The 72,089-nt window shown below is 38.4% G+C and overlaps 2 protein-coding genes across 4 annotated transcripts; both read right to left on the reverse strand.

The window, feature by feature from the left end:
- Positions 1-572: 572 nt before the first annotated feature.
- On the reverse strand, positions 573-27,055 carry LOC145977939 (actin-5C-like). Its single transcript, XM_083110270.1, has 5 exons — positions 26,925-27,055; positions 21,003-21,148; positions 6,988-7,227; positions 4,122-4,260; positions 573-1,606 (listed from the first exon to the last, which is right to left on the reverse strand). The coding sequence occupies exons 2-5, from the start codon at positions 21,126-21,128 to the stop codon at positions 981-983; spliced, it is 1,131 nt and encodes a 376-aa protein (XP_082966396.1). The 5' UTR covers positions 21,129-21,148; positions 26,925-27,055; the 3' UTR covers positions 573-980.
- Positions 27,056-38,310: 11,255 nt separating this feature from the next.
- Positions 38,311-45,282, reverse strand: LOC145977938 (actin-5C). 3 transcript variants are annotated; one of them, XM_083110268.1, is made up of 5 exons: positions 45,164-45,282; positions 41,892-42,032; positions 41,233-41,472; positions 40,656-40,794; positions 38,311-39,450 (listed from the first exon to the last, which is right to left on the reverse strand). In XM_083110268.1, the coding sequence occupies exons 2-5, from the start codon at positions 42,015-42,017 to the stop codon at positions 38,825-38,827; spliced, it is 1,131 nt and encodes a 376-aa protein (XP_082966394.1). In that variant the 5' UTR covers positions 42,018-42,032; positions 45,164-45,282; the 3' UTR covers positions 38,311-38,824. The 3 variants fall into 3 exon arrangements, with proteins under 3 accessions (XP_082966394.1, XP_082966392.1, XP_082966393.1); XM_083110266.1 differs by lacking the exon at positions 45,164-45,282 and adding an exon at positions 44,932-45,089; XM_083110267.1 differs by lacking the exon at positions 45,164-45,282 and adding an exon at positions 43,914-44,051.
- Positions 45,283-72,089: the final 26,807 nt, after the last annotated feature.

Here is a 72,089-nt window from a genome sequence, read left to right on the forward strand (position 1 = left end):
GACTGGACCTACAGTTTAAAGCGGGATCTAAACTGATGTGCCTCCACCTGATATCGAACCTGGTACCCCTTGATTACAGGCCAGACACTATCACTGCGCCATCCGGGAGGCCACTGCAACAAATATAATGGAACCTACAAGTTTTTCAGAAACCAAAGATGACAATGCTATATATACAGGGTCAGGTACAAGGCATACCAAGTTTCTATCTATATCAAATGTTCAACCTCAGGTTCCAACAATCCAGTCCATCTGCGTTACTCACCACAATAGGGATCGTGACTGCAGGTGGAATGCAAAAATTGTGTTTCCTTCAAAGGCGTTTGTTCTGAATTGTGTATTCACTTATTCAAGCTAGGTGAATCTTCAGCCTAATAATATAAGCATTAGCATGTTGCTTCACATTTTACGTAAAACACTTTCACGTGATGTTCTGCTAAAGGCTGCAGCGAGTGACTTGAGATCAGTTGCAAATTATAGATATATTTGTTATTGTGCACTACGCTAATGTTATTACAAGCACAAAAGATAAAGCAAACATGCGAGACTCCCAACTCAATAAAAACTCCAAATGCTTAATATACATATATTCAATTTCAAATTTTTACAAAATTGGATAAATTAACGAGACATGTTCCACAAAGCAATTTCCACATGAGTATCAAATTTACAAACAGGCCTTTGCAATACAAAATTTTAATCATTAGCTTGTGGGTTTTTTCCAGGGAAAAAAAACTTTTTGAAGAAAAATGTATTATGTACCACCATACAAAAATTTTAATTTCAACACGTACAAACACTAAAACACGCCATACAGACCATGCAACATCATGCCAATTTCTTTTTTTTCTTTTCTCTCCATTACACAAGTCCACGATCTGTCCTTGATTGTGCATGCAGATTAAATTGAGTAAACAAGATTTCCATTATGTGCTATCAAAATTTCTTCACTGATGAAGATGAGTATTCCAAAGCTCACTTTAGAAGCATTTCCTGTGGACAATGGATGGTCCAGATTCATCGTATTCTTGTTTGCTAATCCACATCTGCTGGAATGTAGACAGGGAGGCCAGGATGGATCCTCCGATCCATACAGAGTATTTCCTCTCGGGAGGAGCGATAATCTTGATCTTCATGGTAGAGGGAGCCAGGGCAGTGATCTCCTTCTGCATACGGTCGGCGATGCCAGGGTACATGGTGGTGCCTCCTGAGAGGACCGTGTTGGCGTACAGATCCTTCCTGATGTCCACATCGCACTTCATGATGGAGTTGTAGGTGGTCTCGTGGATTCCGCAGGCTTCCATTCCGAGGAATGATGGTTGGAACATGGCTTCTGGGCAACGGAACCTTTCGTTTCCAATGGTGATGACCTGGCCATCAGGAAGCTCGTAGGATTTCTCCAGGGAGCTGGAAGAAGCAGCAGTGGCCATTTCCTGTTCAAAGTCGAGAGCAACATAGCAAAGCTTCTCCTTTATGTCCCTCACAATTTCTCGCTCGGCTGTGGTGGTGAAGCTGTAGCCCCTCTCAGTCAAGATCTTCATAAGGTAATCAGTGAGATCTCTGCCAGCCAAATCAAGACGCAAAATGGCGTGAGGCAATGCATAACCTGAAAATTAGAGGAAAGTTTGTAAATAATCCTATCACCGCATACGAGGATTGCAAAAATTTTACATAACACTTGCACAAACATAATTCCTCTCACCGCTCCCTTCAAAAACCTAATTTATTTGCTTACAGATTTCGATGACTATACTGAAATTTCTAAATACATTCTGAAGCGCTTTAGTTACAAATGACATAGGTATGTTCAATTAATACACACTAGTTTGGAGAATGTGTCAATGATGGTTTAAAATACCCCACTGTGCAAAAATCTTAACAGAAGCAACCAATATCACGAGCATGGTGTCAAAATATTAGCTTGAAAAATCAAGCTTTACTTTAGGGTAAATTTGCCTTTGTTTGCAATTTAGAAAGTAGTAGTTTAAGAACAAAAAGTTCTAACAATGCACTGCATACCATACTTATTAAAAAAGCACATCAGTGATGTAGAAATTAATGTTTATTAAGGATAAACTTGTATTTTTATTGCGAACTAATTTTTAAAAATATTGCAGATGCCAAAAAGTTCAGACTGAATAATAAACAAATGAAATATGTTAACCGACATTATAAAACATTAGTTACAGATGTTTCAGCTCTCAATCCCTATCCTAAATATATGACATAAGTAATTCCTTCCCATTATTGGAGCATATTAACCCCTCTAGCCAAGTACAACATGCATGTGTACCTTTGGAGATTGTGTTAATGTCAGTTTGCTGTACATGTAAATGTTCAATGCATGGCTAGCAAAAAAAGACTGCTGTTAGATGCTATCTATTGAGAGTTGCAGGACATTTTCAGAGGTAAACAAATCCTAACAAATCATTTTAGACGAGTGTCAGGGGTTCGAAAGAACTTCAACCATGTTTTACTCTCAATTGCTCTTTCCTCAAGAAACATGTATGCAGAAACAATGAAAAGGAGTGACAAATTTTAAAAATATGGCTTTCGTATAATGGGCAGGACATTTAAATCTGGGTTTCAATTACCACCCCGCAATGCTTCCTGATGGAAAGCAGAAAGCACAGCAGATGACACTAGCCAGGAAACACCTACACCACCTGATGGGAGAAAATGCAACTACCACCACCTGAGAATAAACAAAGAAGTGATGAGCTACCATCTCCGCTCCAGACACCATATCCTTGGTGAATGAACGCAGTGAGCTTTCGAAATTAATCTGGGAAAAAACTATCCAGTTGTGTAAAGCAGAAACAAAACTTCACATACGTAATAAAAGTTAATATATTTTGATATTACAGAGCATACTGACATCCAAGGTCTATACATTTAACAAGAGCAATAAGAGCAATATAAAAAAGATTTTCTATTCAAGACCACAACTCCTGAACAATTCTAGTTTAATTCTCAGTGCAAACAGCTGAATAATTCAAGTTTACTTCTAAGTGCACACAGTAATCTAATTTCCAATCAGTAAATACACTGTGGGGGTCAAACACTAAGATAGGAACTTCTTGTGTGAAAGATGAAGAAAAAGCAAAATGAGTGTGTGCAAAGAAATGAATATGAATACTGAAAACAGCTCGTGAGGCTACGCTAGCACCGGACTGGTTAAAACAGGAAAGAAAAAGTTTCTATTGTCATATTTACCCACGTGCACACAGTCAACAGAACTTGCATAAGTTACCTATTAGAGCTTCATTAATAAACCAGCCACTTCCATGTAATATATGGACAACAAAGTTGATTATGCTCAAAGCTTAAATGTCTTCCACAAGTTCAACTCTAAAAAGCTAAAGAAACCACAGCACATATCAAGTCAAGAAATCTATTTTGAGGAATACAGTCGAGACTGGGTAATATGTAACTCAGTTCTGCATAATTCTGTTTTATACATAATATATCCCAGCAATATATAATTTAAAAACTCGTTAATTAAACCTTATTTGTAAGTAATGCATTTATACGTAATTCGATGTTACATGTACTAATTTTCATAAAATACAGTTGACTCGTACGTAACCTAGCTACATCAATGTCACAGAAGTATATATATCTTGTCATTACAACTTCTTTTGTGACTGATGGCAATATGAAAGTACACAAGTTAAAAAGATGTCGATAGCTGACGTTTGTGGTGTTCCATAATAAAAACAATATTTTCACTGGCTACTGGCCAGCCATGTAGAACAGAAAGAGGAAAAGTTACATGCTTGACCAGAAAGTAAAATTTATGCGGAAAATGGATGCTAATCCACATAAAACCAAGTGAAATGTAGCTGCAGATTTAGGCATCTCTTATACCACACTTCGCAGTCACTAGCAAAAAATGCTGGTTTACACAAATTTTAAAATTGGGTAATAAATCAACAAGAGGGAAGGTATGCCAATTTGGAAGGCCTAAGCCAGAAGTCACCAAAATCTCCAAAGCATTTCCACATTTGAAAATAGCCAGCAAAGTACCAAAAGTGAATTGAGTTTTAATGACAATTTCTTAGTTCATGCAAACTCAGATGTAATGAAATTATGAGGAGTTTGGATGAAACCCAGCTTACCTTCATAAATTGGCACAGTGTGAGAGACCCCATCTCCAGAGTCCAGCACGATTCCAGTGGTTCTACCAGAGGCATACAGGGACAGCACAGCCTGGATAGCTACGTACATGGCAGGGGTGTTGAACGTCTCAAACATGATCTGCAATCAAATTTAAAATGCAAAATTCAAGCTAGTGTTTAGCATTGACATACATGTATTGCAGATATAACTAAATTACAGTATTCACTCCTTGCCTATATGACACTGAGTATAATTAATGAAACTGAATTCTGACTTCCAATGTTGTAATTTTTCTATTATCTGGCAGTTTTCAGAATTCCATTTGAACATATAAGTTATGAATATGTTGAAGTTTGACTACTAACTTCTAAAAACAGGATTTAGAATTAGCCAAGATTTACACTATGGGGAATAAAGTTCATTTTGACCCCTACTTCAATTATAAAATATCCTGATATCTCAAGTTATAAAGGTTGTTCCAATAGAACCAATTATTTAACATCAATTTTGAGGAATCTAGCATAAACACTGATGTCAATACAGCAGCTAGGGAGTAAACTTTATAACTTACACTTGTCCGCAATTGAGTTAACTTTGAATCCAGTTGGAGCACTACAGTGAATTAGGATAATTTGGTCGAGTGCTGCAGCAAGGGCTTTTTGCTAGAGCCATCTAATAGTTTGCACAGACAACGCACAGAACTGACAGCTTCTTCGCTTCAGCAAATAACACTTAAACACTCGAAGCTCTCATATAACCGTAATTTGTCTGTGCTAATGGGCTCTCAAAAATGGATCATGAAGTGATACTCAATGAAATTGAAACTTAGGCGAACATAGTTATCATCCCCATTTTAAAATGTATTTTAGCCTATCTTACCAATACATAACGACATATGAAAATAGATGATTATGGTCAATTTTTACACACACACATATACATACACAAATATATATATATATATAAATAAATCAAAGAAGGTAAAAGGAAACACTCACCTGACAGTTTTTGCTTTTACCTTTTTTGATTTTTACTTAGCCCTTTTGGCCCTCCTTGATTTTATACTATATATATATATATACATATATACTTTATCATTCAGTAATTTGTAGAAACATACAGGAATGTATAGGTTGGGACATAGCTGCAACATGGTGAATTAACTTTTACTTTTGTTTATTCCAGTTCTATACTTTTGTGGGTTATAAACCTTTAACTTTCAAATCACTTTCTTTGCATTGCATATTAACAGACTAAATGTAACTTACAAGTAATCAGTTGAAATGGCAAGCATATCATAGGGCAAAAGATACAAAATTACAGGCTTCCTGCTACTCCATGTTCAGTCCCATAGACTCATTTGCAGCACACGTGTCTACTGCACCACAGTAGAGCCATTTCCTATCCCTCAAGGTTCTTTTTCCAATTTATTATTTGTTTGTGTATTATAATAGCGGTTTATAGTTTCTAAGTTCATGGAAAGTGTTAAATTTAAAACCTCTCACCGCAGCGTTTTTCTTCTAGTGGAAGGACCTACTCAAAGTTGGCTACTCTCACCTGGAGCCGAAGTGCAATGTTGCTAAGTTTACGATTTCGGGACTTAGAATTATTTCGGGGTGGTCAAATATGTTGCGAAGTGTACATGGACCCCCTCCAAGGATCATTAAAATTACAAACCACAAAAGTTTTATTCAGAATCAGCGATATCGAGTAGACTTGCATCTTTTTCAAAATGGGCACCATTGACAGCTAAGCAAGCGTCCATACGCTCCTGCCACTTTGTGAATGTGTTTGAAAATTCGTCGTCAGGTAGCGAACTGAAGAAAACTTGCACTGCGGTGATCACTTCTTTGTTCATAAAGCAGCCTTTAAAAGTGGAAATAGCCAAAAGTCTCAGGGTGCAAGGTCCGGGCTGTATGCTGGAAAATTTCTATTTTTCTCTTCATCACGTAATTCTGAAAAGCCCACGCAGTAAGCAGACGTGCGTTATCGTGGTGCAATATGAAGGAGTTCTTCAAATGCAGCCTCTTTTTTGCTACGTGCGGCGCAGAGTCTCAATGACTCCTTGGTAATACTGTGGCTCTCCTCAGTCTGTCTTGATCAGCATATGCCTGTTGAAACATTGCATGTGTTTCTGCAGCACTTTTCCCTAAATGCCAACAAAATTTTAAGGCATGTCACTGTTAATGTCTAATACTCATCACGAAAAGCAATGTTATACACAAAAACCTGGAGGGGTAAACGAAACACATTCCACGTAAACAACACAGCTGCTCCCTAACGTGGTTTTGCAACATGTGCCAATTTGCTACGGAAACAGAATGAGTCATCCTACATGACACAACTAGTGCCGAAACCATAGGCAGTGTTGCCAAGCCAGGAAAAAATCTGACTCACCTTCTCTGCGACAGCCTATATATTAATAAAACTATAAATTACCATATTCGCTGGCATACAAGAAATTTTTGAGGAAAACACTATAACTGAATAATATAATTAATTTACAGTACTTCAAACAAACTAATATGTAGGTCTACTTTCAACAAATAACTCCCTAACCTAACTAGGAAAGAATACATTTTAATCTTCATCAATAAAGAAATTGTCTAACCCAGAACAGAAAATTTCTAGAAATGAAGGTAATCAAAAATACCACATAATGCTCAAGACAATTTCACCAAAAAATTGAGACACATCCAAAATTACGACTAAAGTAGAGAAATTTTATTAATTATAGGTCATGAATAAGATGTTTATCTTATCAACACACTTCAACAAACATCTCTGAAGAAAACCTATCAAAAGCATAACTTTGAACGTTAAGACAAATAAAAGAGAACCCTTATGCTTTTCATTTCTAATTACCTGAGTCATCTTTTCCCTGTTGGCCTTGGGGTTGAGTGGGGCCTCCGTGAGGAGGACAGGGTGCTCCTCTGGTGCAACTCGAAGTTCATTGTAGAATGTGTGATGCCAGATCTTCTCCATGTCATCCCAGTTAGTAACGATACCATGCTCAATTGGGTACTTCAGGGTTAGGATACCTCGCTTGGACTGGGCCTCATCACCTACATAGTTATCTTTCTGACCCATTCCTACCATGACACCCTGAAACAAAGAAAAGTTGCATTCAATACCAGTTAAGATATAAATATCTTTCCATAACTAAACTAAACCGGTGCATCAAAAGCACTAACTGATAATGAGAAGCAACAGGCAGCTCAAGGTCGAGCTTATAGCTCCAACCCTTTGTCATTCCTCCCTCTTATTTCTCCTTCAGACTTCAGTGTTGCCAGCAGCATGGTAGTGATTCTAACTAGATTCATCCGTGCATATTCGGCCTAATTCTACATACAGAATCAAATGACCCATGGGTACATGGAAATCACAAATACTAAAGTACCGACCCATGTGATGTGATTTCTCGTACAATACTCTCTTAACTCACGGATGGTGTGAGGATTGTCTTCGTATACTTTATTTTTTAGATTACCCCATAAATAAATATCTTTCTTGTGAGAGGCGGCAGATAGATTTCCAAGGAGACTAACCTTTGTCCTATCTCAGTTTCTCCTCAGTAAGTACAAGTGGGTTTTTCTTTCCACTTTTATTCAGAACTCTCCCTGTTACTTTTTACGAGGTTTAATATAGTGGTTCTATATATAACGGGAATACCAGGAAATTTCGTCGCACTTCTCCACAATTCCTCTTTCCGAAGTAACACTACCAAGATAAATCCCTTGTTGTAATGTAAACTTTTGTGGTGCCGTATTAAGCCACAATCTTCAACACACGGACACAACACAACTTCTGAGGGACGATTATACTAGCATCAGTCCAACGTCAACAGAAAGGAAAAGAGCGAAGGCAGGGAGAGCAAAAAAAAACAGACTGTAGTGCGAGACTGTTGCAGACCCTGTTCACCGGGTAAGACTAGTGCTGACCCCGGGCTGCTTGGCGCAGAGTCTCGTAGCGAATGCTCTGTATTTAAGATTACCCCAATGGAATATTCCACATAGACTGTTGCAAAAGAAAGGATCTGTGTATGAATGTCAGTTACTATGCCCTTTCACACTTATATTTTTTGTCATTGAAAACTAGCACAAAAAAAAAATATTTACGAAAAATGCTATCACCCATAAAAAGTAGTGAAAGGGTGTCTAAGGCAAGAAGTGCGTTTGGTCTCAGAATGAAAATTATTTGGTAAGTAGTATAACAATGCCATACAGAGGTAGTAGAGCACTAAAAATTAATTCAATGCAGACTTCCAACGAATGCCCCATCTACCCAGGAGCGTCAAGTTAATGCACATAAGGAACAGCATGGTATATTCATGAATTGTAGGCAATGCTAATAAATCAATATCCTCCACATACCCCTACAGGATGAAATTTAATTTGTTCAAATGTTATCAGTGTGGTTAGCTTGTTATGGGCCTAGCATTCAATAATGCCAAGAGATTCTGTGGTGAAAATTTAATCAATTGACTTGCTGCTATAAAAAGTAGTCACCACTCTTTGCTATAGCTCTTTTCAGTTCTTACGTCGTGCGGTCTAGAAGCTGGCAGGGGAAGTGGGGAACATGCCGCTGACCAACCAGAGAACAGACCACCTAGCGGTGGAGCCGAGAGTTAGGCAGTTGCGGGAGGAAGCTGCAGGCGCTAACTTCGTTCTGCACGTTGCTGTGTTGCCAATTCACCACGTTGCTGATGGTCTTTTGCCCCAGTGTTGATTCCTGTTTGTTATGAGCGGAATGTAGGAATAACATACGTGGGAGTAATTGTTGTCGCGTCGTGTATTGCCTAACTGCATTGTTTCTTCGATAAACGTGTATGTGGCATGTGATGTTACGTTTATTTGTACTCTCGCTGTTCCATTGTGACGCGAACTGTGCAACATATTGTTAGGGAAGGCAAAGACAGTCTTGAATCACCACGCAAACGAATCAAAAGGAACAGTATCACAAAGGCAATCGACGGTTGCGATAAAGATATAACAAGAAGAATTATCCTCGGGTATTATGTAAAGGGTGAATATCCAACACTGAACAAGTTTTCGTTGATTTGCATACATTAATAAGCTTTCAGTGGGGAGTTTCGTCGTTGTGAAGGATACTGAAGTATATGGGGTTCAAGTACAAAAAGAGCAATGACGGTAGACGATTTCTGATGGAGAGAGCCGATATACGAGTTACAGCCAGAGTAACGTTTTTGAGAAAAATGCATCTTCTAAAAAATAAGGAACCCTTGCCCTATATAGGTATTTCATTTAGATGAAACGTACATAGATCAGAATTATGCTCCAACGAAAATCTGGCAAAATAAAGAGGGTACAGGGGGTTTAAAAGTGCCCCTGGGTAAAGGTGGGCGCATTATTGTTTGTCACGTAGGTTCCAGTCACACTGGTTTTCTACAGGCATGTAAATTAGTTTTCAGTGGTTTTTGCAGTTTTTAGATACACTTGACGAAAGGAATATCAAAGACGCAGTGATTGTAATGGACAATGCTAGCTACCATTCGGTACAGTTGGAAAGAATTCCTACAACGTATACACTTGATATCATACACTTATCGGTATTCTACTGACCACAAGATGGGGATAATACGCATTCTCACGCCATACGCGAACAATGGGACGTCTGTATTTCATGGTTCTTTCGATTTCAACTCGCCTTTCCCGCTACTCTGGCAACGCTGCAGTCTCTCTCTCTAACCGGCCTGTCTCGTTGCGCTGGATGGGTAGTTTCCCCGCTCTCCACTTCCCCTGCCAGCTTCTAGAGTGCACGCCGTAACAACTGAAAAGAGCTATAGTCAGTCCTTCTGATGGTGCAGCAATTGAGTTGTTGCCTTGTAATCAAGGGGTCCCAGGTACAATACCCGGTGAAGGCACAGTGGTTTGGATCACACTAAACAGTAGGTCCACGCCTGATTAGCCTTTCTGTGCATAAAGTAACCTGAAACCTGCCATGTAAGCCAACTGGAGGAATGACTACCTAAACTCTAAGTGAAGTGTTCAATATTTCAGCCATGTCTTTATCCACAGGAACATCATGAAAATTACTAATTGTGTGATTGAAGACTTGAGATAAAATTTGTATATTGCAAGAGTTACTTACAGAAACAAAATAGTCATGATTACCCAGCTGTGCAGTTACGTGAAAATTCCTTATCGTTGAAGGTCAAAGATTTTGTCAAATAGCAACTTTTCCTACTTTCTTACATTCATAGTGTACCTTTAAGCTGTACAAGGGATGTGAAGAAAATGTATGTCTTGAAATATCTCTTCCTTGGCCCTCTGCTTACATTGAAATTGCCCAGACGTCCATCCCAACCAAACTTAAAAAGAATGAAGATCTCTTATCCAATAGCATTAAGACTTTTTTTGAAAAGTGGCAAGAACTGGCAAAAACTACTTTTGGATCCTGAAACTAAAAACATTATTCTAACATAAGATGGTTGAATCTTATGTTGCAATTTTGAAGTATCTGTATCGGCTTAGTGCTTTTTTTCCTGCAGTCAACAACAGCACTCTATGCTGGCACCCTTTAGAGTTCCAGAGGATCCAGGTTCAAATTCCAGCCTGAGCATGGGTATTCTTTGTGTCCCTTCATAAAATTTCATCAAATCACTCATTCTCATCTTCGCGATTAGTCAAATGTGGCACGAAAGAGAAGTAAAATAAAACAAATGAAACAAGATAAATGCATGTATATGTGTACTTGGATGCATCATCCTTTATGAACAAACAATTTTGAGTAGTTATGATGACCACATTAACAACTAACATAACAAATCAACTTGGATTGTGCTGTAACAATCTTCCCAGAAAAATAGCAATAACTAACTTTTTAGTGAGATTTTTAATTTGAACAATCATGTTTGTTACTTTCTTCCCCCTGCAACAATATTCAAATTTAAGCATGTTCAAGCATATGCTTTTCAAGATGCAGCATATTTTTAATAAATACCATTAGTGAATATTCCATTCTGAACTTCAGTTTATGAAACAATTTTGTAAATGCAGTATTGTGCCTGTGTTGGAATGAATAATGGTACACCACCAAACACATTTTTTCTAATTTATTTCATGTAACAGACCATTAAATAATCCAAAAATACAGTGCTTTCTCAGTAGAGTATTCCGTGAAGCAGCGATTAACATGCAGAGTGGTAGAAGGGTGTTTGCCAGCATTTAGACCCACAGCTGTACGCTGACCTTAGCACGGAATATGTCAGTGCTTCAGTATCCAGGTAGCTGGTGTCTACTTTGCACATGTTTGTGAATTGTTAAGGTGTTTACAAGTGTTAGATTGTTTTCTTTTAAGGGTCTGTTCTTGATGAGAAGTGGCAAAGGGTGAAACAGTGTGTGGGAGAAACTAGACGACTGAGCACGATCAGTACACACTTTTCAAAAATCTCTCAGATGCATTGCACAAGAAACAGACATTTGCATATCGTCTGCATGGCAAGCTACAAAGCTCATTGGAAGGATTGAAATAAAATATCAGAAGAATAATTGAAAAAATTTCAGAAGAGGAACGGATACATGAAAATTTCCTTAAAAAATGTCAAATTTTTGGAAGCTGGAGTACAACATTACCGTACGTGATCATTTTAATTTTAACTGTCCGTGTAATTATACGAGTGTACGATCTTATTTCATTCCATAGCTAGCAGTTCCAGTTACACGGATGTTGCATCCAGTTTCCATCAATTTACAAGGGTTGGATAAAAAGTAATGGCAACACTGCTGTCCCGTGAAAGGGGACAGTCACAGCGCCACAAGCGTTTCATGGCTGATAAAGGAATGTCAGATGAGGAAGTATAGTGAGTGGGAGCAATTGTATGTTATTCAGTCAAAAACAGCAGTGCTCTGAAGGAGAGGACGAGAGTGCAAGTGCTCTAACAATATGTTTAGGCAAGAAGAACGTCTCTCAGGCAGACTGTCAACGCTGCCTACTTCTGCACCTTCTTGCAACACCACCTTCGTCTCACATTAAGAAGGAAGCGACGGCACGGTGTCCCATCATCCTGCTTAACAATGCAAGGTGTCACACTGCGAACAATGTGACTGCGCTCCTGCATAACTGGTAGTGGGAGGTACTGGAACATCCGCCGTATTCACCGGTATGAGACCGTGTGATTACGACAGTTTTGTCAAAATGAAGGAACCACTGGGCAGGAAGCACTACGACACGCACGAAGCCATCATACATGCTATAGGGCGGTCACTGCGGGACATCGACAGAGATGGACGTGCTGACGGTGTACGACGCCTTCCATATGTGTGACAGAAGGCGTTGAGATGAGGGGCGATTACTTTGAAGGAATGTAACACGTGCTCCTCTGCCAATACAGTCAAGTACCAATTATACCAGTGTTGCCATTACTTTTTACCCAACCCTTGTAGTCCCTGATGCTCCCCAAACATGCACTACATTTATTGTCTAAAATTCTTAATCTCCAGAAATTTAGTTTAGCCATTTGAAAGTCACCAGAATTTGGAATCTACCTCAGCATATTAAAAATCGACTTTTCATTTACAATCTTGGAATGCCTTGAACAAATGCAAAATAATCCTTCCCAAGGTGAATCTAGTTGTGATTTATCTCGGCTAAAAACTTCTAAATTTGCTGCAGTTAACATGGTCTCAAAATTGATGACATCCCCACCCTTCCTAAAACACACATTATATTACAGAGTTTTATTAAAAGCTTAAAACTCAAGTGATGTCGTGACATTGCTGAGACTTGTTTTCGTAATCTACGAAACCTAGTCAAATAAGAGCCTAATTTAAAGCTCATGTTAAACCAGTCTGTCATCTACTACCTTTAAACAGGATGACCAATTTTCTGCAAATAGAATGCGAGACTAATCCTTCAAGTTATCTTGCAACTATAAAAATTGCAACTCAAAAGCTTTGCATTTATGCTGGCTATCATAAATACAACGTTTGTGATTTTACCACCACTCCTCTCCTAAGCTATGAAATATTATTTTAAAAGTTTTACTGCAAAATTGCAGGCCAATGAAATCTCTAAAATGAGTCAGTTTAATTCCTTATACTCTGAAAATTTATTCTAGAGTTTTGAACAAAAAAAGGTGTATACAGGGTGGCTACAAACAAGCAGAAATGAAATTCCCTGACTTTTCCAGGTTTCCCAGGACAAAATTTACATTTTTCCCTGACAATTACAAACTAAACTAAATCGATCTTTTTGCAAATAGAAATAATAAACTCACACAGATCCACGTATGGTTTTGTTAAGTACCAATATTATCTTCTATGAAATTGACTTAATTTCTCTATTCTCTATGATTTGAATTCAAACTGCAAAATAGTGAATTTGGAAAATTATTACAATTCACAAGCTAGGGAACGGTTACGGAATTTTTCATACGCAGTAAGTTTAAAATAAAATACTTGATTATTTTTAAAGTTACGACTAAATGAGATAAGAGTGAAGAGTGAATGATTAAGAAATACAATTTGTAATTTATCAGTCTCCTTATCCATTCTCGGTATTATATGTTGATATTTCCACTGAAGTTTGGAACCCTCTGCTTGCAAGAACCATGAGTGCGGACTCATTTTTCAATGTATAAAGCTACTTCTCTCTTCTCTGTAAAGCAAACAACTTAACTCTTGCATATAAGTGAAACAATTGAATCGAACAAAATAAAGTGTCATATTTCCTTACTTTATCAATGGGATTTCTGCTTCAGTACAATATATCCAAGTGAAGTACTGTGAAACTGACAATATGCAGTTATACCATTAATACTGACGAAAAGGGTATGTAGGTTTTAGAAATTGAACGCAAGGAATTTATAGAATTGCATTGTATAGGTACCTGATTTAGCTAACCACACATTAAAACAGGAACACTCTAATAATAAAAGCTTCTGAAAGTTCATATACGAGGGGCATCCTGAAAAAAGCTCCTCCAAAGGTGCCTATACGCAGCACTAGTGGTCGGAGAGGTACAGTTGCAATGCAGCCGTTTTAGGACAGTTCCAGGTTAAAGATTGCAGTTCTCATACAGTCTCCCACCGACTGCGATGTAGCCTGCATTGCACGCTCAGCATTTGGCACAGAGCCACCAGCAATCGTGTCAGGTGTGCAGACCGGACGTCGTGAGTGATAGTAAGGTCAGACGATGGTGCAGACAATTCACGGAAGGCCAATATAATGTGCACAACCCCATACAGCTGAGTACACACGAGTACTTTGCATCACTTCGGGCGAGAGATCTTGGACAACTCCCTGCGTACAGCCCTGGCCTTGAATGTACCGACTTTCATCTCTTTGTTTAACTGAAGAGGTTTCTGGCAGGGCAAGGATTTGACAGCTACACTGCGGTAGAGATAGTTCCAGTATTTGCTGTCAGACACATATGCCATGGGCATACAAAATTTAGTGCCATGCTACGACAAATGCCAGAACAACGGTGGTGAAAATTAGGTTAGGACTCACTGTTGCTAATGTAATAAAGTACAACTGATATTCTTGTTTTATTTATGCCTAATCGGTAGGGACCTTGATATTTTGTTATTTTTTAAAAAATTGGTGTATTTTCTTATTTTTATTTTTTACTACACGGTGTTATTTTCCCCAAAATTCACATTTTCATTTTAGCGCATTTTCTGGCAAATATCTGAAATTATACCTTCATGGTGTTTTTAAACTACTGTTTCAAAGTAAGTCAAATGGCTTACGCCTCTTCGTGAGAGTTTGATATATTGAAAGTTATTTCGGGAAAGTTATTTTCCATACCCCTTTCTTAATTTTAAGGTAAGGATTTTAGATAATGGAATTTTTCCCGTATATACTGAAGGGTGCATAATGACCATAAGTAGCGACGCACCCAAAAAATTAAAATCAATCAATCTCACGTGACAGATACCGATATATTATGGCACCAAAAATTGGCATTATCTTTTTTTCACTTATTAAGTTGAAAAAATCGTGGGAAATACATGATGTAATGTGGCTGTCGGAATTATTCCATGTACGTATAACTCTATAGTTTACTCTTGAGTATAATGTTGGAAACCTTGCATGTTCTATGTACATAAACATGGCCTACAAAAGACAAGAATGTTGGATTTCATGGAATTTTTCGTTGTTTTAGGACATTTCTTTAAAAAAAATTGCTAAAAAAGCCAATAATTCGCATTTTATGCCAAATTCACATTATTTCGAACGGGCGAAAAATGTGTCCAGACATCATCACTGCACATTCCTAAACATAACTTCGCAGCAATTACCATTTTTCACAGTTTTCGGGTTTGCTAAAAATCATGTCCCTACTAATTGGAAATTACTTTCTGACCACCCCTCGTATAAATCAGTAGATGGAAAGTGAAAATTTAGCAGGGCTGGCAGAGAAAAGTCAATTCTTGAAAAAAGTGATTTGCTTTTATGATTGAATGATTAGAGTAAATATGATATTCAAATATTTACGTATCTATTATTAGTATTTTATTTCATAATATTGGACATTAACCTTACTCAGTGAGAGATTAATGACCATCTCTCATGAGTTTAAACAGACTACTCCTATACAGACAAGAAAAAAAATGATAATTCAATGCATTTTCCACGTAATATTTAGAGGCTTAACATTTACTCCCCCGATGATACCATATGGTATCATCAGAGTAAGGTCGTACTCGCCCGATGATACCATATGGTATCAAGGTGCTGATTACGAAATGAATGTGCTTTTTGGACCTTCATACACTTATGTTTGGGTGGAACTCTGACACAGGTCTGGAGCAAGCCTGGGAAATTCATATTGATGACCAACCTCCCCCTTCTCTGCAACATATCCATGCCACATTTCCGAACACAGTTTCACATTTTGGCTCATTATTCAACTTGTATGGCACCCAGGAACATGAAATATGTTTCAATCTCTTTGGAAACGTCAATTCTTTGAAGAGAATACTAAGGTTTGCGCATTCTCCCCAAAATAGCGGCACAAGAGGGGACAAACTCGAGATTTTTGTTTGTTTTTTACATGGAAATTCGGTGGTCGCGCCCCCAAAACCCCCTTCCTCGGTTCGGCATTCTGAATTATACACGGTTGCATGCTATGATGATTTAGCTGCAAAACAAAACTTATCCGAAGTAGATTGCTCCTATAGTGCCAGAGTTATAACAATTTTCCTCCAAAAATGCAAATTACATATTTTTTGTAAAAAAAATTAAAAAAATCACAATTTGGCTTATTATTCAACTTGTATGGCACCCAAGAACATGAAACATGTTACGTTCTCTTCAGAAATGTCCATTCTTTGAAAAGAACACTAAAGTTCGCGCCTTCTTCGCAAATAGCGGGGAAGAGGTGGCAAACTCCAGATTCTTATGGTTCGGGGGCTGCGCTCCCAAACCCCCTTTCCTCGGTTCAGGGTTCTAAATTGTACACGGTTGCATGCTCTGATGTTTTAGCTGCAAATTTAAACTTATCCGAAGTAGATTGCTCGCTTAGTGCACGAGTTATAACAATTTTCTGAGCAATATGCAAATTACCTATTTTTAGTAAAAAACAGTGTTTCACATTTTGGCTTAAAGCACCCAAGAACATGAAACATGTTTCATTCTCTTTGGAAACGTCCATTCTTTGAAGGGAATACTAAGGTTTGCGCCTTATCCCCAAAATAGCGGGAGAAGAGGGGGCAAACTTGAGATTTTTATGTTTTTTTTTCATTGAAATTCGGGGGTCGGGCTCCCCCAAACCCCCTTTTTCGGTCAGGCGTTCTGAATTGTACATGGTTGCATGCGCTGATGTTTTAGCTGAAAAACAAATCTTATCCGAAGTAGATTGCTCCCATAGTGCCTGAGTTATAACAATTTTCTGTTCCCGTGCAGAGTTCCATAACGATATCTTTAAATTAAATAAAAAAAAAGGTCAATGAAGACGAAATTCCCTGACATTTCCCTGACTATTTTTGACACCTCAAATTCCCTGACTTTTCCCGGTTTTCCAGGTCTGTCGCCACCCTGTGTATAGCATAACAGAGCCTGGCAACATGGGTAAAATCAGTTTTTCATCCACCATCTTGAAACATTGTCCAATTTTACTCAAGTTTTCTAGCTGCAGAAATAATTTTACCTAAATGATTGTAAATTTACTGCAGTTATCCTAGCCACTAAACAGATAACATCCCTCTGCCCATCCACCCTAACTCATGCTTCTCCTAAACCATGCACCAAACTTTGATAATTTTATTGTCAAATTATAGTGTAAGTACATAATGCTCCTGTAAGTTTCATGCACAAAGCCCAAAACTAAAGTCTATTCAAAGGTTTGAAAATGTCAAAAATGATCAAAATATGAAAATATGCATGTACACTGTATTTACTTGAGTGCCCTATACACCCTTAAAAGAAAGTAAGGAAGAAGAAAAAACCGAAATTGTGATAGATCATGAACGTGGAAGACTTTATGGGTAACAAGCTCCTAAACAGATGTAAATAACATTTGTCTTGCACAGGCAAGCAACCCATTACGATGAGAATATATATATATATATATATATATATATATATATATATATATATATATATATATAATATTAACTTATGTTTTGCGAGTATCGAGGTAACTCCTGCGATGTTTCGGGGGTGCAACTGCTCCCTTCCTCAGGCTGCTCACGTTTAGATTATGTATAATCATAACCACGTCGAACTTTCCATAGGTTCAGGATATGATTGGTAAAAGGTGTATGGTTAAAAAAACAGTAAAAATCTACAACCCATTACAGGTACACGTCAAACTACCATGTTGTTTCCGAATTAGAAACTGCTCCTTGTAATGTTGAAACTTTAAAACTGAATAGCCACGGTCCGCGTGCGCTGCAATGACCATATCAGGAGTTATCTCTATACTCTCAAAACGTAAGTTAATATTATATATATATTAAATTTGTGAGTAATTCACACAACCTTCATCATGTATTCATAATGATGAGAAATGAGAAAAATCATTTAAAGAATGTTCCGATTTAATTATGCCACAATTAACGACATTTCAATAACATATACTCCATTCTCGCTTGTAATGCTTAAACATGCAAAAAAATTATGGTACTAATTTACTATAGTTCAAACAGATTTCTTCATTTTTAAACAAGAAACTGCTTACCGTAATAAGTTCCTGTAGCATTGTCTAACAATGTGAAAATTTATCATAGCGGAAATTCATGCTCAGACTGAAAATAGCCTTTGGCTCGTAAACCTTCGTACATCACGCGTCGTGATTGTGTTTTGTACATGTTCATTGGGTATCCAGTGTTTTGAACTGTGTGTTTGCAACGAAAGTTAGAAACATGATGTGTCGTGGATGCATGGTGAAATTCGTACCGGGTGTGGAAGATCCAGTGGATTTTTTAATGTAATTGAGCATCATAGGATCGTGAAGAAAGGAAAGGAATGTCGAAAATGTGGAAGTGAATGTAAGCTACTCGTTAGAAGGAATGGGCTGTGGGTATATGTCTATTGCCTAATATGACGTGTCGTGGATGCGTGGTGAAATTGATGTTAAGTTTTATGTATCCTGGAAACTGATTTCTTCAAATTTAAAAGTTTGGGGCTCATTTGGGGGCAGGTGACTCAGGCCAATTTCTAACATGCCTTAACAGGGACTCTAGAAAAAGCCAGGGAGTCTGAGCGGAGTGATAGGTCAATTACCCCAGAGGTGGAGCATTGAATCTGTGGGAAATTTGGACTCAAAAATATAAAAATAAAATAATTTTTACTTTAAATTTCCCACCGATTCCGGGACGGATAGCCCCAAAAATCATTCACGGATAGCGCCACAAAACATTACAATTTCCTTCGTAAAAAAATGCGAAAAAGTTTTTTTAAAAAAAATTACATCAGATGAGCTTTGTTCACGGGTATTTCTTGGGTTCCGAAGGTTGAAACACTGCATAACGAATGAAAATCAACAAAAGACAAGCATGACGTGTGATTATGTAGGAAGGTGTACAAGCCATATTGTCTGAGGCAAGCAAAAAAACTACAAGAAAGAAGTACTCTTAATGTGAAATAATGCAATTACTTTGATCAAAAAAAATGTCAATACATCTTAAGGAATGTTCCACGAAGTAGATAGGTAAGTATGAATGTCAAAAATTGACAAAACTAAGAAATTATAGGTGTTTGAACTATAGCAAATTTTTACAATGTATTGTATCAATTGATCATCACAGTTGAAACTATCATGTATCACTTATTTCCCCTGCATAAGGAAGTGACTGATAACCAGAAAGCTAAAACATTTTAAAATTATAAGCTTTGTTCAACTTAGCTGCATGCATTATTTTTATTTCTAATAAAAGTCCATTTCTATCATGATTTGGGGAAAATATCCTGAAAAACCCACTGACTTGTATTACATTCATTATTTTTTAACATTATAAGCTCTCCTTTACAAGTTTCCCAAAAAAAATGGACAATAGTAGAACCTCAAGTATTTAAAGCAATAATTTACAACATTTTCTGAGAAACCCACTTTTTGACTGGGTTTTTCTGAAAATACTGTCCTGGGCCAACCCTACAACTGAGGGTGACACTTATTGCATAACATCAAGTAGTTTTCAATAGAATGGACCTTTTACTCTAGAATTATAAGGCTACCAAACCTACTTTCGCCATTTCAATTTTGGGATTTTGTCCAGGTTTTGCAGTCACTGTGCACTGGTATGTGTGTTTGTGCAGTGCTCACCCTGTGATATGGAGGTAATTCAAGATAATGGTACCACTTTCTGGTCATGTTGAGATGTCATTTGTAATGTCTGTGGCCAGACAATATCAGTTGTAGGTGGTAGCACTGGTCTCCGTCTGGACAGACACGTGGCGAAGGACAATATCGGAAATTGGCGATTGCCACATATCTTCAACAAAATATGGTCTCAGACGATAAAATATTTTCTTCCTTATTGTGATGTCTGTGATATATTGTCTCCATGATATATCACCAGCATGATATATATTGCCAACACAATATATATCCCCAATACATATATATTCCCAAAATATCATGACGATATATCATCTAGTTGATATCGCCTGGATATGGCCCAACACCAGCAGACGTGTGTTTTGTGAGCATCAGACTCACCCGTATACCAACCGCATAACCAATTTTTATAAAACACTATTTCTGTGTCAACTGAATTCATCTTCCACAATTTTCTGTTTTGATTCTTCGGTAATTAATCTATTACTTGTCTCCACTCATTACTACAAATATTTCAAACTACATAAACTTAGAAATCTGATATTCTGCACAAACTAAGAACAGCAGATCCAAACATTGCTCCCTGGACCAAATTATGGGAGAAGATACACCTGGGCAGTGAGTGATTCTCAGGCCCCAGAAGATAATGTTGTTGAAGCATTCAACAGTGATCACAACACCACAAATCAATCTGCCTATGAAGATTAATCTACTTGTACTTTCTCCTAAATATATTGGACATGATGAAACAAAGTAGAATTCTCATCCCCCACCCCTCAAGTAATAAATTATGGAATTTATTACTAATATTATGCAAATTACTTATCAAAATTATATTCCAATAAAATTGCAACAATTATAGACTTTCTTGATATTTTTTCTCATACTATATAGTCAGGAATATAATTTTGCTATTATGTAATAAGTTAAATTTTAAATTATAAGTGATATATATTTGGAAGTTTTTAATGCGATGGATGTGAAAACATTCAAAAAACAATGAAAATCATATGAGTGTGCAACGCTCACACATATACCACTTATAGCAATAATTGAAAAATAGGACCATTGTAGGAAATAAAGTTTCAGACTTGCAGCAAAAATTCAAATACTCAAAATCAGCTATTACAAACCTGATGCCTAGGCCTTCCAACAATAGAGGGAAACACAGCCCTTGGTGCATCATCACCTGCAAACCCTGCCTTGCACATTCCGGAGCCATTGTCCACAACAAGAGCAGCAACTTCTTCGTCACACATGATGAGCAACTACAAGTATTCTAGAACAGAAGAGGTAGAGTTTAATGTTTTTGTTCTACATAATTCTAACAAGTTTCTTTACTTTCCAAGAATTAGAGATTAAAAATATTTATGATAAGGGGAATAAACAACGTGGTTGATAATGTAAGACGTAAGTGAGTTACTAAAGTTATATCCACAAAACTTACTTGTAAATGTTCTATTAATTTCTGTGGTCTCTGCCATCATCCACTTTGGTGGAGTAATCCCAAGTTCCCAAGAGAATGGTGGCAGAGGCCACTGAAATTAATAGAACATTTACAAGTAAGTTTCGCGGATATAACTTTAGTAACTCACTTACGCCTTATATAATAATATTTAGTACAGATTAAGCATGTAGGAAACCTTTTTGCCAAGTTAAATTTCCGCACATGAACGTTTGAGGAATCAAAATAAACAATGGTGGAAATTAATCTGGGAATAAAACCAAATACTAGTCAATTACTGGATTACAGTCCATAGATAAATTAGCACTTTAAAGAAAAAATGGGATTTCATTAAAAGTACATACCCTACACCCAGCCTTTGCACATTTAAGAATGTAAAACTAAAATTTTATTCAGATTAGCATATTACGGTGAAACATTTCTATTTTTAAATTAAACTTTTTCAATTGTCTTCTGCACTCCTTTAGCATTGACTTATGCGCAATTCAAAACACTTGAAAGAAATACATATTCAGACTTTTCCAGGATTCGCAAATTGGTGGGCACCCTGGCTGCTGGCTTTGTATTTCAGGAACCAAATATATAGAATCTGGAAAAATCTTATCTCCACAGTTATATAGAAACAAAAAAACATTTTCTGTAGAGGGTGGTAGTTGCAGACTACATAAGATAACAATTGATGCTAGTGGTAGTAAATTATGTTGGTGGACTACTATGTGGTCCTCCGCTGACCAACGACAGGTGCCATCCTCCATTCATATTGGGGGTTAGGCATACTGCTGACAACTCTGCACTGTAAAAATGTATGTCAAGAAACAGCAACGTGAGGTCATGGGATGTTCTGATGTAAACTAATCCAGAGGTAAAATAGTCCCCCATTTGTATATCTGGGCAGGGATTACTTTTGGGAGGTGCCTGGACAAATTGATCTCTTTTATGAGCAGAATAACATGTGGCTTTCTTGCCTGAAAGGTGTTTAAAATTTTTACACCATCTCAACCAAGGGCAATCTTTGAAGGTTATGGGGAAAGTTCATTCACAATACTTACATAATTTGGAAATATTGTTCAACAATACAATACAATACAATATATTTATTCATCCTTAGACATTGTACAATGCAATAGATGTCGTCAGTTATTGGTTACATATTTGTTATTGTATATATGTAAATATATAATTATTTATATAGAGAGGGATTACATGGAACTACAATATGTTATAGATACTAATATGAGAGTATATGCATATATAAAGTAAGAGTACATAGACATAAGACAATTATAATATTAGTGACGATGAAATAATATAAGTATGGCAGTGGCAATATACATAACAATAATTCATAAAACAGGAAATAAACAATACAATACATTCTAGAATATTAAATCATTTTTGGGATGGATTTCGAATTCTTCTAGATTGTAGAAGACCTTTTCTTTTAACCAGGGTTGAAGTACACTTTTAAATTTTTTAAGAGAGACACTGTGAGCAGCTTCTGGTAACATGTTGTATAACTTAATTCCTAAATACTTATAACTATTTTGTGTTTTACTTAATCTGATTGATGGTGTGTCGAGCTTGTAACAGAATCTTGTATTGTGTCTGTGCACAGTGTGTCTTGCGTTATAATTATGTACATTTTCTTTTGTATACACTAGACAGGTAAATATATATGAGCTTGGCACAGTCATTATCTTTAGTTCTTTAAAGAGATTTTTACAGGAAACAGACTGATCAAAGACTCCTGCCATGCTTCGTAAAGCTTTTTTCTGCCCAGATAAATACATCCCCAGCACCAGATGAGTTTCCCCACAAGAGAATTCCATAAGTCAGAAGGCTATGAAAATATGCATAATATGATTGCAGCAACAAATCCTTACTAATGCATGTTCTAAGCTTTTTAAGTAGAAATACCACCCTGGCAAGTTTGGAACATAGGTGATTTGTTTGCGACTCCCAAGATAATTTGGAGTCTAAGTGTAAACCAAGAAGTTTTACAGAAGTCCATTCATGGCCATTTCCTAATGTAAAAAATATTTTCTCTGTTTTATTTTCATTAATTATAAGTTGATTTGTTTCAAACCAAAAAGTGGACCTTTCCACTATTTCCTTATCAAGCTTCTCAACTGTAAATTTGTCACTGCCCACTGTAAGGAATGTGGTATCATCTGCATATAAAACAGTCTTATGAGGAATAATATTAGGTAAGTCATTTATATAAATATTGAACAACAATGGGCCGAGGACAGAACCTTGTGGAACTCCATTTTTTATATTTAAGAATTCTGATTTTATGTTGTCTACAGTGACCATTTGTTGTCTATTTGATAAGTAGGATTTTATTAGAGCAAGTTCAGTTTCTTTGATGCCATAGAAGTGTAATTTTTTTATTAATATTTGATGGGAAACCGAGTCAAAGGCTTTACTCAGATCGATAAGTGTTGCACTTACAGAAAGTTTGGATTCAAATGCATCTAACACTGTGGAAACAATGGTTTCATTTGCTTTCACAGTGGATAGATGGGCTCTGAAACCATATTGTGCACTTGTATATAAATTATTATTTGTGAAATAGCTATCGAGTTGATTATATAAACCGTGTTCTATAATTTTGGAGACAATGGGAACAAGTGATATAGGACGGTAATTGTCGGGGCTCGGTTTATCACCCTTTTTATAAACGGGTATGATGACAGAGAGCTTGAGGCAGGAAGGAAAGTGCCCACAATACAATAATAATAATATTTTATTGTCATTAAGCTTGTACAGCAATAGACAACGTCAAGAACATAATACATGTGAAATATATTATAAAATAATATAAAATTATAACCCATTTTATGTTAAGGTGCACTAAAATACAATATTTTTAATTTCAAGAAATTCTTGAGTTGAGTACAATGGTGTAGCAACTAACCAGGCATACAGTTTACGTTTAAATACATTCATAGGCATATTTGTCACATCAAGAGGTAGCTTATTAAATAGTCTTAATCCTAGAGCTTCATAACTATTCAGGGATTTTGAGAGTCTGTGATAGGGTATATTTATACGCCTGCTGTTTCTTGTAGTATAGGAATGCACATCTTGTCTACTTTGTAGCTGTGGCAAATTTTTCTTTACATACAACAGCACAGTGTAAATATATAGATTTATCACAGTCATAAATTTTAACTTAATGAACAGTGGCTTACAATGAATTAATTTGTGTGAGTTGGTAATTATTCTCACGGCTTTTTTCTGCAGTATTAAAATTTCTTGTACATAACTGCAGTTCCCCCAAAGTAAAATTCCATATGAAATAATGCTTTGAAAGAAAGCGAAGTAAGCTGATCTTACGTAATCTTCAGGTACATGACTGTTTAGATTCCTTAACAAATATATAACCCTGGATAGCTTGGCAGTTATGTATTTAATATGTGGTTCCCATGATAATTTATTATCAATGACAATACCTAGAAATTTCACATTGTCTGAGCTATTGTCGATCGGGATGCCTCAAGACTGAAAAACATATGCTGAGTTTTACTTTCATTCAGCAAGAAACCATTAGCTCTGAACCATAAAGAAGATTGATACAGGGTATTATCAGTTATGCCTTAAAGAGTGTTAAGGTCAGAGCTGGCATTAAAGAAGGTAGTATCATCTGCATATAGTATTGTGTGAGCAGTGACGCAAAATGGTAAATCATTCATCATGAGAGCAAACAATAAAGGCCCAAGAACCGAACCTTGAGGTACACCGCATTTGACCTCTCCATTCCTATGCAGACAATTTGTTTACGGTTCTGAAGGTATGAATGAAATAGTTTAAGATCTGTACCACCAATGCCATAGTATTTAATCTTTTTTAAAAGTGAAGTGTGTTCTACACAATCAAAAGCCCTGCTCAGGTCACAGAAAGAGGCCTGAGCAAAGTCCTTAGTTTCAAAAGCCTTAAGTACATCATCCAGTTTATGAGAATGCAAAGTGGGTACTGTAGAATATCAATCAACTACACGATTTGATTAAGAGATAGAAGTCCTCACTTTGTTCCCACTACTTTTTAAACTATTTATCTCACCTCTGTAATTCTGTAGGAATTGTAATTAACTGAAATTTCTTTTATCCACCCTATCAAGTTTAAGGTTTTGCATTTTCTAGAAACCTGCGTCAATTTAGCAGGATGTGGTCAATCGACCAGTTAGGACTCCTCCGTGATACCCACACACTAATTTTGTATCTCAAATATAGCCTAAAAACTGTTTAAACACTGCGCTTTTACAATTTCAGACAGTCTCAAATTCTCCGCTGAAGCAAGTGGTATTATCGGCGCGATTTTTGAAGAAAATTTTACTTGTGCATTAAATTCAAGAGCAGTGGCAAATATCGATAAACTAAAAGATTTCCAACAAGAGAGATGACAAAAGTTTGTTTCTACACAAATATCTTTGCTAATGATAGTTCGGAAAATTGTACGAAGTGACTGCAGGGATGTTCATTTTAACTATGAAGTCGAGCTAGACCTGTTCACTCCTCACTAGTATAACAAGTTTATGACAGCATTGTGTATAATACGTATTGTTTGTTTATTGCTTCTGTGACTTTTTTTTCCGAAGTTTAGAAGGATTTACGATCGACACGTTGCAATGCCACGACGCACACATGCAACATATCATTCGTTCTTGTTTCATTGTAATGCACCTGGAATTCTATCTATAGTTCGATCATAATCGATACGCACGAAACGTCACGTACTAGTTAAATCTATGTAATAGCTTTACATACCGAAATTAAGATACGAAAAACCTCTCGCTGTACTAAAAGTAATTTTAGTCATACCAATTTGTTAACTACATACATAAAGTTTTTCGTATCAGATTTGCCGGGTGCATACCGAACCGGAATAATCAAAATGCATCAGCATTCATAAAACGCGTGAAAAATCAAACTCATTTTACATTAATAAATCTCCACTACAAGCCGAAACAAGTTTTAGTTCTCTACATTTTTTTTTCCAGATTAAAAAAAAAAAATTGTCACCCCAGCACTTCCCTACCCCATGACAGGCCAGACGAAATACGATCGATACAAACACACTAGCCCTGCCCAGTTTGTCTGGTTTCCGAACCGCCTTCAGCAATAAGGAACAATGACCTCCAGTTCTTGGTGCCTGGTAAAAAAAATAAAAAGTAAAACTACTAGTTTGTTCCTTTATATGGAAAAAAATGTCGAGCTCTCTACGAAAAGTTCACCTGACAAAAAAAAAGAATGCGAAAAAAAAAGTTACCGGAATGTACTCTCGTAGGAGAAAATAAGACAATGCATGGAATATAATCTACAAAATTAAGGTAATTGTAAATCCCCAGAATTGTATTATTATTGTGATACTAAATTATGATTAAGCTAGCTTAGTTTTTATAAGATAGGTTACTAATAATGAATTCAAAATCGGAGTTGACAGTTGAGATTTTCAAACTAACCTTGGGGGCAGTTGTTTTCTGCAAAAATACACCTCAAAAGAGCTTTTTCGTGAAAAATCCTAGTTTAGTAGACAGCACAGTTCCACAAATCAAACACTAAACTTATAAGTGACACATTTCACTTACCTAAGCTATCGAAAAATGGGAAGACGTAACAACCACCTGCCTGTACTATTCGCCACCGCCCTTTTGCCGCGTTGTGAGTCACTGCGTTGCGTTTCGCTTGCTTGCTGTGCCGGTTGAACTGGCGCGACCAATCGATTGTTCTGTTGCGCAGAAGCACCATTTTCGCCGAACAAGGTTGCAGCCGGTGGCAGCGCCAGGTTCGATAAGACAAAACACAAAAATGCAACGCAGCAGAGCAGTAAAACTGCATTTATTACTAACGTGCATCCTAGCGAATTTCCTATTCTTTTTTTGTTATTTATTTTCAGCCTTCGATGTTCATTTCAAAGACTGGAACGTATAAGTTGCAATACGTAATTTTGGAGGTTATTCTTATTCTTAATTTGTTATAATCGCAAAAACTGGAATAGAGCAACAAACGGAACAAATTTTTCCATCCAAGGAGCAGAGTAAACAGCGGCGATATATATACTTGATTTGATTTGAATTTAAAATTTTGAGTGCGTCAGCACTAAGGCTATTTTGCACCCGTCACATTATACGGGGTCCAGCCCCTTATCGTTACACATAACAACTCTAACGTTGCAGAACTAAAATATTAAAATATTAAAATCTTCTGACTTCCGTGAAAAGTTGAGGCTGTAAAGGAGCACTCAGTACAAATAAGGACAACACAAACAAAATTATACTGGCCATGGGGCCAGTCCAGGGGCGCCGACTTGTCAAAATTATTGGGGGGGCTCTGATCACTGAAATAAATGAATGAATGACTCACTCCCTCCCTTTTTTAAAAATAAAAATTACGTCTTCGTATAGCAGATTTAAGCAGCTATTACGTATATTCCTCATGCAAATGAAATGTAACATGAAAAACGGGTGTCTGCTCATTTGTTTCTTAGATAACAATTAACACTTTTTATTTAAAAGTAGACTATGTATTTACATTAAGAGGCCAACATAACAGTTTTATGCCGGCCTCGGTAGCCGAGCGTGTTGGGTGGTTGGATCAACTCGCTTTGATCCGGAGGTCTCGGGTTCGAGTCCCGCCGAGGGCATGGGTGTGTTTTAATGTCCGCAACAGACTTGTAAAGAAAGGACATGTGACGGGTGCAAAGAACCTTAGTGTTGACGTATCCATAAAAATAGCGAATATTTATAATATTTAACAGTTTTATTTAATTATTTACATAAATGCTAACATAAATCGCAGGCAAATAGTTTTACTTTTTTGTTCTTGCTACAATATGTTCCTTTTTAAATTTAATTTTGCAATAATAAATAAACACATAGCACGCCGTGCTTTAGCAATAATGCCTTTGATCATAGCCGTTCCCGCTTTCGCAATACAGACTTTTCATAAGCTTTCCTTGCGTACTTTACTGCAAGCCAGTGTTAAATAAAAGACTTCAGAATTATTTTCCCCTTATTCTTTGGACTAGAGGAAGAGATTTCGAGGATAACTAAATATCGTACATATCAATACGAGGGTCACTATTTATATTTTGAGCCTTGGCAACACTGATTGAAGTTAGGCGCGATTTGACGTTTGCACGGAATCGTCTGGCATTATTGACCATAACGTTCTTCAAATGTTTTGTCAATAGCTTCATTTGTGTTGTTTATGTTGCCTTGGAGATTGCGCGACAACAATAAAATGGAATTAACTCGTGAACATTTTCATGCGATGATTTTTTCGATCAACTTACTTCCACATTTGGCGATGAAGCCCCATCCTTTGCCACTGTGAAACGCTGGTATAACGAATTTAATCGTGGCCGCCATTCGCTCACCGACGAGATTCGCGAAGGTCGTCCAAAATCAGTTGTTGTTCAAGAAAACATTGATGCTGGGCAAAACCTAATACTGCAAGATCGTCATGTGACATACTGTGAGATTGAGGCAACCATAGGCATTAGTTCCACCAGCATATATAAAATATTACATGATCATTTAGCCATGAGAAAGGTATGTTCTCGTTGGATCCTACACAATTTGACAAAAACTCAAAAAGACGCTCGTGTCAATTGGTGCAAACAAATGCTCAATAAATACGTACAATCGTGGTGCTTCAAAAGACGTATATAAGATTGTAACAGGTGACGAATCATGGATATATGCATATGAGCCGGAACGTAAACAGCAGTCGACTGTATGGGTGTTTCAAGATGAACCCAATCCAACAAAAGTTGTTCGCGCTTAAAGCACATCGAAACAAATGGTCGCCTGTTTTTTCGGGAAAACTGGTCGTGTGGCAACTATGCCTTTACAGGAACGTAGAACGGTCAACTCTGAATGGTACACAACAATTTGTTTGCCAGAGGTCTTCGGTCAAATACGGAAAACAAACAAACGCCGTCGGATCATTCTTCATCAAGACAATGCCAGCTGTAACACATCTCGTCTAACAACCGACTTTATGAACAGTCAAAAAATCGAATTGATGGGTCATCCGCCGTACAGTCCTGATTTGGCACCCAATGACTTCTTCTTGTTCCCGAATGTCAAGAATAAATTGCGTGGACAACGATTTTCGTCGGCGAAAGACGCCGTTGATGCGTTCAAAAACCATAATATGGAGGTGTCTCAAGAAGATTGGAAAAACTGCTTTCACAAATGGTTCCAACGAATGCAAAAGTGTATTGACCATAAAGGAGAATACTTCGAAAAACAATAAAGCAGTTTTCAATGCCAAATTCCTGTTTTTTCATTGTTAGGCTCAAAATATAAATAGTGACGCTCGTATTGCCTGAAAGTCGTGTTTATGTCCTCAAATTGTTCGGAATTCACTAAACAAGAAACAAACTGGTATAATTGTCAAATCACCTCGTTATTTTGAAACTCTTTTTAGTAAAAATGTTATCAATACTCATAATTATATACTTAGTATATAGTAATGTCATGTGTTTTGCTGTCTCCGTTCATAGCCCCCCCCCCCCAAAGTTGATGGTTTAGCGGTCTCAGCCACCAAATTTGATGGTCTAGAACATTTCAAATGTGTATTTAAACTTAAGTTCATGTTGCACAATTCAGAGTAAACTTTACAAGAGAAGCATATTTGAGGATCTCTGCCCCCACATCATTAATATTGGAGGGGCTCGAGCTCCCCCAAAGCCCCATGGAGTCGGCGCCTATGGGCCAGTCGCCAGAGCCTCGTTTAGTCTGCAGTCCAGGGTGTACTACGTGGAAGTGAGGTTGATTATTGGGTGCACTACGTGGAAGGAGCACCCCTTACACCCCTATATATATAATATCCTTATTTTCATTTTACCCTTCAAGATCACAAATCAAGATTCTATTTTCAAATCTACTGGGAGTGTGGGGAAGCAAGTGTGGCTAGCCGCCCATGTTATGACCAGGGGCGCCGACTTGTCAAAATTATTGGGGGTGGGGCTCTGATCACTGAAATAAATTAATGAATGACTCACTCCCTCCCTTTTCTTAAGTTTTGGCCTCAGTGTACGGAATCTCGTAAAAACCCATGAATTCCTCAAAAATATCAAAATTTTCATTCACAGTTCGAATGCAGAATGTCAATTGTTCACATTCCCGACTTTTAATATCTACTAACCACGGAGCGCAAAACAGATCTCCCTAATATATCAACGATCTCGTTCTGAATGTCATGTGAGAGCCATTTGTAACCCGAACGTCCCCATCCACTCCCCTAGTTCGTGCACATCGTATTTTGAAACTCTATAGTAAAAAAGTTAACAATACTCATAATTATATACTTACGTTAGTATATAGTAATAAGTCGTGTGTTTTGCTGTCTCTGGTCATACCCCCCCTCCCCCCAAGTTTATGGTTTAGCGGTGTCAGTCCCCAGCGTTGATGGTCTAGTACATTTCAAATGTGTATTTAAAGTTAAGTTCATGTGGCACAATTCAGAGTAAACTTTACAAGAGAAGCAAAGTAATACATTAGATCCTCTTAAGCAAATTAATTGGGGGGGGGGGCTCTGCCCTCACATGGTTAACATTGGGGGGCCCGAGCCCCCCAAACCCCATGGAGTCGGCGCCTATGGTTATTACCAGGGTAATTTTATTAATGTTAGAAAATTTTGAGCTGATTTGATTGATTGATTTGTTGTTTTAAGTCCAATTTGTGCACAGTAAATCTAACCGGGACTGGACCTACCGTTTAAGGTGGAATCCGAACCATTATGTGCCTCCACCGTGTATCGAACCCGGACCCCTTGATTACAAGGCGACGACGCTATTTGAGCTGATTTTTCTGTGACTTAGCAAGGAGTACAGATTTTCCCTGCACGTGTACTCTAAATTCTGATCGTGGAGATACTGAAGTGAGATTTTCTTCTTTTTATGACAACTTCTTTGGAATGCGGAGAGCCACAGTCGTCCAAATGGTAGGCCGTCTGACTGCAACGCAGGAGGCATGTGTTCGATTCGCAGAGTACCCTGACGGAGCGTGCTGTTCATCACATCACACCCCCTTCTACGCATTCATAGCATGCGTATGGGGCAGCTTTGCCTTTTACATTACTTTGGAATGCTGATTCACATTTGTATTAAGCGAAATACATCAATGTATTTCAATATAGCATTTAGGGTTGCCAGATTTCTGAAATAAAAAAACGGAACATACAGAATATATAAGCATGGATATAGTTAAATTTATTTTTATAACATTTTTAAACATTACAAAATCAATTGCTGTTTAAAGCATTGTTAGTCCCTAATTTTTAACGTTTTGACAAAATATATTAATATTTGAGTGAACTTTTGGCGTCCTTCAAGAGGACATTTTTTCCCCAATGCATTACTATAAAATTCAGAACATGACTTATTCTCATTCACTTATTATTTCTTTAGCTAAATATGGGACAAATGGGGGTCCCGAGAACATTTTCCGGAATACCGGGACAATCCCGTATATGCTGGACGTCTGGCAACCCTAATAGCATTAGATCTTTTGGAAAATACACTTAACTTAGTTGATCGACGGGCAGTGCTTGAAGTGGAAATTCGTAGTGGCGAGATTGGGATGTTTTGGTGGAGTTTGGTAACATATGCGAGGGATGGCCAATACAAAGTATTTTAACTGGGGAGAAGCTTTATGAAAACTTCCTTACCTGGGGAGGTAGCACCCCCAATTAGAGCATTGTCCACGGGAGAGATATTTTGTTTTATAAAGTCGTGATAAAGCATTTAGGTTAGGCTCAGTGCTCGAAGTGAAGGGGAAAACACGTAGAGATGCCATTCCCCGGTTAAAAAAATATTTCATCAGGCATGGGAGTTTGGAAGGCATCTCCCACCCACTGCCTATATGTTGTTCCATACAAACATCCTCTCTCCTATCCGAAACTCGGCGAAGCATCTTCCAATCCACTTCGAGCAATGGTTAGGCTATTAATTAAGATTGTCAATTATGGACGTTAATGTCCCCTCTCTTATTGATTGATTCTGTTTATTTTACTTCGCTTTTCTGCCACTTTTGGCTAATCGCAAAGATGAAGGTAAGTGATGATAATGATGAAGGGACCCACAATGAAGAGAGGGCGGCTCCCTCTCTCCTCCATGGTTCAACATTCCTTATAGATAAGATTTTGTTGATAAAGACATCCCATATTTAAAAAGGGATTTATCCAAAAATTACGCGAACAAAAAAATGAGGGGGAACTATAGAGAGGAGGAATGATATATTGTAGACAAGGACGTATTTATGGGGGGTCTAGGGAGTTCGCCCCCCTAAAAGACTTACTAAGTACAAATATTAAATAATAAACAATAACACTTGGCTCTAACAACCCTGAAAGGACCTTGGCAAACCTCCCGACTGCCAGTCTCTCTCCCACAATCCTACCTAGAGTGAAGATCTTCAACCCGTAATGGGGTGACGTGCGATCAGCTAAAATTAAATAATGAAAATATGATTGTTGTTTACTCGAGTGTTATTTATTTCCGCCAAACCCATTGGAAGGCAAGGATCATATTGGGATCATACGACTTACTTTTCGTCAACTGGAACCAACATCCTTTGTTGATATGCAATAAAAATTCAATTCTTTATCTATTTCCTTGCCAGGTCAGATTTATTTTTCCCGACCTTCACTACACGCAACCTAGATAATGAATACGTGCTTTTATATCAATATTCTTATACAGTCTTTTTAACTATTAATTTAGGGCCTCTCGATAGCGCAGTGGTAGCGTTGTTGCCTTGTAAACAAGAAGCCCCGGGTTCAATACCCGGTGGAGGCACATTGCACAGAGGTTCGGATTCAAATTTAAATTGTAGGTCCAGTCCCGATTAGCCTTTCTGTGCATAAAGTGGACTTAAGAGAGAAAGAAAAACAACTATTCATTTAATAAAAATGTTAATTAATTTGAATATTTTAATTTAATGTTATAATTATTTTGAGACATTTGGTTCGGACCCCTCCAAAATATTTCTAGATACCAGCCTGCTTGTAGAGTAAAGGAAGCAGACAGATTTATTCGTCACACGAGAATCAGAGGAACGTTCAACTCCCAAAATGCAGTTTTCGATTTTGTTTAAAGTTATCTCATCTGAAGATGAAATAAATTGACTTTAAAAAAAAACATTGATAGAATACTCATGTGATTATAATGATATTCTCACAATTGACATAAAAAAGAGACTGCATTTGAAACTAAAAATAAAATATGAAAAGCTAGTTTTAATGATTTATTTAAACATATAGGCTACAGCCGTATTTTGTACGTTACAGTATTTTATTTTCTTGTTGATTTTGCTTTTGTGAATTTTCATTTTGTATTTTGTTAATAACTTTAATAATAATACTGATAACACTAAAAATAAAAGTTGGAAAAATACTTTGAATACCGCTACATCCAAAGAGCCCCCACGTTCCCCCCAATCGACGCCACTGAAGCATTCCATTTCTGGAGCTGTATCTATCTGTACTAAAAAGAATTGAAAAGTATCTTTTCTTGAAACGTCATCAGACTTGCTGCTAGAACGTTTCGAACAAACTCTTGAATTAGTGTCATTTGCAGGATAAATTCCAGTCGTATCTTCACATATTTCTGAGGCTGAAACTGATCAATTAATGGGCCTTCTCTCCATTATGTTTCCGATCACGTGAAATCATACGCATTGTAGAAGATGGTATAAGATAAGGAGTAAAGTTAACCAGGGTATACGGGTATAGGCTCGAAAAAAATGGATGCAAGGAGATAAAAAAACAGGAAGAAATATAGAAATGAAGGATAAACAATGAATAGGAAAACAAAGGAAAGAAAAGTGGAAGCAGACGATAGAAAATTAGAAAGCAAACTATATCAAAAGAGTAAAAAAACAGAGGATAGATATAGAAGGAAATGCAAGCAAGAAAAAAAATTAAAATCTTGAAATCCCATTTGTTGGTTTCTGAAATATTAATTTTTGATCACGGCACGGGGAAGGGGTGTCGAACCAACCAATGTAACCAACTCCCCACTTCCTGGCAATTGATGTCATTTTCAAATTAGAAAAAGCAGAAAGCTTATTTCAAAAGAAAATCATCAAATGAAAACAGTTTAAAATGCAGAAACACAATCAGAATTTCAGGTTTTCATATTTAATCCACATAATCGTTTTATGAGTTTTAAAAATATCCAAAATGAAGTTCACAGTGTAAACTTGACTAAAATGACTTTAGAAAAGTTAGAACCATGCATTTCAGTATTGTACTGGATGATCACTTTTCTGGTGTACCCTTTCAAATTCTCTCCCCAGGAATATGACCAGTTAATAATAAATTTGCAATATATAATAATTTAATATTAGCTTACAATAATTATTTGATTACTTCTCATTTAATACAAACTGTATGGCCACCTGAAAATGTAAATACTCCCTCTGTCCCATAATTATAGTCCAGTATGCCAAAATGGTAACTTTTTATTTATGTTCTTTTGGATACTTGATGAGCCAATTTGTACTGATCCTTGAGTAATAATGTTGTATGACTCATTCCTGTTTCATTTTCTTCCTCTGTATACACAAGTGTCACAGCTTGAATATCAGACAAGTATTTTGTGACAACAAAAGTGTACCCGACAATAATTATGGGACAGAGGGAGTAGTTGATTTTATCTTATTGACCTGTATGTGCTGCCAACGACATTCATAAATCGAGACAATTCTCTCTTGCAAGACCATGGGAACAGGCATTCAATCGAGGAATTGCACACACTAACGACCTGCTATAAAAAACAAAGGAAATAGGCTGCATTTACAGGAATTTGGATATTCTTGAAATTCTCTACACTTAATACTTTTTTTAAAAAAAATTGTGGAACATGCAATGTTCATTGTGCGCAAGTCCGCAATTGATGATGTAGCATATTTATGATTTTATATTAGAGTATGTTGGTTAAGTTCCTGTCCAGCACGGTCTGCGAGATTCTGTTATCCATTAGCGAGGATATGTATCAAAATAAATTTTTTGGGTGTAGTTCCAACCTCCTGTTAATCTACATGGGGACAGATCTCTACAGTAGTAAATTGGAGGGGAAGTGTGGGTGAAGGACAAGGACTCAAATCAGTTCCCTCCCCTGCCCAAAAAAAACAAACACTAAATGATACGGGACTACATTCAGCATGTGCGAGTAATCTTTTACTTACACTAAACAAAAATGGAAGTGAAATTTGAGTTCCGAAAAAAATTTTTTGGTTCTTAAAAGCAGGAAATATTCAACGACATTGTCCATAAAACACAAAGACATTGGGTTTAGAGAGATTCAAGACAATTACGTATTTTCAATTCACCAAAATTTAACAATTTTTACATTAAGTTATTTAGTAGTAAACTGTGTACAAATTCCCTGCACACACTGAAAGCAAGGGTTACATTCATTCGATGTTAGGGGTAATATGAAAAGTGAAGTAAATTTCCTTCAAATGCAAGTATAATTGCATGTTTTGAAGGATTCAATTTAGTACACTTTATGCACAGAAAGGCTAATTGAGACAACCTTGTTTTAATTGTGATCCAAACCACTGTGTCTCCACCAGTTATGGAACTCTGGACCACTCCATTACAAGGCAACATTAGGAATTGCATGTAGTTCCAGTTAATTCCAAGTGTTTCAACCAGATCCTTCTTGGAGAACACATTCTCTTTTGTTCAATATATTTTCAGCTTTCATTGTGAAAAAAGTAATATACAAGACTCCTTCTCAACCAGCATGAATAGATCTTCAACTCTGGGGTGCCCACGGGGAAGCGGATTACTGTGCACGCTGCGCCATCGAAATTTTGGGGGCGATCTTTTCCCTTCAAATATTAAATTCAAAATGTATATATTGTTCCAAAATATGTAAAAATCGTACACACATGCACCAGATTTAATCAATTAGACGAAAAGAAAGTGTTTAAGGTTACGGGTGTCATCGACGGGAAGGGGGGTGGGAGAAATACCTCCAAAATATTACTTATATCATAGCTGGGTTCTGATTTACATTGGGGACAGTATCCTACTCTAGGTCGTAGATTATGGTGGGGTATTTCAATTAGGGGATTGAGCATTAAATTGTCTTAGACTTGCGAAATTCTTGCGTGGAAACTGATTAAATATTTTGGAGGCAATATACACTCCTCAATATCAACAGGAAGTCTAAAATTTACTTTGAAATTATGGTGGTAGGATAGAGTATTTAATTTAAAGGGGGGGGGGGAGACAGGAAGCTGTTGACAGTGTTAAATCTTAGGTTGTCAAGGAATTTCTGTAGTGGTGAGAGTTTGAACATTAAATTTTGAAGATATTTAAATTAATATTCTTGAAAGCCTGCAAAGGGATGGATATTAACATTGTCTTGCTCAAAAAAATTACTTTCTTTGGTGCGAGGCAAATTTTTAGTTTTATACTATAGGTGAATTACAAGACAAGATATATACAATAACATCACTAAATGCTTACTGTTCATTTAAAGCATTTGGAACAAAAATATATCTAATCCGCATTTCTAAGTCTCACAAAAATTTTACTTTAACAAGTTAAATTTGCACTGCCCCTTTTAGTTGCCCCCTTCCCCTTGATTTTGATATTAAGCCAAAAAAAATTTGAAAAAGAAAGTTTGTTAGAATTAAAATTTATTTATTCTAACAAGTTAAATTTGCACTGAAGATAAAATCCACATCATTGTTATTGGTTACTAAAATAATTATATTTACCAAGAAAATGGGGTGGGAGATCTTTGAATGAGGAACCGTATTATCCTCCTGAGCTTTACCTTGTGGTGATTACTATATGGTCTGGGTGCTTGAATGTCATTGGGGGACATGACATGATTTTCGGGGGTGATTGTGCCATTTGCCTTGGGGGGGATGGGCACCCCTGCTTCAACTGCATGTTCCTGTATGCTGCTTGGCTCTTCTGAACAGTGTGCAAGCGCCTGGGATTTCAAATGACAAAAAAATATCTGGCAAAACCAGTGCTGGGTCCACATCTACATCGGTAGTGTCCCAAACCTGAAAGCTAAAAAAATTGTATGCTGGCTGCATCCACAGAGGTTAAAATGTATTTCCAACTGAATATAAACTTCAAACTCCCCACTCCAATTTCTCCAGTTAATAATCACACCTATTGCAACATTTAAATTAACAAATTCCATGTATAGGAATTTTAATTTTCCTGGCAACGCGATTGAAACTAAGTGTTCTTGGGTTCAGTTATCAGCAAGGCTGGTGTCCCATCTACATAGGGTCTGCATACAGGCTGGACCATGAACTTAACCTGGTTAATAACCAAAGAACACTCATTCGAAATTTTATGGACTTACCTTTTTTTGGTTTCTTTGATGCAGATTATGAAGTCAAATTCTCAAAAGTGTGCAGTTATCTTTCGACAGAACCCTAAAATATTTGATATTCCATGTATTGTTCTATTTCAGTAGTTAGTTTGCAGTAATTAAATGAAAATTTTTTATTCGAGTTAGTTCCTGTGTTTATGTAGGGTTATTATAGCTCCAGTGAGAACAAATTGATATGGAGAGATCCCAGGCACACTCCCAAAACCATACCTGGTGGTACAAAAACAAAGTGTCATGTTTATTATGAATTCCATCATTAGGATTTGAATTCTGGAAAGCCCTCCCTACTTACCACAATTTTCTTGGATCTTTGTGCAGATAAAGAGATTAGAGGCAATTTTTTTCCCCCCACATAGGCAAAAAGCATTTTGTGCACTGAATACTTTTAACCCCCCACTGGAAACATTCATATTAGTAAATCTTAAGAACTCTACACACAAAGTCTCCTGTAAATGAGGCATTCCAATTAATCTGAAAATAACTAACCAGTACACCACATGTGAAAATTGAAACTAACTATCCAAGCTAGGTTTTAACATGGTAAATAAGTTGCGCAGAGTACAGCTGCCTTAACAGAAACAAGCATATTCATTTACTTTGATGTTTTATTTTTCCCAAAGTCTAAATTCACAAGTATGCAATGGGAATAAATTAATACTTTGGCCTAGTGCATGAAGTGATCACTTTGGTAGGTTTTTAATGAAACCTCATTTTTCATGAATCAAATTTGTTTTACAAGTGAAAATTCCCTGAAATCTTACAAAACAACTTTTCATAATATGGAATTTCCAAACAATTTTTTATGAACTATACAAACTTCAATTATTTTTTTAAGCCTTGTTTTTCCATTCTTAACATTGAGCATGGAATGCATGATCTCACCAAGCTTAACTTACAGAAACCCTGAAGATTCTCCTCAGATCTTGAATACAATACAGGCAACCTAACTTCAGTATGTACTCACACTAACAGTCCTTTATAATACACGGTGACTAAACAATTCTTGATAGAGAAATCTGTATCAAAAAGTGATGCCTGAATCTTTTAACAGGGCCTCTATTAAGGAACAGGTAGCAAATTAAAAAAAAATTGCAGAATATCTTAGAAGCATTTCCTGTGGACAATGGATGGTCCAGATTCATCGTATTCTTGTTTGCTAATCCACATCTGCTGGAATGTAGACAGGGAGGCCAGGATGGATCCTCCAATCCATACAGAGTATTTCCTCTCGGGAGGAGCGATGATCTTGATCTTCATGGTAGAGGGAGCCAGGGCAGTGATCTCCTTCTGCATACGGTCGGCGATGCCAGGGTACATGGTGGTGCCTCCTGAGAGGACTGTGTTGGCGTACAGATCCTTCCTGATGTCCACATCGCACTTCATGATGGAGTTGTAGGTGGTCTCGTGGATTCCGCAAGCTTCCATTCCGAGGAACGAAGGCTGGAACAAAGCTTCCGGGCACCTAAACCTTTCATTACCAATAGTTATCACTTGACCATCAGGCAATTCGTATGATTTTTCAAGGGAACTAGAGGAAGCGGCCGTGGCCATTTCCTGTTCAAAGTCCAGAGCTACGTAGCAAAGCTTTTCTTTGATATCTCTCACTATTTCTCGTTCGGCTGTGGTGGTGAAACTGTAACCTCTCTCTGTCAGGATCTTCATGAGGTAGTCCGTCAGGTCTCGGCCAGCCAAGTCCAGACGCAAAATTGCATGGGGCAGTGCATAACCTGCAAGAAAATTTACAACATTTAATTTATGTCCCCTGGAAGTACAGAGGAACCCCAATCTCGTTAACAGATCGTCGTCCCCATGTTCTGCATTAAATCCTCATGGTCTCTGATGTTATAAAGTTACCAGAGCTTAATTTACTGAATTTTAGGTTCTAATCTGACAAAATATTTGCTTCTCTTACAATAAGAACTGTTCGGTTATGATCTAAAGTTGAATGTTCTGTAATGAAACATATATATATTACAAAGACTGGATGAATGAGTCGCAGGGGTACCCAAAAAATTGCAACAATGAATTTATGTAAAACTTAGTCATTTGCCAAGTATGTACAAGATTTTAACAGTATTTTGTTAATACAACCTTAGCAATGTTAACTATGGTAAACTCATTTGAATAGCACCCAGTAAGCCGTGCCAAGTCTTATTGCTGCTGTTTTCGGACTTCAGAGACCAGAGGCCCACTACTCCTTTCTTAGTAGCTTTCCAACTGTCTTCACGTTAGTCAATGACAAAAGTTTTGGGGACTCCCAAAACAGGAATCCAACCTTTGACCACTCACCCCAAAGAGCGCAAACCATCCGAATACATGACAGCCTCAACAATATTAACAGTTGACAAATAAATCTGACCAACAGTCGATATATGCTAGTTACATTGAGAGTTTAATGTATTTCAACATTTGAAAGGCATGGTGGAAAAGTGGAAATATCCCTCACCATGACAAATTTTATAAGTATGTCACCCCAACTGCCAGCAGTTCGCTACATCAGTGAAAACATTACCTACATTACAGCCATGGTGGGGGAATAGCCCTTTTCCACTAGGGCTTTCATTTGATATATTTCGACTATTGGCTTTGCTGTTAACTAGAAATTTTAAGTGATAATATACAAACAGAATTAAGTGAAGAAATCATTAAAGGTAATTTAATTTCTGCACATATCGTATTCAGAACTTTCTTAACTGCCCGAATATTAACCCTAATGAAAAATTTAGCAATAGACCGCTATTTCCATGATTAAAATCTGCTGAAAATTAATGTTCCAAGAAATGTATTTAAAGTGCATGGAGTGTTTTACTGATCTATTAATTATTGAGCACTATTTATATACAAATGAGTTTCTCTCTAAAGAAAGGAAATAGAATTCTTGTATCAACTTCAAGGTAAGTGGAATACTCCACACAAACTAAGCCCAGCTTACCTTCATAAATTGGCACAGTGTGAGAGACACCATCTCCAGAGTCCAGCACGATTCCAGTGGTTCTACCAGAGGCATACAGGGACAGCACAGCCTGGATAGCTACGTACATGGCGGGGGTGTTGAACGTCTCAAACATGATCTGTAATAAAATTTAAATTAAACCTTAGTGATACAAAAAGTGTCGAACAACTAAATTGTAGTGGAATTCAGTCTTTAAAAAAGAAGTAACTATCAAAGTGGCAAGTATGATTAAAAACAAATTATCCGCAACAGGTTTGTGTAACCAAGTCTAGTCCAATTAAATGACAATGAATGTTTATATTTTTTTTCTAAGGCTTTCAAATATTACCTGACAACTGAATACTGGTTTCAACATGATAAACCTAACATTCAAGGTTAAAGTCCCTACTGTCCACATATGTGCATCCTAATATTTGAAGAATTAGGAAGTGGGTTGTTAAAAAATTAAGCCATTTCAAAGAAAAAGCTGCGGAACCAAAAAATAACTTCAAGACAATAGTTAGCCTAACATCCAACAAATGAACAAAATTACTACAACCTTGACACTTCTAATTACCTGTGTCATCTTTTCCCTGTTGGCCTTGGGGTTGAGTGGGGCCTCCGTGAGGAGGACAGGGTGCTCCTCTGGTGCAACTCGAAGTTCATTGTAGAATGTGTGATGCCAGATCTTCTCCATGTCATCCCAGTTAGTAACGATACCATGCTCAATTGGGTACTTCAGGGTTAGGATACCTCGCTTGGACTGGGCCTCATCACCTACATAACTGTCCTTTTGGCCCATACCAACCATGACACCCTGTAAGAAAAGCGAACAGCCATAAATACAACATAACATGACAAATGAATATTCAATTATGTTTAGAAAAAAGAAAAATTGTTCCCCTGTGCATAGCACCACGCCATGAAGGCGTATAGGGGGTGTGGGGGTAACGCCCCACACTTTCTTGATCCGGTCGTGAGTGGGGGTGATGTGATCAGCATCACGCCCCTAACCGCCTTTACCCCCAGGGTTTCCCCCAGGTACCCATGTTATTCGACGCTGGGTGGGCGCCTGGGCCACTTTCACCGTTAGAAAAGTTCCCGGATTTGAACCGGCCGGGGATCGAACCCGGGTTATTAAAAGAATTAGAAAATTAGATTGTGCAATTTTTTTGAAGTATGAAAGCAAAATTATTTTCTTGTAACTGGAATAGTGCCAAATGCAAGAAAACATACCTGATGTCTTGGTCGGCCAACAATGGAAGGAAATACTGCTCTGGGTGCATCATCGCCTGCAAACCCAGCTTTGCACATTCCAGATCCATTATCTACAACAAGTGCAGCAACTTCTTCGTCACACATGGTTAGTAATTAATTCTGAAAAGAATGAGAAAGGTCAAACTAGAACTACTGTAAACAAAACAATTAATATTTTCAAATATAAGAAATTTAATTAAATTTTTTGCAGTGATGGCACTCAGATTGATCTCACACATACAACGCAAGCATGTGGTTTCAACATCACACAATTGCGTACTGAATTACAAGAAAGGATACCACTAGTGTCTAGAAAGACTTCTACTTGAGCTAATTCAGTTTTGAACATAAAACTCACTGAAAAACAGCTTTCAGAAAGTTTTGAAAACTAATTTGGAATAATCAAAATTCAGTTTTGAATAGTTGAGCATTCATAAGAATCCCAAAAAACAGTATTTCCTTTTTATAAATTTGATGTAATCCTGTGGCCATGCAAGGAGATAGACAAAACAGACAAAAGTGTCGTCATTAACACTTGGTATGGTATCAGCAGGACCATCACGTTGAACACCTAACCTCTGGATTAAAATCAACGAAATGTTTCTGCATGTGCATACCTAGTTTACGGTGTGTTGAGATTACAAATATTTAAGGAAACCACCAAAAATCTGAGCTGTGGAGAACTGCAAAACCTTTGCCGAGTTATCTAGCATTTTAAATATTTGAAATTTTGACAAATCCAAAACAGTCAACCATATTCTCATACCAGGCTGACAACCTTTGGATCCACCACCTTGTGTCCTTCAATGATGAACCGGGGGGGGGGGGGGGGTCAGAAAGAGGAGGCATCCTTCCAAGCATTCAGGAAGAATGTCCCCTTCTCCTTAATGCTAAACTTTGAAGTACATAAGTTTCCTTGATATGTTTAACAGTTCGCACATATAATCACCTACAAAAGTGAAAAGTTGATTGGGCAAGAGTAGGACTAATTAAAAATTTACTTTCATAACATTTAATTATCTGCATATGTACACCAAGGTTTCTCCCAAAGACTTATCACACTACCAAACCTGGGGTTGACCTTCAACAATCTTTTCTTGCTCATCACAGGAGCATGTTCAATGGCAAGTACACTACAAACTTTAGTTGCTATTAGCTGTGGGACTTTGAACGAGTAAATCCTAAATCGCCACTCAAGAGCTTACATGTTAAGGTCGCTAATGTCAACTTTTCTGAAGCTGAAAAAATTTTCCAGCAAAAAAAAAAAAAAAAAAAAAAAAAAAACTCTTAAAGCTGGAGACAAGAACTAGGTTGACCACTAATATTTCTCCTCATTCACACTTCGACAAATCATTTCCAACATCAAACGGGAAGCTACGCGATTTTCTTTCTGGCAGCAACACTGGGAAGAGTTTTCTTTTTAATTATTTTAAGTCCAGTACGGAGGAAACTTCTGGAAGGCATCTCCCGCAATTCGCCGGTCCTTTGGGTGCTGCTCAGAAATTCAAGCTGTCTCAATGCAATTTCCCACATTCAAGAAATGTTTTCAACTTTACAACCTCTTGTTGCATCGTACAGAATTTCTTCCAAAATAATTCTGAACAATTGTTAAGATGGATGTTATCAGTTGACTGAACTGTAAGGAATTCAAAACCGGCTACTCCTAGGGAAAAATACTATCTCCCTTCTCTACTGAACCTTCATCGCTTCATTCACTGAAATCTGAACACAATTCATGTTCCCACAATATTTCGATGCCACAAATTCTCTAGAGCATTCTATAATTTTATGACCGACGTTACATGTTTTCCTGTTGTAAGCTTTGCACGAGGTGTGGCAAGTTCAAAAGCCACTAAATCTTACACTGGTATTATACGGAGAACCACTTCATATTCACACATTTTTGGAAAACCGAACTTGCCCTACCTCAACAGATACGAAAATTAAGATAAGTTGGCACAGGGGGACGTTTGTCCAATACGCACTACACAAGACACTTACTCTTCACTCCAATTCCACAGCCACAACACTCGCAACTACCTGCAAACTACCGATTACTACACTGTACTGTAATGTTCTATGACTAATATAACGACCCGAACCACAGGAAGGCTAACCACCCCTTCCCCTCCCCCTTCCACTTCTAATAAGGGCAGGACTCCGTCAGCCAATCGCAGCTTTCTTTACCATATATGGTATACGCGATCGGCAGCATGGAACGCTACGCAGGCGGATTGTCGGCAACGATAACAAGGACCGAAAGCCGGTCACTAGGATTTTTGCATTTCCGGAACATTATTGGAATGTGCCTCTCAAGATCATTAAAATTACTTTCAGGAGGAGGATTTCAAATCTAACTTTCCCCAATTGTAGACAATCTATAGGTTCAATCACGAAGGTATAACCTACATATAATGTAGAGACGACCAGTCAAGAACATAACGCGTTTAAAACATTTCAATAAATATCACGTTTAATTTTGACTGTTAGAACATCGAAAGCACTTAACGCAAAATTGAAGGCACGTTGTCTTCGCACCACAGCTGACGACCACATGTTCACTTCCCTTCTCGGCTATTTTTGGGATACAACCACCTGTCTCGCGCACAAAAAACTACGGCGGCAACCTGTTCCCAAGACTCCGAAAGAAATTTCTGTCCGTAAAAATGTTTTCATTCGTTATTCCTGCTATTATCATTCGGAGTATTGGATTAGTGAACTACCATGATATTTCCTACATAAACAGTAAAAAGTACGCTATTACGTGCAAATTAAGCCACAGACACTAAAAAAATAGCCTTCACATATTATCACACATTCTTCTTTCTTCTAAAAACACGAACTTTTCAAATTACTGATTAGAATTCTCATACATGCCGGCTCCTCCCAATCACATTCGATAACACTGACAATACATTTTTTAAGCTCTAAATTTTACGAAAATCTTACTCGTCAAGCCTAGACAGCCTTTCCTATTATGTGAAACACGCTTACGTTTTAGTTATAAACTATTTCTTACCTCTACAAATGCGTAAAACTAAGAATAAGTGGACACACTGTACAATTCTGTCGCACAAGTGACCGAACGAACACTTTTGAAATCCGTCTTTGCACGAATGGACTCGCCCGGGAGAGATCAACTTAGAACTCCACGATGTGCTTCTTTAATTCGTCGACGAATTTTAAAACAATGCTTCGCACTCGTAAACACAACTACAAACTAATATTTAAACCATAATTCATTAACTTACGCTTGACTTTAATACAGTTCAGCTGCAGATTAACTTACTCGTTCACTACGAGCTCCCCTATGAAAAGTGGAAGTTTCCTAACCCCCACCTTGCTTCATAGAATCGTACTTGCCATATATGGGCATAAAACAGACGTGGATGTTTGATTGGTGCTATGCATCCAGGGGGCGGGGAAACTGTGACGAGCAACGGCGAACTCTTGGATTGGGAAGTATCTGAATCTGTGAATGAGTACAAAAGAGAGAGAGAAAGAAAAGAACATAGAGCTTTTACGTATAAAATAAAAAATGTGCATATTTATTACGGGAATTGGTTTCATGAGAATGTTAACGCTTCTCACGTACTCCGTTTCATAATATCGTTCTTGTCGTTGCTCATCGTTCGGGTGTAATTGCAGAGGGGAAGAGCGCGATTTTCTCTTGATTTTATTTCGCGTCACTTGTTTTATACTTCCAGCTAATCGCTACGATGAGGTTGATTGATAATCGGGCAAAATTGATGAATGAATACGCACAATGAAGCATCTACACCCAGGCTAGGGATTTCCCGATAGTGTTGTGGCTAGTACTATCGTCTTGTAATCAAGGATCCCTGGGTTCGATTCCTGGTGAAGCGTAAAGGAACATTGCGCAGTGGTTAGGGTCTCTCGAGCAAACTTATGGTATTTGCAGAATATGCTGTGTCGCGATAGCATTCATGTTCAAGCTTATTTATGAAGCACTTTCGCGTTGATCAAAACACATACGTTGCTATTGCTACAAATAACGAATTCGTATCTGTTTTAATTAAATGCTCGTAATAGTGACGTCCAATAGTACTGGTGGCCGCGGTGGCTCAGTCGGTAACGCGACTGACTACCATGCTCAAGGTCCCGGTTTCGATCCCCGGCCGGTTCAAATCCGGGAACTTTTCTAACGGTGGAAGCGGCCCCGGCGCCTACCCAGCGTCGAATAACATGGGTACCTGGGGGAAACCCTGGGGGGTAAAGGCGGTCAGGGGCGTGATGCTGATCACATCACCCCCACTCACGACCGGATCAAGGAAGTGTGGGGCGTTACCCCCACACCCCCTATACGCCTTCACGGCGTGGTGCTATGCACAGGGGAACACTTTACCTTTACCTTTTCGTAATAGTGACGTCACCAGAAAAAATAGTGGGGATTCAGAGGGGGAGAATGTTTTCTGAAACGGCAGCTACATTCAAATTATTTCTAAATATAATTCACAAATGTACATTTGGGCTAAAGCGCTTTGCTTTTCCTTGTTTGCTAGGGAACGATAAGTTGGGCGAGTCGGCCGGGATGGGGATCCGCCCCCTTGTGAAACCATCAATCACTTGTATTGTACGTACAGTGGGATGCGCAAGTATTGCTCGACAAATTGTCCAAAATTATTTTCATTGTATTTTTAGGGCATTAATTTGTAGGTATCTGGTGCAGAAGTTGTCAGCAGCTTGTTTGCGTTTTGTTTCAATTTTAGAAACTCTCTTTGCATAGAACGAAGAAAATACCCATGGTGAGGATAGTTTGCTTGGTAATACTTATGTATATCCCGCACTCGCCTGCAAAGGGTAAAATAATTTCGTACAGCCAACGGCAAAGATAATAGTAGGCAAACATAGGCGTGCGCAGCCTCTCTGATTAGAGGGGGGGAAGCGTTGATGAAAGTTCAGTGGGGAAAGAAAAACTCATTTCATCTCATTCTTTTAGTTTCATTGCATCGATACGCGCGCGCGTATATTCACACACGCACACACACACATATATGTAATGTGTGTGGTATGTAAACATATTATTTAAATACATTACACAATCAATTCATCCGGGCGTCCTCAATGGCGCAGTGATGGCGTCGTCGCCTTGTAATTATTGGGTCCCGGGTTCGATACCTGGTGGAGGCACATAACACAGTGGTTCGGATGTCACGGTATCTAGTGACATGTGAAACGCAGTTCGATATAAATTATTTTTTGTTTATTGATTCATTTTATGCACAAACATGAAAGTGTGAGGTTTGATTTATTTTGTGAATAAACTTGTATCCGAGCCAGACGTCGGGAGTTGGGGACGAGTTTTTCTTGAGTGACAGCCGCCGCCTAGAACATGACATATTTGCACCAACGCGGAGATAAGGAAAGATTATTTTCGCCGCTACCGGGCTTGAGTCGCAGCAGGCGTTCGAACCCATGTTCACGGATGACCAGGAAAACCAGCTGGAGCATAACTCTGCAAGGATCCAGGACGCGTCTCCGACCGCGCCTTTCAAGACAATGGACAGAGGTCATTTCCATCCCCTGAGAAAGCGAAGCCAAGCCACTAGAGCGTCCTGTTCAACGGAAGAATTCGAATCTCTTATATATAGGCGGTGCTACCATCCCAAACACAGTTTTTGCCCGGATTTCATAGAGAGAGCATCTCCGCGCTACACTCTCGCGTGATCATTGCTTTGTGTCCGTGAACTTTGTTTCCTTACGTACTGTGAGCGACTTGCGGATAGGGAGTTACCAGTGTGCGCCTTATTTTGGTGAAGATTACGCGGTGATTTGTTTTTGCCAAGCGTGGACTACATAAGGATGGAGGGCTAAAGAAGATAGAGAAGGGGGGCGTCGCTTCCCTGACACCTGCAACGACGCCGAAGCCAGTCAGACGACGCCAAAACCAAACACTGCCCAAAGCCCGAAGGACGCTTTCAGATCGACGTCCCAACCAAAGCCCGAAGGACGTTTCCAGATCGACGTTCCAACCGAAGCTAGTTACCAGAGAAAGAGAGGGAAGGATGATACCAGAACGACGCCCAAACGAAGCCCGGCACCAGAGAGAGATGATTGCAGATCGACGTCCAATTGATGCCCGACACTAGAGATATTCCGAACCGGCGCGTGACCACGTACACCCGACGCTAGTGACAAGAGGAACGCCCGAGGTTCTGAGGAGGTGCAAGTACACCATATCGTCGCAATTATTCTTCGTCGCGATCGACCTTGGAGGACAATTTCGCCACAAAGGAACCGTGTGCAAGTCCCGCGTCCAGGAGAGATGAATGACCACGCCATGTAGCAGAGTCTGGTACAGTATACTTCAGAGGGTCTCATGTACATGTAAACGTGCGTCGTCAGTATCAACACCGTACAGTTAACGCCGAAGTCTCACTTATTTGCAAAGTTACTCAGGAAAACCCAACCCTAACTTCCACGTCTAAAAATTGTTTTGGTATTGTTATAAAAAAGGGTAATTTCATGTTCAGATGTTCTAATTTAATTGTCTGCATTCAGCGTTAGAAGCTCCATTTCATTTCTTTAATATTTAGTATAAATGGTCAAAGTGTGCTCCATTTTTGTGTAACCGACCGCCCCGTCGCGCCATTTAATTTGTCAATACTTGACTGATGAGTCCTTTTTAATTGTGGAAAGCGTAGTTGTTTTTATTGCAAGGTCGTGCGCATGAAGTAGTATTATTTGTTGCATAGTGGTTTTTGATGTAATTTTTGCTCGCGCCGACGATTGATTTGTGTATTTCCGGCAGCTGGAGCCAATTAAGTTTTTGCATCCCCATGTAATTGTGTAGTTGTTCTCATTGGACGAGAGAGGCTTATGTGTAATAACCCCGTCCGAGAAACTTGTAAAATGTCGTGCTTACGACTGGATGCATACGTACATTCGAACGAAAGATTTAACCACGCCGACCCAATTGTCTTAGTTAACCGCTTTCCGAGGGCTGACACTTAAGTTAATTTAAAAGAGCACAGGAGCTGGCAGACAAATGCCCTAAATTCACATAAAGGTTTAAAAATTAAAAGGAATGATATGTTAATGAGATCCATGATTTGTATCCATACTTCACATGTAAAAATACCTCATGTGTGTGAAAGAGAGATAGAGTGAATGTTGTGAGAGTGAGGAGGCTTTGTAAACAGTTGTTGATTGCAATATTTTTTTGTTGTTACAATATATATTCACTTTTTGCCGTTCGTCAGTGTTGTTATTTGACGTTTTTCAGGTACCAGATATTATGCTATTAGTGTTTTATGATTGTTCGAATCTACATATCAAAGGTAAACAAAACAGTGTAACTTTTCAAGGTATTAATCTCCGCCTCGCAATAGTATGACAATAAACGACCGTCTCAGTACCGAACTTGAAAACCTGGACCGAGAGTCACGACCGGTCTCCTGTACACATAACGACGTTTGGCCCCGTGCCGGGGTATGATTGACACGTCATTTCGGGGCCCGTGAGTGCACTCGTTACACGGATCCCACTTTAAACTGTAGGTCCAGTCCCGATACTGTGCATAAAGTGGACTTTATAACACCAAATCAATCAATCAATCAACAATCAATTCATCCGCCCCATAACAAATCAACTGCAAAAATGACATAAATTTTCTCTCGCAGTGCACGCTCCTTTTCCTCCAAACAATTGTACATGGAAATTGTTTAGCAGCAACAATCTGAAGTACTGATAATGTACAATGCATTAGAGAAAATAATGAAAATGCGAGCAATAACATTTTTCAGATTCAAATTTTTGCAAACTGAAAACAATATTGATTTCATGGGGCTCCAGCTCCATAAATTTCATGGGGCAATGGCATTCTCTTTAACATATTTTTTGCATTTTGATCGTTCTGCGTCCTGGGCCAACTCCTGGTAAAATTTGAAATCGAGAGGGCATTGTTCCTCTGTGCCTCCCTTACAGTTTCTCTTGGCCGTTTGGAAGAAATAATGTAAGTAAGACGTGACCATTTGTCCAGCCACTCTTAAATTCTGCTTTTACTTCAATGTTTGCCCCCTAGAATTTATTGCCGTCCAAGGTTGGGGGAGGGGCAATTTAAAATCATTATTATAATGGGGATGCAGGAATGCAATAATTTCTAATTCACGTTTTTTTTTTTGTTTTTTTTTTTTGAGGATTCAACACTATTATCGGAGTAATATGCTCCATGGAAAAATACCTTGTTTGTCCCTCCGTGAAAAAAATCTACGGACGTCCATGATTAAGGGGGCCAATTGCCTCCTTCCCCCTGACCCCGCGCGCACGCCTATGTAGAAATTTACTTGAGAAAGTCACAGCAAGGAGAAAACAAGATGACGTAGCCGAAGAAGTCAATCTACGCCTACTTTACGTAAGTTCTTTTAAAATTTATTTATTACATTCCTATACATGAAACTACTATATAAGTTTAAAAATGTTTCCTGAACATTATTTTTAAGTCTTGATTTTTTGTGACTTTGTTTTGTTTCAAAAACGTGTTTTCTAAAATTGGGCTACGAGACGGTGTTTCCATTTCCCTCCGAGTCCTTGAAAATCGTTTCTAAAATACCTCAATGGCAGCGATTGGGTTCCAAAACTGCGGGAGAGGCAAGGACACTTTTCTTTCCCTTGGTTTAACATAGTGCGGGGACAAAAGTGGCAAAAAGTGGGGGGCAACCGCCCTCTAATCTTCCCTAATCGCCGCCACTGCTTACAATCTTACTACATACGATACTCTGTCGTGTCCAGGCATAGGGAGGGGCCCCTAGACTAATCCTTGTTTTGGGCCCTGAAGACATTATCATCATTTTTTAAAATTTTTTACACCTCTTGTTTTAAATTCTTAAGTAAGAATTTTAGATAAGGGGATATTTCCCCATGTACATAGAAGGGTGCAAAATGGCCTAAAGTGTCGACGCACCCAAACATTTTACAATCAATTATTATTATTATTATGAACAGTTTTGTTTTCATGGCACTTCAATTCCATAATTGCATGCAACACTTGTAAGCTTTAAAATATATTATTCGTTAAACTTCGAAGAAACAATACACTTAGATTTAACAAGAGAACACTCTCCTAAAACTGTTTTCCTCTGGCTTTCATGGCTGCAAACTGATGAATGAGACACACACATCAGAGTCAAATGACATCAACATTCGCTGTGAAGGATGCCAAACTAGAAAGTCTACTATCCGAATCCGATGCTGAATTTCTGAGGGCAGTTCTAATTCTTTTTAGAACACTGAACGACCGCTCTCCACTGGCAGTTGGTAAAATACTCACAAAAATTCTCAGAGCATTGTCAAGATTTGGGAAAGCTCTGCCAAATGTTTTTCACGAATATGTTTCAAAAAAATCACCAGCCGAATTCACTTCATACATTGCTTCAGTCAAGTATAAATCCTTTGAACATTGTTGAAAGTCGATGGCCTTTGTCAGTTCTGCTCCTTCGGCGTCTTATTGTTGCCCCCCCCCCCCCCCGCTGGACTTGCAGCCCAGGATTCCAGACAGCGGCGTGCCGGATTTTCACTTAGGCCTACTATGAAATAATAGCAACACTAAGAAAGTGCAGTTACACTCAGTAGCGTACGCAGGATTTCGTCAAGGGGGGGGTTATTTCTAAAACTTTCTCCAAATTCACATTACCTTTGATTTATTATACTTTAATTAAATAATAATAATCACAATTAATTAATAATACTTATAGTTAATTAATTAGCTGAATTACTACTAATAATACTACTAATACCACTACTACTATTATGTAGTAGAGATCTACATAAATATACCATTTACGAAAACAATAGAAAGAAATTACTTTCTAATCATTCAATTTTTATCAAATCCTGGGAGCATTTTTTTTGTTTTTGTTTTTGTTTTTTGTCTGGTCAACGAGGTGAGACATTTTAAGGGTGAAGAAAATCCATAAAACAAGAAAATATATTAAAATAAATTGAAATAATTAAAGTATGGAACTCATCCAAGAAGCTGCGGTGGTCTGGTCGGTAGAGCATCTGGCAATTACGCGGGAGATCCGGATTCGATTCCCGAAATTGGTTGAAATTTTTCCAGTTTCTTCCCCGCATAAATGTCCCCGATAATTCACATCTGGATTGTCTCACTGTTCTTACCAACAAAACATTTTCCAATAGTTAAGCTTATTGTCGTTTGAATAATTGTCTAGTCAACAAGGTGAGACATTTTAAAGAGAGACATTCAAACGTGCTGCGGTAAATAATACAATGGGAAGGCAGACTGGTGACTGTATTCTTGTCCGCCTAGCCTTCGTCTATACATTAGCCTCTAACAACGAACCAAGAACTTTCTTTAGTTAATTCTCATTGTTCACACAAAAAAAAGACATGTTCGTTGAACACTGGCGTACGTAGAGGCATGGCCGATGGTTAGAGGCACATACTTTTGGTAAATAAAAAAGCAAAATTTCGCTGTTATAGCGGTGAAAAAGCGGTATATAAAATTACATTTTGGTTTTAAAAATGTGAATATAATCCCGATTTAAAAACTGCACTATTACACAAAATAAACATATCCCTTCTAATAGCACATTAAATCATTACCAGAATATTAAGTTTATTCCTGTATAGAGGAGTCCATTTTTACTTTTCAAATATTTACAGCAAAAATTAATCAATTTTCCGTGAATTGCATAACACACAGGATACTTCAGACTTCAGAAAGTGTCGCGTAGGTATATAAACGGTAAATTTCGTGTTTAAGAGTCTATTTCGCATTTTACAGTTCATTTCGCATCATTTCGTGACAAAACAGGGTAGGAAAATGCACCTCACACCCTTCAGAAACCTTAAAAATTAACATTGCAATGTGTTATTTCAAATTTCGTTTTCTTTTTGTCAAAAACGAAATATGCATGCCTCTACCGATGATGCTACAGCCCCTACCAAAATTTTGAGAAAATCAGAATTTTCAAATAAACATCCGTTAAGAACTTTAAAAAATCAAAATGTGTAAATACGAAACCTCTTTTAAAGTGAGTCCCGATTACCATTTTTGTCTTTGAACACAATTTTAATAGACTGAAAAGCTCCAAAAATACGAAATATTTTATTATGCATCCTGCCCTCCAAAACGAAACCATGTGTTATCCACATTTACTATTCCGGTCCCTCCCCCCCAAAAAAACTGCGTACACCAGAGTATTGAACATTGTTTCAACTGAAATACAAAACATTTTATTTCTCTTTTAAATCATAGTTACCCTCATATTTCACTTTCAAGGCAAGGCATCACTCTGAAAGACGCGTGTGCTTGGAATGCTGTGCTTTTCTCCATGCTACATGGAAATAATAATTCAAATTATTATTATTATTATTAGTGGTGGTAGTAGTAGATGTAGTAATAGTATTGTCCCAGATCTTTGACTGTGGTAAATTGGCCATTGAAATTTTTTCCACGGCATTTTTCATAATATTTCACAAGCTCAAGGGGGGGGTTTAAACCCCGTAACCCCCCCTTGCGTACGCCACTGGTTACACTTATTGAATATATTACGTATATTAAATGTGTATTTTAATAAATTTAAGCATTCATTATTTGCTAACAACATTTCAATCCAGAAAAGTTTAATTCTGCATCAAAAACTTTGCTTCAACAACAGTTAATAGATCCTCTGTTGCTAGTTTAACTGCAGGCTAATTACAGAAACCTTGATAATTTTCTCCTTGGGAATCCTTTGTGTCTGAGTTTCCCTTCCGTTAGAATACTTTAGCGATTTTTATTTTCGAAGGGAACTCCCACAATTGTCTCAATGCAAAGCGACGTTCCCATGTCAAAAGACTTTGAAGATTCAATGGCAATTCAAACCTTACTTCTTCCCTTCCACCGACATTCTCACGTTGTTCCCTACCGTTTACTGTTGCAGTCCTCGTGGAGTGATGTAAAATTAGATCTATAGTTGCCAGATTGAGCGAAGAAGTATTATTGTACGGTCAGGATCTTAGTTATTCCTAATCATCGTAACTGGGTGAGTGGAATGCAAAAATATTGCCAGGCAAATTGTCCGTCTGTATTTTATTTCATTTTTCTGAACGAGTTACAATACATTTTAATAATAAATTCTAGCTTGATTTGATACCCCCTTTCAATCAGTGTAGCCACATGAAGGGAAATTTCCCTTTTGCAGGGAAATTCGGACCGAAATTTTAGCCAAGAGGGAAAAGGGAGTTTCGATGAAAAATATCACAATTTTAGGGAAATTTTAAGACTTCTGACTACATTATTACAGTTTATGTTAAGTTTCAGTTTCATATTCACATTTTTATTATTTTCTGATCCTTCTTGTTTCTGCTTCCTTGAATATAAGCCTGTATCTATTTATATTTCTCTTAAGATTATTGTACGTCGCTTTTCTGTATCTTCGGATAATGGTAACTATTATAATTTAACGATTTAATGGATTCCTGACCATGATTTAAACCTGGGACATCTGACCAGAAAGCGATGAAGCTTACATCTATGTGAAAAAATTGTGTAACATTTTTTATTCATACGATCATGGACCAACGGAAATTTTACTACTACCACTACTACCACTGCTAATAATAATAATAATAATAATAATAATAATAATAATAATAATTATTATTATTATTATTATTATTATTATATTTATTTAGGTGAAGGGAAAAAATGGTCCAAAAAGGGAAATTTTGCCTCCTGGAAAGGGAAATTGTGCTCTCAGATTGTGGCAACACTGCTTTCAATTTAAAAATTTTGAGCTGGATTCAATATAGCGGCCAACAATATAGCCTGGGCCTACCATGTTTCTATCATGGCCATTTGTACCAAGAATAACTCTTTTACATTTTATAGAGGGTGTTAAGGAACTTTTGACTCATCCTGTAAACTACATACGCGTGGCCAGCACATTCAGTCCCATCGCCACTGTTTTCTGGCATTATTAATTATATGATCTATTTTTTGCTCGCTGCCGATTTCACGCTCTCAAAATATGATAAACTTACACACAGAGAACTAAATGCATCATACCGATTGATCCACCAGAACGCGTCGATTGATACACTAAAGTGTGTTCTATGGCATCTGCGAAGAATCAGATTCACATTTGATGCATTTTAGTGCATTTTTGTATGTCGTAAAAGAAACACGAAAGTGCATCACCTGATGGAAGCGAGGATTTCTTTCAGTCGAAATGCATTATAATGTATCATTTGATGAGTTTTGATACACCTTCCTGCATCTTTTTCAATGATGCACTTAAACGTTTCGTCTGAGCTACAGATTTTATTAGCTCAGATGAAGGGTCTAAGTGGATCATCGAGAAAGAAACAGGAAGGTGCACCAAAACGCATGAAGGTGCATCAAAATGCATCAAATGATGCATTATATTGCACTTCGACTGAAAGAAATCCTCACTTGCATCACATGATGCACTTTGGTGTTTCTCTTACGACATACAAAAATGCACTAAAATGCATCAAATGTGAATCTGATTCTTCGCAGATGCCACAAAACACACTTTAGTGCATCAATCGACGCGTTTTTGTGCATCAATCGGTATGATGCATTTAGTTCTCTGTGTGTACCATGATACATTTATAACTTCATTCTAGAAACTGTCATTTCTTTTATTTTTCGGCGTACAAATTTGTATTACAGGAGTCCCATAATGCACGGTTGAATGTCAGCTTCTCTTGAGGCAGCACTTAGAAGAAAAATGGAAGTAAACAGATACACGAGGAAGAAAGAAAAAAATGTTTTCCGGTTCTAACTGAAGAGAAACGTTGGGGCGGGCAAGGATGGAAGAAACAGTTTCAGATGCGATCTCTACTTTGCTTCACTTCTTTCTTTTTCTTTCTTTCTAAAGTAAAGTCGTCGCATTGTAGCCAAGGGGTCCCGAATTCGATAGTGGAGGCCCATGGTGGTGCGGATCCCACATGAAACTGTAGGTCCGCCCCGATTAGCCTATTTGTGCATAAAGTGGAAACAACAACTCGACTTTTCTTCTATCTTTCTCGTACGTCGATTGTCTCTCTTGCTTCTTTAACTCTTTGTCTTCCTGTTTCTCTATTTCTCCTCCTCCCTGTTTACTTCTACGTTTCTCTCTGTCTCTTTCTTAATGTTACGCCTTGTGTTTCTCTCTTCGACTTTCCTCTTTATTTCTTAGTTTTCATGTCTCTCTCTCTCTTTTTCATTCATCTTCCTCTGTGTTTTCTCTTTCTTACTCTAACACAGAGGTTCCCAAAGTGTACGCCGCGAGAAGTTCCAATATATTCAATCAATGATATGACTGTTCCAAATATATGCTTATTTAGTACTTTTTACTTTTTTAAAAATGTTTCTGAATTTGAAATATGTGTTTATTTTTTAACTTAAGGCAACCATCCTAACCACACTAACTGAGCGTTGCAAGTGTAAAGCTCGCATCACACGGAACTGGATTTCCAGTAGGTATACCCTAGTTGGCGCTGGACTGGCTACCAATTTGCTAGTTTTCGCCTCACACGATACTTATCAGCGTACTTGTCGATAGACTTTTGTTTCCATACGAGGAAAGTTGTAATGGCGGCCGCGTGAGATGTAAACAATGTATCACTTCACATTTTTAAAAGACGATAACTATTCAACCGAGAGGAATAACGTTTCGTATAAAAGTTTATTAGGTACGAAACAATGACGCTGCTTAAATACATACTTTACAACGTTTACTGTACACGTATGGAAGAATATTTTAGTTGTTTCAAATGTAAACACCGTGCACACAGCATAGATGGTGTAACTCAACGCGTCTTTCATGCTGTATACGTTACATATTGCTGGAGTAACACTCGTAAACCACAGATAAAAACGCTGATTTGCACACTCACAGATTATCTTCACATGGCGAAACTTTGCTCTGATTAGCTGTTGCACAGACTCCAGTCGAGGAAAGCTAGTAGCAATTAGAACATGTCCTATTCCTCCAAACCAGTCAAGCAGTTAGCCAGGCGGCCATGATTGCTACCTAGAAAGTTAGTTCAGCGCCAACTAGGGCATTCCTACTAGAAATCCAGTTCCGTGTGATAGGGGCTTTAGATAGGCCTACATTCTGACTTGGGCGCCGCGGAAAAATCTTGAAACAGTAAGGGCGCCGTGAAACGAAAAGGTTTGGAAACCCCTGCCCTAACATGTTTCTATTCCTTTCTTTCTTGCCCTCAGGCAACTCAAGATAACATTTTCACCCGGCGAGATTGATTTTTTTTGGCCCCATGTTACTTTACAACCTACCCATCCATCTTCTCCCCATCTTTCTACATGTTATATATTTATGGTTTTAAAGACGAAATTTTTAAAAAATACTTTAAGCGTTGCTATTAAAGGACACGTTTATTGTATGTTTATTTAATACCCATATAATGTTATCAGAATAACAGTAGTATGTTATCATAATTGTTACATGATTTTGCAACTTACTATTATATTACGCGGCAGTAATTTCATTGAATTCTTGTCGACAATAAATCTAACTTTCTTTAAACAAATAACCACGCAACCCGTGGAGGCACATAGTGGTTCGGATCCCACTTTAAACTGTAGGTCCAGTCCCGATTAGACTCTCTGTGCATAAAGTGGACTTAAAAATAAACTTAAGCAAACAGATAACCACGCTTATGTAATCAGAAATAAGGTGTTGAGCAAAATGAAGGCGCCCGATAGGGTTGCGCTCCTTCCTTCGCTCTCTGTCTTCTGTCTTCCTATTTCTCTCTCTTTCTTTCTTCGTCTGTGTTTCCCTCTTTGTTTTTCCCTTCCCTTGCTTTTTCCTTTCCTTCTCTATCTTCCTTCCGTAATTTTACTTCCCTCTCTTTTCTCCTCTGTTACACTCTCTCCTTCTCTTCCTCTTTTCATGAATTCTATTCCTCCCTCTCATTCTGTACAGCGCGGGACGACGCCAGGGTATGGGTTCGAGTCCCGGTTTGGACATGTTCTTCGTGAGCTCCCCTTCATCTATTTCATTACCCATCCTCATCTTCGCGATTAGCCAAAAGTGGCAGAAAAGCGAATTGAACCAAATCAATCCCTCTTATTGTTTTCTTTATCTTCTCCTGTCTCTTTCTATTTATGCCGAACCCTGTGGCCGAGTGGTTAGCATCGCGCTGCGACAACAAGGGTCCCGGGTTCGAATCCCGCTCGGACTTGGTTGTTTGTGAATGTCCATTCATCAATTTCATCACTCATCCCCATCTTCGCAAATTAGACAAGAGGCACAAAACGCGAAGTAAAATAAACTAAATCAATCAATCTTTCTATCTATTTCATTCCTTCCATCCCTTTGTTCAGCTCTCTGCGCGTGCGCTCATGTGTGATTCTTGCTTGATTCTGAAAATTTCTTATTTATTCTACTTGTGTAGAAATAAAGATGAACCAGGACAACTTCAGATTGAACTAGAGACCGACAATCCCTCTCTTTCCCATTGACAACCACGCAAAAGGTGCCAAAGAAAATAATTTTCACCAAAGCTCTGGTTATTACAAGCAACCACAGACTACTGCAAGCACTCTCGTACAATTTGCAACCTGTGTGTTGTTCATCGCATCGCTCCACTTCGATAAACAGCACATGATCGCAGGCTGTTTCATCTTAGGCGTTACAGCTGGTAGGCATGGAATGCTGGTTGTCACGCCAAGCAGCGTGAAAACGACCGACTTCTCTCTAATATCATTATCACTTACCAACAATGGTGCTTTTGTGTTCACGCATTAATTACAGCCACATTACTTTCCTTCTAATTGCGAGATAAAAGAAATGTACGAAACATTCTTAAGCAGAAGCGACCCTGAATCTAGAACAAGGTAAAAGTACTTAAGTGTTTCTATAAATGAGACATTTTCTTTTATTGTTTCGTTGGTTTTAGACCAGAGCCCAAATTAATTAGGAAGCAACAGGGGCACTCACTCCAGTTCTGAGTCCACTTTATGCACAGATGGGCTAATTGGGATTGAGCCTACAGCTTCAAGTGGGACCCGAACATCCACCGGTGTTGGAACCAGTGGCGTAGCATGGGCATTTCGGGTGGGAACGCCAAATCCGAAGGAAGGGTCGGCCCTTTTTTGCTTAATAATTTACTTATGGAATTAGTCGCCACAGGTATTGCTTATTTCCCTGAAGTCAGCTGGGTTTTCAATAAAGCATCATCATCCATGCATGCTTTAGCTAGAAAATGAGATGCCTCACTATGCAACAAATGTTTTGAACTCTGATGTTTTATACTTTTCGGCATGACGCAAATCATTATAAAACCTACCTGAATCACAAGCGCCTCTGCACAACAGTAGACGTCATTGTTGTGGATGATCCAACTACTGATTGATTTGGTTTATTTTACTTCGCTTTTCTACCACTTTTGGTTAATCGCGAATATGAATATGAGTGATGATATTGAGGAAGGAACACTGACAAAGAACACCCGTGCTCACGCCGGGATTCGAATCAGGGGCCTGTCGCCTTGGCGCGCTGTGCAAAACACTCTGACACGGTGGTGGGCGGATGATCCAACTATCGTACACTCTACTAACGTAACAGTGTCGAGTAGTAATTCAGATCACTGTTTATTACGTCTTGAGAATGCTGATAAACATTTTAAAATAATTTTGTCCAGAGACCATTCGATGTTAAGAGTTTTCAAATCAATGCTAAACATTTCCATTGACACGATATTAAGCAGTTACATAATAACGAAAAAATAATAACCCGCAAAACTATTATTATTATTCTTTTTTTATTAACTTCTACCACAAGGACTTCACCAACTTATTTGACAAAAACTGTGTTGATCTTTTAGTTTTTAATGCACATCGCTGTTCGTGCGATAAATTATACAATGCAATGGCCATTAAGAAGTGCTATATTTCAGTTTGGTAAAGTTACGTCAGTCAATATTGCGTATTGTAGCAACACATAGCACGAGAGCCACGAGCGCGAAGAACCGGGAAGAAATTCTACCGCTATCGTCTGCTTCAGAAGGCAGGAAGGGTCACGTGAACCAATCACGTAGCCCTCGGCTCCATACGCGGGCGTACGAGAGAGCATTTGGTCGCGTGCTTTAGAGATCCAAGCTTTCCCTCCAGAAAGGCAGCAAGGAATATAGGGTTCTGTGCGCCGAACCAGCTCGGCGTCCGGCCAGGAAAGGCATTGAAAAAAATGCTAGAACGAGTGTTGTTAGTGGAGCGTTGCAAGCGGATCGCAAAAAATAGCTATTATAATGCCATGAAGGTCAGACATATATGAAATTAGTCAAGATTTACTTTATATTGACAGTATTTACGCATTTTTGAAATTTATAATCGGGGAACGCTGGGCGTACGGGCGTACTATAACGCTACGCCACTGGTTGGAACCCGTGATCCCTTACAAGGTGACGCCGTTATCAATACGCCATCGGGGAGGCTCACCATACACCCCTACTCATGTGCAGGCAACGTTCGAATTGAAGGTTACGTGTCTCCGTAATTTTCTAAGGGTATGTTCTCTAGAGGTCCCGGGTTCGAATCCCGGCCTGGGCATGAATGTTTGTGAGTGTCCATTCATCTTTCATATCATCACTCATCGCCATCTTCGCAAATTTGCCCAAAGTGGCACAAAATGCGAGGTAAAGTAAAACAAATCAATCAAAAAATTTAAGGGGATATTCAGCGGTGCACTCCCTAAAATCTTTGACCCTTCCCCCCTTAGTATACCCTCTCCCTTCAAATAATTTAGCAGACGCAATATGCTGCCGTTCAAAGAATACAAGTTTTTAGTAGCTAAGTGCAAAAATTTCCTTTCATCTCGTTTTCTCCCTATCCAAATGAACTTATACTACATTGTGGCCTATTCCCGGGACGGTATAGCAACCGGTGTGCAATCACAAAGCAGAACGGTTATTTTGACAACATCCTGTTTCCTAACTGGCTGCTTTGGGGAGGGGGATTTTTAACGTTCCTTCGTAGGGAAACACGGCAACAGAGGGTCACTGCCATAAAGGCGATTCCCGCGCCGGACATAAGAGCGGCGCAGGAATAGTTACCTTGCTTGTCCTGTTTCCAAAAAAAACTTTATGAGGTTGTAAAAACTGTTTAATAACTGCAAAACGATTGAACAGAGCTGGAACTTGATTGAAAATCACACGGTTTAAAAATCAGTTAAAAAACTATCCAGGGTGCGAAATCCTGGGGGGATTAGTCCCTCCACCAACAATCTTGGCCTCAAAATTCCCGCCACCAAAAATGTTCGGGGGGAGAGTTTTTGTTACAACATACAAAAGATAAACAATTACTTTTAATTTAAAATTTACTGTACTAAGAATAATATCGAATACATACACAAATTAGTGTAGTTGTGAGTGTTCAATGCTTTATCTCTCTCAAGAGATCATTAGCAAATCTACATCGATACGCACAATAAACAAGAATGCAAAACAATAATAACTGTGAAATCTAATTGATTTATATTAACATAAAGCAAATACTTAATAAAACGTACGCATAATAAAACCACTTAACTATTTCATAACTTATTAACATCTTTAACCAGTTAGTAATGGACGTACTTCGCTACTTTATAATATCTGATATATTTAAAAGTAACAAATTTATTTATTTTTGGGTAATTAATAATAATATATTTTTAATTTAGTAATTTATTTTTACTTTTAATAACATTATAAATATGTATATCGTATAATTTATATGTATGTTTGTGGGGAGGGGGTTTGTAGATTTAGATCTTTCTCCCCCCACCACCCTGAAACTATCTTAAAAATACCCACAACATCAAAAAGAAAATCATTTTGTATATATTCTTATTTTTATTGGCAGAACAGGGTTATGAAAATTTTACTTTCGAAATCAGGTGAGAGGAATAAAATAAGTGCACACACATCCACACGCGCGCGCCAGAAAATACTATTTATTTTGTGTTGTGAAATTTCCGAAACAATATTTTTCTTTTTAAAAAATCAAGACGTCCCCTGCCTTGTATAGTTTGTGAGCCTCCCCACCCCCTTCCTCCATGGTATGATGCGATGCCCTTTACACGATACTTGAGAGGTCGGTAGAAGAAGGAAAAAAACGAAAGAGAACTGTTCCGTTTCCTTGGAGATAGCGTGGTGCAAGTCGAGGGGTTGCGACGAGACTTCCCCCAACGGGCGACAACCTACGCCACTCAGCGAGATAGAGTAACACTCCTTATTTGGGCCTGGGCTTCATCCTCTGCCCTCAGAGCGCATTCTTTCTTCGGCGGAAAGGGACTGCGGATATCCGTCGCCTGATAAGTGACTTCTGTTGAAGATATCCCGTGACGTGGTTTCCTTTTAAGCTCTCTTGCAAAGCAACAATACGCTCGACTTGTGGATGTGGTTCGATATGAAGCTGCTCAATTATGCTTGCGAGCAGTGATGGTGGTCCTTTTCGAAAGCGACGGGAATACTGTGCCAGAGGGGCGTTATGGTCTCAACCCCCCTTGGGCACGCCACTGCTTGCGAATGATCTTTCAGAACGTTCAGGGGCGTTGCTAAGGGATGGAGGGATCCGGGGATACTGGCCCCTCCAAAACTTTCACGTACACCCCCCAAATGATTTAGAGAAGGAAAATTTAATTTAAAGAAACTTTCCAAATTATTGATTTAGAAACTTTGCATGTACCGTCATAGTAAAAAGTACTTCCCCATAGATAAGATGCGAAATCATTGAAAACTGGTTGGGGGAGAAAGTTCTTAATCTACAACCCCCCCAAAAAAAAAACATATGTGTAAATTATACGATATACATATTTGTAATGTTATTAAAAGTAAAAGTAAATTACTCAATTAAAATATATTATTATTATGATTATTAATTACGTAAAGGAAATTAATTTGTTACTTTTATACATATCAGATAGTGTAAAGCAGCTAACTAATTCCTTTACTACCCGTTAGAAATGTTAATAAATTATGAAGTAGTTGAAGGTTTTATTTGTGTAAGTTTTTGTTTAGTTTGTACTTTATGTTAATATAAATCAATTATTATTATTGATATTATTGTTTTGCATTCTTGATTTACTTTTATTGTGCGTAATGATGTAGATTTGTTAATGATCTCTTGAGAGAGAAAAGCATTGAACACTCACAACTATACTAATACGTGTGTGTTTTCGATATTATTCTTAGTAAAGTATATTTGAAATTAAAAGTAATTGCTTATCTTTTTTTATTATAAAAAAACTCTCCCCCCGGAAATTTTTGGTGGAAGGATTTTTGAGGCCAATATTGTTGGTGGTGGGAAAACCCTCTCGTCTCCCCCAGGATTCGCACCCTGCGCCATAGAGCCATAACGCCAATAATCTTATTGGGGAAGTGTTTCTTTTCACGACTGTACATCATAATCAGTTTCATTAATATGGCACAACGATGATATGGTGTGATGAATATTATTAATTGATTTGGTCTATTTTATTTCGCTTTTCTGCCACTTTTGGCTTATCGCGAAATGATTAATATTATTAATACATAAAAAAACAATACAATTATAACGCACACACATACGCCGATCTCCGTAGCGGTTAGCACAGCGCGCTACGATGCCAGGATCCCGGGTTCGAAAGTCTCTACCTGGACATGGATGTTCTTTGTACGTGTCCCTTCATCAGTTTAATCTCACCATCACTCATGCTCATCGTCGCGATTAGCTAAAGTAGGCAGAAAAGCAACGCTAAATAACAAAAATCAAATCAAAACACGCACACATATACGAACAAATTTGGCTCCACAAACACACCACCCTATCTACTTCCCTATGAACGATTGTGAGTTCCTGTTAGATTCTTGGTGGAGCTTCGGATCACATTTTTATTCACCTCTCCTCTGTCTAAAGGCTGGAAAAGATTGAAAAATATAGGACTGACACTAAAAAAAAGAACACAATTTCCGTCATAACACACCTTTCGAATATCCTGGGCACGCCAGTGTATCAAAGTCTTTGTAGTGGTTCTGAATGATCACGGAAGTCTGTCCATCTAATTCTGTGTCGAATTCCCAGCAGTAATTATTTTGCCCGGTTTGTCTCTTCGTTATGTGGCATTGTCATCATGTGATACCCCGACTTTAAGTTAATCACAAACATGGTTTTCATACTTAAAAAATATACTTAACAGATTACTTATAAGTGGCTTCAATGTCAGTGCTTATAAACACAGCAACGGACGTTAAATATAAATGATGACGGAAAAGATTAATTAATTGATGAACTTGTAACCACTGAGAAAGTGGCGAAGAGATAATATTGACTCGGCTCGTCAGAACGATCCGGTTCCTGTAACCTCCCAGTGGGGCTGGAACTTCGGTCCGAAGGCGAGATGGCGCTAATGTCGTTCATGTGAGAATCCAAGTCTCTCTTGCTCAACAGCGAGTGACTCATTGGAGAGATCCGGTAGGTGTGAAGGTCTCATTCACTCACAAGCCGAACCTTTCGCGTATTCGAGGCTGCTGCTACTGTTGCATACTTGCAATAAGCTTTGGTGTATGAATCAGAAGTCATGTTTTGAATGGAAAACACCGAGCTAAAAACAGAAGGGAATGAGTGTTGCATTTCTGACTCACAAAACACAATGGACTAAAGATTCATAAGGTCGGTGTAAACATCGTATGCTTACTTTTCATCGGATAATAGACCGGACTTTGTTGTTTATACTTGCTAAAGTAACAGGGTTCCTGTGTTCGCATTCCACGTAATGCACTGTTGGCTTCTGTTGTTTCAATAGGAAATTTTAAAACGGTCGTTACCTGTAAGCAGTGGAGGCGATTAGGGGCGTGAGGGTTCAGTTAAACCCCCCCCACACACACACACACGCCTCTTTTGACCCCATGCTAAACGTTCTGTACCAAGAAAAAGTAAACTGTCCTTGCCCCCCCCCCCCTAGTTTTGGCACCTCGCCCCTCCAGTTTTGGAACCCAATTGCCGCCACCGCCTGTAAGCTGTAACAGACGGTAGATTTACGTTGATAAAATTTTTTTCCAGACCTTTCATTTGCACTGTCGTTTATTATCATTTCAAGATGGCAGGTTCTATCCCCCGTGAGGCACATTTTACAGTGGTTCGAATCCCACTTTAAATTGTGGCCCTGGGTTCCCGGTCTGGGCTTGGGAATTCCTTGTGAGTGTCCCTTCATCAATTTCAAAATATCATCACTCATCTTCACCTTTGCGATTAGCAAAAAGTGGCAGAAATGTCAAGTAAAATAAACCAAATCGAATTCACTTTAAAATGTAGATCTAGTTCCGAGTAGCTGAGTACAAAGCGGAGTTTATCAGAAAGGTTGTTCGAACTATAGTTATTGAAACCATTAAGTTCAGTTTTTGGTTCCCTATCTGTGCATAAAGTGGACTTAAAGACAAACTGTCCTTTGGAAAGTTTATGTACTATTTTCATCATTCATAACTTAGGCCCTTTTGATATCTCCCTTCCGAGACTGACACTTCTCACTCACTCTTGATGTCCTTCGCATTTCTTTCCCCCTTTTGTCTGTCTTGTTTATTATTTATATCTATCATTTTTCTCTCCTCGTGTTAACCCTTCCCCTTCTATCTCTCTCTCACCCCCCCCCTACACACACACTACCGTCCCATTCTTCAAATCTCCCTCGGAATTTATTTACCTGTCACGGTATCTAGTGACATGTGAAACGCAGTTCGATATAAATTATTTTTTGTTTATTGATTCATTTTATGCACAAACATGAAAGTGTGAGGTTTGATTTATTTTGTGAATAAACTTGTATCCGAGCCAGACGTCGGGGGTTGGGGACGAGTTTTTCTTGAGTGACAGCCGCCGCCTAGAACATGACATATTTGCACCAACGCGGAGATAAGGAAAGATTATTTTCGCCGCTACCGGGCTCGAGTCGCAGCAGGCGTTCGAACCCATGTTCACGAATGACCAGGAACACCAGCTGGAGCATAACTCTGCAAGGATCCAGGACGCGTCGCTGACCGCGCCTTTCAAGACAATGGACAGAGGTCATTTCCATCCCCTGAGAAAGCGAAGCCAAGCCACTAGAGCGTCCTGTTCAACGGAAGAATTCGAATCTCTTATATATAGGCAGTACTATGATTCCAGACACAGTTTTTACCCGGATTTCATAGAGAGAGAGCATCTCCGCGCTACACTCTCGCGTGATCATTGCTTTGTGTCCGTGAACTTTGTTTCCTTACGTACTGTGAGCAACTTGCAGATAGAGAGTTACCAGTGTGCGCCTTATTTTGGTGAAGATTACGCGGTGATTTGTTTTTGCCAAGCGTGGACTACATAAGGATGGAGGGCTAAAGAAGATAGAGAAGGGAGGCCGTCGCTTCCCTGACACCCGCAACGATGCATCGCCATCTTCCGACGAAGCCAGTCAGCCAACGCCAAAGACGACACCAAAGCCAACACTGCCCAAAACCCGAAGGACGCTTTCAGATCGACGTCCCAACCAAAGCCCGAAGGACGTTTCCAGAGAGAGATGATTTCAGATCGACGTCCCAACCAAAGCCCGAAGGACGTTTCCAGATCGACGTTCCAACCGAAGCTAGTTACCAGAGAAAGAGAGGGAAGGATGATACCAGAACGACGCCCAAACAAAGCCCGGCACCAGAGAGAGATGATTGCAGATCGACGTCCAATTGATGCCCGACACTAGAGATATTCCGAACCGGCGCGTGACCACGTACACCCGACGCTAGTGACAAGAGGAACGCCCGAAGTACTGAGGAGGTGCAAGTACACCATGTCGTCGCAATTATTCTTCGTCGCGATCGACCTCGGAGGACAATTTCGCCACAAAGGAACCGTGTGCAAGTCCCGCGTCCAGGAGAGATGAATGACCACGCCATGTAGCAGAGTCTGGTACAGTATACTTCAGAGGGTCTCATGTACATGTAAACGTGCGTCGTTAGTATCAACACCGTACAGTTAACGCCGAAGTCTCACTTATTCGCAAAGTTACTCAGGAAAACCCAAACCTAATCCCCGCATCTGATAATTTTTGGTATTGTTATAAAAAAAAGAGTCATTTCATGTTCTGATGTGCTAATTTAATTGTCTGCATTCAGGGTTAGAAGCTCCATTTCATTTCTTTAATATTTAGTATAAATTGTCAAAGTGTGCTCCATTTTTTGTGTAACCGACCGCCCCGTCGCGCCATTTGATTTGTCAATACTTGACTGATGAGTCCTTTTTAATTGTGGAAAGTGTAAATTTTATTGCAAGGTCGTGCGCATGAAGTAGTATTATTTGTTGCATAGTGGTTTTTAATGTAATTTTTGCTCGCGCCGACGATTGATTTGTGTATTTCCGGCAGCTGGAGCCAATTAAGTTTTTGCATCACTATGTAATTGAGTAGTTGTTCTCATTGGACGAGAGAGGCTTATAGGTAATACCCCCGTCCGAGAAACTTGTATAATGTCGTTCTTACGAGTCAACGCATACGTTCATTCGAACGAAAGATTTAACCACGCCGACCCAATTGTCTTAGTTAACCGCTTTCCGAGGGCTGGCACTTAAGTTAATTTAAAAGAGCACGGGAGCTGGCAGACAAATGCCCTAAATTCACATAAAGGTTTAAAATTAAAAGGAATGATATGTTAATGAGATCCATGATTTGTATCCATACTTCACATGTAAAAATACCTCATGTGTGTGAAAGAGAGAAAGAGTGAATGTTGTGAGAGTGAGGAGGCTTTGTAAACAGTTGTTGATTGCAATATTTTTTTGTTGTTACAATATATATTCACCTTTTTACCGTTCGTCAGTGTTGTTATTTGACGTTTTTCAGGTACCAGATATTATGCTATTAGTGTTTTATGATTGTTCGAATCTACATATCAAAGGTAAACAAAACAGTGTAACTTTTCAAGGTATTAATCTCCGCCTCGCAATAGTATGACAATAAACGACCGTCTCAGTACCGAACTTGATAACTGGACCGTGAGTCACGACCGGTCTCCCGTACACATAACGACGTTTGGCCCCGTGCCGGGGTATGATTGACACGTCATTTTGGGGGCCGTGAGTGCACTCGTTACATACCAATCTACAGAGCATTCCCTGACATTCGCTACCAGACTTGGCGGCAAGCGGCCCGGCATCAGCGATTGTCTCTCCCGGTGAACGGGGTCCGCGACAGTCTGTTTTTTTCGCTCTCCCTGCCTTCGCTCTCTTTCCCTTTCTGTTGACGTTGCAGACTGACGCCAGTATAATCCTCCCTCGGAAATTGTGTTGTGTCGCGTCCGTGTGTTGAAGATTGTGGCTTCATATGGCACCACAATAGTTTACATTACAACAAGGGATTTATCTTGTCGAGTGTTACTTCGGAAAGAGGAATTGTGGAGAAGTGCGACGACGTTTAGCAACGAAATTTCCTAGTGTTCCAGTTCCACATAGGACCACTATATTAAACCTCGCAAGAAAAATGGGAAATCTAAAAAAACAAGTATACAAAGATAATCCGCACACCATCCGTGATTTAAAAGAGAGTATTGTACGAGATATCGGGAGAATTACAGTAGACGAACTTGCACGTGTAAATGCAAATTTCCTTCGGAGATGCCAGGAATGTGTTGCAGCAGAGGGACATCATTTTCAACACCTTCTGTAGTCAAGGTTAGTACACAATATGAAAACTGTAATTTTAATAGCAGACTCTAGCCACTGTCGCGGACCTGTTCACCGGGAAAGACAAACGCTGATGCCGGGCCGCTTGCTACCGAGTCTCGTAGCTAATGTCAGGGAATGCTGAATCATTCCCATGTTTCTACCCAAAGTCAGGATGGGTGGACAAATATTCTTTCACTGTTTCCTATGTGCCACGAATGTAGGCCAACTTTGACTTTTTCGAGTTTTTATCGCGACTCCAGCATTATCCAGTGAAGCAAACCCAACCTTGTGGCCTGTTACGAAACGCCACATGTTACAAATATTTTATCTACATGACAATGACTCGCAAGAAACAATAGGCACATGGAAGGAACTCTTCCCTTTGTTGTAATGAAACGTGAGGAGTAGGAAGGGAGGGGATGAGGACAGGTATCTGGACTGACATATATTAGCAACCTTGTCATCGCAGCATGTTTTTCGCCCTTGCACATCATAGTTTTCTAGATAAAAGCACCTCTTATGGCCTACTTTCGAAGCCAGTGGAAAGTAAACTACGACTGGGTTAGGAATACACAACAGACACAGATATGAAGGAATTTATGCTTCTAGATTATGTCCGCTTTCCCAGCTTTCATGTGTATTTACTATATATTATGGAATTCATGGCAACTTTTTTTTTCCTTCCAAGTAGGTGACAACACTGCAATGTCAGAATAAAGGACTTAGTCGCGAGTTTTTTTTCCACTCATGTTGGTTGACCTCTAATAGGATAGCGAAGCTCTATGTTCGCTCACATTGTCTCCAAAAGCACGTAATTCACATTTTAAAAAATGGATGCATTTTCTGTGTGGAGATTTTTGTGTAAGAGGTTTCAAGAAAATGGTAAAATTTCGAAACTAAATTGATTGATTGAATTGGTATATTTTGCTTCGCTTTTCTGACATTTTTGGCTAATTGCAAAGATGAGGATGAGTGATATGATGAAACTGATGAAGGGGCGCTCACGTAACACCCATGCTTAGGCTGGAATTCGAACCCGGAACCCCTGGAGTGGTAGCGCGCTGTGAAGGTCGGCAAGTGTGAGTGAAAGGAAATAAATAAAGAAAACGAGAAAGAAACATAGCGAAAGAAAGCGAAATATGGAAGCGAAAGGATGTTTTGTCTGTCGATGTTTTGTGGGCGATGATTTGACGGTACACCAGAGAGAAGGAACATAAAAGCGAGAGAGATATATAAGGAAGCGGTAGTAAGAGAGACAGGCTAAAGAAAGAGAAAAAGAAGGAAGAGAGAGAGATATATATAGAGAAACTAACAAGCGAGAGAAATAAATAGAGAAAGGAGCGAGCGAGAGAGAGAGAGAGAGAGAGAGCGAGTGAATGAGGAATAGAAACAGAAATAAACAAGCGAAAGAAAGAGCGAGATAAAGAATGAGAAAATAAACGAACCAGAAAGAAAGAGAGAATGAGGGATAGAAAGGGAAATAAGCGAGAGAGGGAATGAAGGAAAGAAAGTGGAAAAAGAAGCGAAGGAGAGACAAAGAGAGAATTAGGGATAGAAATAAATAAACAACTGAAAGAAAGAGAAAAATAAGCGACCGAGGGAGAAAGAAAGAAGCACAGAATGAGAAAAATAGGAATCAGGAAGAAAGAAACAAACAAGCGAAAGAAAGAGAAAAAGAAGCGACCGAGGGAGAAAGAAAGAAGCACAGAATGAGAAAAATAGGAATCAGGAAGAAATAAATAAACAAGCGAAAGAAAGAGAAAAAGAAGCGACCGAGAGAGAAAGAAAGAAGCACAGAATGAGAAAGAAGAGGAATCAGGAAGAAAGAAATAAACAAGCGAAAGAAAGAGAAAAAGAAGCGAGCGAGAGAGAAAGAAAGCACATATTGAGAAAAATAGGAATCAGGAAGAAAGAAACAAAAGTCCAGAGAAAGGATAGTGAATATAGAAAAAAGAGACAAGAGAGGAGAACAAGAGGAATAGAAATAAATTAAGAAAGAGAAAAATAAGTAGACAATATTTCCTTTTAGCAGGGGGACAAGTGATCCCCTTGACCCTACAAGTCATGAAACAAGTCTAGGTCTTATGTTTTTATACCCAGAGAAACAAATCTGCACTCGTGAGAACAATTCTAATGCTATGAGTCAGAGGGGCAAAGAAATTTAAAGCAAGTTAGAGTTTCAACCCATCTGAGCAATTGTGCGTTCCTGTACGTCAACGCCCAACAGCAACCGAATGCTATGCACGCAAATTGCACCTGACATGCAAAGCCTACGAAACGCTAAAACAAAAAAAAAACGTCCCACTTCCAAGCATGCTATTCAAATAGCAAGATCAAAGGAAACGACTTGTCAGGTGTTGCTACCAAATATAGTCTGCAACTACTTCGAAACACGTGCTTTTGCGAGCTTTGTGCCTGAAAACCTGATAAGGTAAGCAATTCTATTGGCTTTGCACTGAAAGCTAAATAATAACCTCATTTAAACACAGACAAGGTTGTTAAGATAACTGGACTGGAAGTTTTCTTAACTGATTTCTTTTTAAAAATAAATAAACAGATAGAAGCGGGGGTTGAGCATGGGTGTTCCTTGTGTGTGTCCCTTCACCAGTTTCATCATATCGTTACTTATCCTCATCGTCGCGATTAGCGAAAAGTGTTAGAAAAGCGACGATAAATAACAAAAATAAATAAATAAATAAATAAATAAAAAGTTGTTTCCACTCTAATTTCATGGGGCCCTCGACTTTTGACAATCCATCCATCCTGTAGTATGCCCCTGTTTTGTTTACAAGAAGTCTGCATTCTATGATCTGTTTGCATGTTATATGAAAGTTTATTATGTATTATTTTAACGTTAGGCCGATATACCGGGTGTCCGAATTGAAACGCCCTAATTTCAAATGCTTATATTAAACATAATATACAGGCAAAAACAGTGTGATAGGTGGTATATGGTAGCTTAGCTGTGGAAATTTTAAATAGGTAATGAATAGTTAGGATTCGTTTATTTTGTATCGTTCCAGGTGGTGAAAAGTGAAACATATCTTGATATGTTAAACAATTTTGTGTTCCCTCAGATAACACATCTACACCAAAAACTGCTTTTCCAGCAGAATGGAGCACCTCCACACTGGCATTTGGCAGTCCAGAACATATTGATTGAGGAATTCCCTTAAAAATAGATTGGGAGAGGTGGTCCAATTTTTTGGCCACCCCGGTCTCCCGACTTTACTCCCCTGGATTTCTTCCTGTGGGGGTATGCTAATAGACATGGTCTATGCAACAAAAGTGACAACTGTGGAACAGCTTCGTGAGAGGATTCGCGGTACTATTGAGACAGTTACGCCACAGATGCTGCAGGCAACCTGGAGAGTTATTGAGTATCGCCTCAAAATTCTCCATGCCACTCGTGGGGCACACATAGAAATTTACTGACTGCACAGACAAAACTTCATACTTATGTGTATTCATTGTTGTATAAATCTTTTGAATGTATTAAATAAGTGCGGTACTACAGTCGGTTAAAATGAGGGCGTTTCAATTCGGAC

The sequence above is a fragment of the Lepisma saccharinum genome, chromosome 24 (assembly GCF_977018435.1).
Source record: "Lepisma saccharinum chromosome 24, izLepSacc3.1, whole genome shotgun sequence".
NCBI classification, from domain to species: Eukaryota; Metazoa; Arthropoda; class Insecta; order Zygentoma; family Lepismatidae; genus Lepisma; species Lepisma saccharinum.

Excerpts from the sequence above, each read along its gene's own strand:
- LOC145977938 (XM_083110268.1), bottom strand. The coding sequence starts at position 42,017 with ATGTGTGACGAAGAAGTTGCTGCACTTGTTGTAGATAATGGATCTGGA. Across the intron at positions 41,473-41,891 it reads TTGGCCGACCAAGACATCAG|GGTGTCATGGTTGGTATGGG; the intron begins GTATGTTTTCTT and ends CTTTTCTTACAG. Across the intron at positions 40,795-41,232 it reads ACAGGGAAAAGATGACACAG|ATCATGTTTGAGACGTTCAA; the intron begins GTAATTAGAAGT and ends ATTTTATTACAG.
- LOC145977939 (XM_083110270.1), bottom strand. The coding sequence starts at position 21,128 with ATGTGTGACGAAGAAGTTGCTGCTCTTGTTGTGGACAATGGCTCCGGA. Across the intron at positions 4,261-6,987 it reads ACAGGGAAAAGATGACTCAG|ATCATGTTTGAGACGTTCAA; the intron begins GTAATTAGAAAT and ends ATTTGATTGCAG. Across the intron at positions 1,607-4,121 it reads CACTGTGCCAATTTATGAAG|GTTATGCATTGCCTCACGCC; the intron begins GTAAGCTGGGTT and ends TCTAATTTTCAG.